Raw genomic sequence first — 72,089 nt, forward strand, 5'->3', positions numbered from 1 at the left:
ACCCATCTCTAATTGGGACAAATGATGTTTCTTAAAATAAAAGCAAATAATTTTTTTTTTTAAAACAAACCAAACGAAACAGTCCTCCCCACATACACATAAACAAAAAGGGGGAGATATTAAGATAATACTTTTAAATACTTTTAAAACTTCTAAATACAGAAGGACTTTTCCTTAAAATGAAGAAAAGGAAGTTTTTCCTTAAAAAAAAACATACATAAAAGTATAAATATTTTAAAAGAGGTCCCCCCCCAAAAAAAATAGTATTCCAGTGTATTCAGAAAATTAAATCAGGGGATGGAAGTTCCCCTCAAAAGAAGCAGGAAATGGGGAGAAATGAGAAAAAAGGAAAATTTCTTGAAAATCCTAACATGAAGGGATTGAAAAAAAATTTTTTTTTCTCTGCAGTAAATGCCATAAAATAACCCCAAAACTCAGGGAGTTTGTGGTTTGTTTGTTTTGGGGGGTTGTGGGGGGGAAGTTGCTCAACAGAGAAGAAACCCGGGACCCCCCCATCCTGACATTCCTGAAATTTACTATTTTGGGAGTAAAAGACCCCCTGTGAAGAGACGGGGGATCCAGAGGTGTCTCCAGAACCCCAAAATTATTCAAAAAGGGGCTTGTCTGTGCTTAAGAAAAAAAAAGAAAGAAATAATCTGGAAGAGCTAAAAATCCACAACCCGTGAACTCAAATACCCCTTTCTAAAAAATCCTGGGAGAGCTCAGACAGCTTGGTGGGTGGGAAATTGGCAAATTCCCTGTTTCTGTGCTTTTTTGATGAAAGAAGGAGCTGGATGAGGCAAAACCCAGCATTTTTGGGTGTTTGAGCTCATTTTCGGGCTCCGGTTCTTCAATTCATCGGAATCCAAGTGAGGGAACTTTTATTCTGATGAGTATTTCAGTCATTCCCCGGAATCCTGTCTCTTTAAATTCCTTATATTTCATGGATTAAGGAAGCTTTCTCTCTTTAAATTATTTTAAAATGCATGAAAAAGGATAAAAACATCCTGACTTTATGCAAGAAGAAAGGGCAAACAATCATGAATTTGTGCACAAAAAGGGCAAATGTTTAAGATTCAATTAAATAAAAATTTAATAAAAATAAAAATAAATAGCAAATACATAAAAATCAAATTAAATTAAAAAGTCAAATACAAAGTCAAGTAGATTAGAATTAAAAAATAAAATTAAATTAAAATAAATTAAATTGAAAAGTTCAGGTAAAGTTCAATGATAATAAATTAAAAATTAAAAAATTAAATTAGGAAACCACCAAAATTAAATTACTTGAATAGTGAAAAATAAATAAGGATTAATAAAATTAAAATTCCAACTTTCCAAATACTTCAATTATTTTAAGAAGCGTTTTTAGAATTTTAAGAATAACACATTCCCCCCACCTCCTTCAAAAAATTCCTTGGAAAAGAGTCTGGATGGTGTTTTAAAGTGGGATTTTTTGCCTCCACACCCTCGTTGTTGCTTTGTTTTGTCTTCAGACTCTCAACACTTTCTTGGATTTTTTTTAGGGGGGGTTGTGGTTTGGGGATTTTTTGTTAATATTTTTTTTAATTTTCCCTGATTTTTACAATTTTTTAGGGCCAAGGATATTACCTTCCAGTGTTTTCCTCCTCCTGATTTTAGGTAAATTCTGAAAAAGGGTTATAATTTTCATCCCTGTTGGGGAATATGGATTGACTTATTTCCCCTTGCTCCCTTCACCTCCTTTTCTTCTCCAGGATCCATGGTAGACACCAAAACCTCATCTGAAAAAGGTGAATTTGATGAGTTTTGCATTAAAAGCCACTATTTCCACCTACAACAAGCTTTCTCCCACTCCCATCATACCATTTTCCCACTATTTCTCCCTAAATCTATATGTTCCTTATGTAACCTCCATGGGGTAATCCCCTAACACCTCAATTTCACCTTGATGATATGGTAGAAGACAAATCCATTTCTAGGTATCCAAGAACACAGGAACTCCAAATCTGGCATACTTCACCCCAGCATCCACATAGTTGGGTGTTTTTTGGGGGGAGAATTCCCAAATCCTGATTTTGCCAAAGGATCCATGCTCTATCCCTATGGACCAGACTGGGGAACCAGATGAACCCCAAACATGATGATGGGACATCTGAGAGGATCGCCCTCTCCATTTCCTTCACCTTCTATGGCAAAACCCACAAGACCTTCTTTGAAGGTCACTCAAAATTCAAGAGTTTGGAACATTTCCCTAATTTTTCCCAATTTTCCCTCTGTTTCTGCTTCATTTTTCACTTGTCTGTGTCCCTAACCCCAAGCCCCCTTCTCCAAATCCAACATCATTTGAGTTCATAGAGGGGTTTGGGGCATTGAAAAGTCTTGGGGCATAGAGGTTCTGGGGCATTGAAAAGTCTTCAGATGGGTCTTGGGGGGTTTTGAGGGGTTTAAAGGGTCCTCAGGATGGTGGGTGTTGGGGGGGTGGTCCTTGGTGGTCCTGTGGGTGATGGGTGGTGAGAGGTCTTAGGGGTAGTAGGTCATGTGGTATTGGTGAGTGTTGTAGAGTCCTGTGAGTGCTGGGTTTTGGGAGGGTCCTGGAGGAATGGGTCTTGGTGGGGTTGAGAGCTGTAGGGGGTCTTGTGGTTTGTGGGGTTTGGGGGGTTCTAGGGGTGTTTGGGAGTCCTGTGAGTGACCATTGGGGGAAATTGGGAATTTGGGGTGAAAAGTGGCTATTTGGGCATGAAATATTGAGAATTTTGGGGGGAAATTGGGAATTTGGGGAAATTAGGATCTTGGAGGAAAATTGGGAATTTTTGGGAAAAAAGTAGGGATTTTATGGAATAATTTTAGAATTTGGGGCAAAATTGTGAATTTTGGGGGGAATGCTAGGGAATTTTTTTAAAACTGGGAATTTGGGAGAAATTTGGGAAATTTGGGGGGAAATCAGGAATTTTTTGAGGAAATGGGGAATTTTTTTGGGGGCAAAGCAGTTCTTCCTCTTGGGCTATTGGTGTTTCCTGTAGGTAAATCCAGGGGGCTGGGACAGAGAGACATCCCCATTACCACCACTGTCCTCAGTGAAGTTAATGTGAAGGTCAAGGTTGTGTCCTCCTCTACGAGAGCAATAAAATCACAACCAAAACACTGATTGTAGTGTTTATGTCACTGTCATGGCACCAATGGTGACATCATCACAGCAGTGTCAACGTCACTGTTCCCACAGTTCCAGGGGATCTGCGGGGCCTTGGTGTGAAATGTGCCAGAGTTCATTCATTTGTGCCTTTTTGGGTGTTAATTAATGAGGTTTTGCACTGTATGACGTCAAGTGCAGGCCGGTACCTGTGCACAACACACACAACACAGCTTGGCACCCCCCCAAATGTTGCACCCACAACATGCTCTAACATCAAACCACAGATACCCAACACTCCACATGCCACACAACACAAACAACACAAAAACTAAGACAATACCCCAAAACTGTTGCTCCTACAACACACTCTGACACAACACAAGATACACAAGACACAACTTTACCCCTCCCCCAACTCCACCCCCATTCAGAGAATCACAGAATAATTAAGGTTGGAAGAGAACTCCAAGATCATCAAGTCCAACCTTTGACCAAATGCCACCTGGTCAACTAGACCAGAGCACTGAGTGCCACATCCTGTCATTCCTTGAACAGTTCCAAGCTTGGTCACTCCACCATCTCCCTGGGCAGCCACTTGCAATGCCTGACCACCTCTTCTAAAAAGAAACTCTTCTTAATATCAAATCCAGTCCTCCCCTAGCACAGCTTGAGACCATTTCCTCTTGTCCTATTGCTGGTTGCCTGGGAGAAGAGACTGCCCCCCACTTGGCTACAACTTACTGTCAGGTAGTTTAGAGCATGAGAAGGTCTCCCCTGAGTGTCCTCCAAGCCAAACACCACCAGCTTCCTCAACTTCTCCTCACCTGACTTGTGCTCTAGACCCTTCCCCAACTCCACTGGCATTTTCTGGACATGCTCCAGCAGCTCAATGTCTTTCCGGCCATGATGGGCCCAAAATGGACCCAAGAATGGGTCTCATTTTTGCCTAGCCCAAGGGACAGTCACTGCACTGTTTCTTGCTGGCCTTACTATTCCTGATCCAAGCCAAGATGCCATCGGCCTTCTTGGCCACCTGGGCACTGCTGGCTCGTATTCAGCCCCTGTTGACCCCCAGGTCCATTTCCACCTGGCAACTTCCTAGCCACTCTGCCCCAGCTTGTAGCACTGCAGGGGAGTTTTGTGACCCAGGGATAGGACCCAGCACTTTCCCTTTTTGTACCTCATACTATTGGTCTTGGCCCACCAATTCTTCTGATTCCTCAAAATGCTTTTTTTCCCTCCCCCCCCCTACTTTTTTGCCCCAACCATCCCCCACCATTTCTGCAAAAAATACCTAACTCTCTCTATTTCTGCCCTCCTCCCCCACCCCCTCTTCCTGCTTGTCATTTTGGGAAAATTTCAACCTCATCTTCCAAAAAATCCACAACTTTATATTTAGTTATGCCAATTGTTTGCATCAGTTTCAATAAAACCCCCTGTTTTTCTCCCTGTGTTCACCTTTTCTGGCCAAAAATTATGTCAAGGCATTGGGTGGGGTGGTCCCCCGAGGGTGCCTGGATTAGTCATTTTTTTCCCTCTTCTTCTGCCAAAATTAAAAAATAATTGAGGGAGGAGCCAGAACTGCTGCCCTGGGATTGTGTTTTCATCACAGATTTGGGGATAAAACGGAGCTCTTTGGGGATACGGAGCTAATTTGGGGATAAAACGGGGCCAGAGGCAGGTAAGGGCAAAACTACATCTAAAAATTGATAATTTCTTTTTGGCAGAAAACCCTCAAATTGGGAAAATACACCTAGAAATTCCTGAAATTCCTCCCCTCACCCTCCCCAGCCCTGATTCCTGTCCTCAGAACAGTGGGATTGGAAGATGTGTGAGGGGATTTGGGGAAAAAAGGGTAGGAAAGCTGGAGGAAAGGGAAAAAGGGGGGAAAAAAGGGAGGAAAGGAAAAAGAGAAGAAAGGGGAAATAAGAGAAAGAAGAGAGGAAAAGGGGTAAAAGAGTGAGTAACAGAAAAAAAGAGATGAAAAGGTAAAGGGGGAGGAAAAGCAAAGCAGTGAAGAAAAAAAGGGAGAAATAGGGAAAGTGGAGGAAAAAGGAAAAAGTGGGAGGAAAAGAAACAAGTGGAGGAAAGGGAAAAAAGCAGAGGAAAGGAGCTAAAAGTAAAAGGGAGAGGAAAGGGAAAAGAGATGTAGAAATGGAAAAGCAAAAAAGAGGGGGAAGGAGAAAAGAAGGGGTTTTGTGTGCAAAAGGGGATTTAGGGAAAAAAAGAAAGAAGGGAAAAATGGAGCAAAAGAAATAAGAGAATGAAGATAATGGGGGGAAACGAAAACAGGAAAAAAATTGAAATGGGCAAAATGAAAAGGGTGGAAAGGGGAAAAAGGAGCAAAGGGATCTTGCACAGTGGGGGAGGGCATATTTATAGAAATGCCTCCCAAAAAACTTTTTTTGGGACTAGGTGCACTAAGTGCAGTAAAAATAGTGGTTTTGGGGGTTGATATGAGTGACAAAAAACAGATTTTTGGAGGCAAATTCAATAAAACACCCCTTTTTGGGATGAGTGCAAGGGTGAAAACCACAGATTTTGGGGATTTGTGTGAGTTTTAGATCAAAAAATGAGTGAGTTTGGAGCAAATTCTAGTGAGATTTCAAAAAATCTGAGAATCTGTTTTCTTGCCTTTTGCACCCAGAGCACCATGGATGGCAGCCCGGGAAAAGCAGATGTGCCACGCTGGTTCTGGATTGTCGTGTTCTGGGGTAAGTTCCAACCGGGTGGAGAAATGCCCCAGATGCTCCAGAATTCCCCTCAAATAATGAGTTTGCCACAAAATAAGGGTTTTCCAGTCCCAAAGAAGGGTTTCCTAGCTCCAAATTGCCATCTTTTGCCCAAGGAATTAACTGGGGTTTCATCAAATTTGTGATTGTTCAGATTGTTTGTTTCTGTTAATGATGATCTAGCAGATTAATCTAATCAGTTAAATATTTGTTCAGATCAATGGAGTTTATTCCCTCATCTGGAGAATGTAGTATATTGAAAGTCCATCCAATTAATGATGTATCAAATCAATACTTCATCAAATTGATAGTCAATTACATTAATAATCAATCAAATTAACAGTTTGTCAAATAAATAATCAATCAAACCATGCGTTCAGTCTATCTAATCAATGTTCCATCAAATCATTAATCCATCAAATCAGTAGTTCAACAAACTAATAGGCCATCAAATCAATGATCTAACACTCTATCAAATCCATAATTCATCAAATCAACAAGTAATCAGATAAATGTTAATTCAAATTTTTATTTCTCAAAAATAATATCCCATCAAATCAAACCAAATCAATAATCCATAAAATCAATAATCCTGCAAATCAAAGACTCATCAAGCCAATGACCCATCAAATTAATAACTCATCAAATCAGTAGTCTGTCTAATAAAAAGTCCATGAATTTAATAATCCACTAGTTTATAAATCCATTGGCTGAATAATCTGTTGAATAAATAATCCAGATATCAATGATCCATCAAACCAATGGTCTATCAGATCAAAGCTCCATCAAATTCAAAATCAATCAAATCAATAATTCATCAAATCAATAACTCATCAAACTAATAAACCATTAATCAATAGTCCACCAAATTGATCCAAGTTATGAAATTAATAGACCATCAAATTCATAGTCCATCAATCAATGATCCATAAAATCAATCATCCATCAAATCAGCAATCTGTCAAGCCAATCAAAACTCCATCAATAAAGGTCCATCAATTCAACAATCCATCAAACCAGTCAGGCCTATCAAATCAAAAGTCCATCAAATTAATAATCCATCGAATCCATGATCCATCCAAAAAATAATCCATCAAATCAATAATCTATCAAATTAACCACCCCTACTCTTCCTCCCCATCATCCAATTTCTCCTCTTCCTTCCCTCCTGACAGCTCTCCTCCACGCCCTCCATGTCACCTCTGTTGTGTCACCACCTCATCTGGGAGAGGAGTTCCTGGTGGCCTTTCAACAGAATGGGGACCAACGCACCCTCCGCAGCGACTTCCGCCTCCTCCTTCTCACTGGCCCTTCCCCATCCACCACTGCCACCATTTCAATGAAAAGACCTGGATTACGGATGACGGTACAGGCAGCTGCTAACCAACCAATCCTGGTGAAGATCCCACCCCAAGCTGAGATGGTAGGAAGTCAAATTTTTGAAAATGCCGTGGTGGTGAAGACCACTGCCGCTGTCACTGCAGTGATGATCAATGACAAACCCTCTGCAGCTGACTCTGCTGTCATTATCCCTGTCCACAGATGGGGGACGGAATACCATGTGGTCACCCCTAGCCCTGGCCCTGCCCGGTATTCCCAATTTGTGGTGGCCGCTTGGGATCAACCCACCACGGTCAGTGTTCACCTCAATGCCGACGTCACCTTCCGTGGCCAGTTGCACCCACGCGGTTCCACCATCACCATCCCGCTGGAACCATTTCAAGCAGCTCAGATACAGAGCGCAGCAGATCTTTCTGGAACACGTGTTGTAGCTCAGAGACCCGTCGCCGTCTTCAGCGGCCACACGTGTCTGGGCAGGTTGAGCCGTTGTGATCACGTCGTGGAACAGCTTCGCCCGGTCACCCAGTGGGGGACAACCTTCATTGTGCCACCAGTGCCCTTCCGAGGACAATCCAACATAGCCTACATCTCTGCTGCACAACCAACACGGGTCAAGGGTCATGGTGACGTCACCGAGACCACAAGAGAATTACAGCCCAACCATGCAGTGCTCTATGGTGCCCAGTCAGGAAAAGGCTTGTTTCTCACTTCCGATGCTGGGATCCAAATTTTTCTTCTGGGGAATGGCAGGAATAGTGGTACAGTGACCTTTAGCCCATTTTTTGTCACCGTCCCTGATGTCACCGGTTACTGCAACTCCTATGGCATTGTTGCACTGGAGGGATACGACAACCGTGTGCTGTTGGTAGCCAAGACAGCGGAAACTTCCAGAATACTGCTAAATCAGAGGCCATTAGGGAGCACGGCATGGGAGCCAGTCCCTGGGACAGAATATTCATGGATTGGGGTAAATTTGGGAAGTGGATTTGGAATCCATCGGGTGGAGCATGAGACGGCGGCATTTGGGGCATGGAGCATCGGGACAGGGGAGGGGAAACGCTATGGAGCAGAGGGAGCCTGTGACAGTGGTGAGTGGAGGCCGACTTTGAAATCAATAAATAATCTATAATTATATGGAAATAAATAACACATGGCTATAGTACTTATGGTTAATTAACTGTAATTATAAAAATATATAATTATGCAATTGTATAAATGACAGCATTCAATTACATAAAAATTAATATATTACTATATAAGAATAACAATAAAATAACTACTTGTATATTTAAATAAATAAGGATCAACAGTGACATAAATACATGAATAATACATAAAAATTACTAAATCTCTAAAAGTAAATAAATAATATATAGAAAATATATAAGTATTAGAGACAAACATAATATATATTAAATTTAATAAATTTAATATAAAATATATTAAGTATATATAATAAAAATACATTCCAGTGACACATATATTTATAAATGAACTAGAACTATATAAATTTATGATTTTTATAATAACACTATACTATAATAGAAATATTTAAGCAATATGTGAATAAATAATTAATATATAAAAGATTATATAAAGAATATCTAGAGATACATAAATATTTTAGAAAAATATGCATAAATATAAATAAGCAGAATCACTAAATAATGCCTAATATATAAAGGACTATCCACCTAAGTGTTAGACTTGATGATCCTTGGGGTCCCTTTGAACTCCAAATATTCTGTGAAATCTCTGAAATGGATAATTAAGCACATCAGTTATATAATTAATTAATACCAATTAATCAATTGTGATTAATAAATCCTCAGACCCCTGCCGAAAGGTGAAGTGCCGCCCCAAGGAGACCTGTCACCTGGACAAGGGTGCGCCCACCTGCCGCCACGAATACCTGGGTACCTGCACTGGCTCCCCATCCCTGCAGTACCACACCTTTGATGGGGCCACTGTGTCCACCCGTGGGGGCTGCAGGTACATCTTGACCAGGTACTGCGGGGCTGACCCCACCCTGGAGCCCTTCTCCGTGGAAGAGGGCCGGAGTCAGGATAGCTCTGAGGAGCCACTGGCCAACGTCCACGTCTATGCCTACAATGTCTCCATCCACGCTAGGGGGGGCAGGACCATCCAGGTGAGTTTTCCTAGGTGTTGGATCTATCATTTCCGATAAAACCATTTATTCTGAGTGGATAAAACAAAAAAAAGTTTGAAACCACCAAGCCCACAGAATTTTGGGGATTTTTTCATTCCCAAACAAATCACAAACAAAGAAGAGGTGTTTCATCCCTGACTCCAGGTTTCTCCAACCAACCTATCATGATGTTGGGGTTAAATTCCAGAAAGAAAGGCAATTTTCAAGGATATGAGTCAATATTAAGGTCAGATTTGTCCATGATATTCACAAAACACAAAGAAATCCATCAAAAATAAAGTCTAGGTGATACACTCCTCAATTTTTCTGGGTGGGATGTCATTACTTCCAACCATGACCTCAACAAAAACCAAGATCTTAAGCTCAGAAAGTGTAGAAAAGCTTTTCTTGGTTTGGATCTTGTGGAATTGGGGAAAAAATTCTGATTTTAATGAAAATTGATTATTCTATAAGTCACTTTTTCTTCTGTTTTGGGAACCATCCACTATGTTTTAATCCTTCTCCTCCTCCTCCTTCCCCCCCACCAGGTCAACAACAAACCTACCGACCTTCCAGCCACCCTGGAAGGTGGAAAAATCCAGATTTTCCAAAATGAGGGCCGGACCATCCTCCAGACAGATTTTGGGCTGCAGGTGACCTATGATGAGGACCAGGTCATCATGGTGGCAGTGCCCAGCAGCTATTTTGGGGCCACCTGTGGCCTGTGTGGCAACTTCAATGAGGATACAGAGGATGAGGCAATGGTTCCCAATGGTATTCCTGGTGAAGGTGATGAAGACTGGGCAGAAAGCTGGAGAGATCCTTCATGCCAGCAAGACTGTGGAGACCAGGAGACTCCATGGGACACAGAGGGATGTGGTGAGTTCATGTGAGGGTTCCAAGGATCTTGGGAAAGGGAGAAGAGGATGTATGTGGGAATCCAGCTTCAGGGATCTGCCTAAAGCAATGGTGGTGTTTGTAGGTGTCAATGTAGTCAACCTCTGCAGCACATGGAAGGGTTGTGATGGTCTTTTCATCCCAAAATACCCCAAAACCCACCTGATTTGGCCCAGGTGCCCAAAATACATGGAATTATGGTGGTATTTTCATGAAGGTGTCCCTTTGGGGTGTCCCATGGACACCAGTTCCTTTTAAGGGCCAATGTAACCAACACCTCCATTATGGGGAAGGCTTGCATTGGTCTTTTCACCCTAAAACAACCCAAAGTCCCACTAATCTGACTCCAATGTCCATAACACATGGAATTACACTAGGGCTTTCCAGAGGTCCACCCCTCTTGGGTGTCTCACAGACTCTAAATCTCTTATAGGCATCAATAAAACCATCACTTCCAGCACCTCCAGCACCTCCAGCACCACCTCTTCTTGTTTCCACAACAATCGCTCCTACAAGCTCCATGAGGAATTTTGGGAAGACAGTAGGTGCCAGAAGCGGTGTCGGTGTGAGGGTACGGGGACAGTGAAATGTAACCCAGGGAAGTGTAAATCCCAGGAGAAATGTGTCACAGTTAATGGCATCACCAAGTGTGAACCCAACCGGCACTATACGTGCATTGGGACAGGTGACCCACACTACACAACTTTTGATGGGAAGAGGTTTGACTTCCAAGGCTCCTGTATTTACCAGTTTGCTGCCCTCTGCACCCCCAAACCCACGCTGGTCCCCTTCAATGTCACTGTGGAGAACAACCACCGCGGCAGCCGTGCTGTGAGCTTCACCAAGACCATCACACTGGAGGTCTATGGGAGCGTCATCAGCATGAGCCAGGAGCACCCACGCAAGGTCAAAGTGAGTGGACACTAAAAAATAATTTTCACCCCTGAATTCCCCCTCTTTTTGTCCCCCAAATTCCCCTTTTTTGCCTTCTAATTACCTTTTTCTTTCAAAACTAACCCCCTTTTTTTCTTGCAAATTCCTCATTTTTCTTCCCAAAGTACTCTTTTTTACTGCAAATTCCTCGTTTTTCTGCCTGGAGTATCTTTTTTTTACTACAAATTCCTCATTTCCCACCCAAATTCCCCATTTTTAACTCCAAATTCCCCTTTTTGTATCATGCAAGTCCCCATTTCCCCCTCCCAAAACTCCTCCTTTGTATCTCCCCAAATTCAAATTTAATTTCTGCCCAGCACCTCCAGGTTGAAGCCCTGAGAAGGGAGTTTGGGGTTAAAACTCACATTTTTGATATGTTTAGAAGTTTATCTAAAGAAATAATTAGGAAAAACACTACAATCAAATAATAAAATAAAAATTCAAAATTAAAAATAACAATAAAACAAAAAATAAATAGAAGTAAAAAAGAACAAGAAGAGAAAATAAAACAATAAACTGTACAATTAAATGAGACAAAACTAAAAACAAATAAATAGGTCTAAACAGAAAATAAAAAATAAAATTCAACAAAATTTTAAAATTAATTATAATAAGAAAGAAAAACTCAAAAAGATAAAAATACAATTAAAAATAAATAAAAAGAAAAGTAAATTATTTAAAATAAAAATAAGATGGCAATAAAAATACAATTAAAAATAAATAAATAAAATTGAATGAAAATATAAAAATTAAACAAAATAAAAACTTAATAACAAAACTAAATAAGTATAAAAAGAAAAATATAGTTAAAATTTAAAATAAATAAACCTTCAAACAAAATTAAAATTTAAAATAAAATAAAAAGCCATCAAAACAAAAATAAAATAAAAATAAGAAATACAATCATAAAATAAAATCAGAAACCTGTGATTTCAATCTTGTTCCTTCTTGTCTCCACCCCTTGTCTCCCTCATCTTCCCCCAGGTGGACGGCACCTTTGTGTCCCTACCCTTCACCCACCCCCACTTTTCCGTGTTTCACCGTGGCGTCCATGGCTTTGTCATCACTGACTTTGGCCTCACCGTCACCTTCGACTGGTACAGCTATGCTCGTGCTATCCTCCCCACCGCCTACTCGGGCGCTGTCTGTGGCCTCTGCGGCAATGCCAACGGTGATCCCGAGGATGACTTTGTCACCCCAGGTGGCCACCGCGCCCCCGATGAGACCCGGCTTGGTGACAGCTGGAAGGTGGGGGATGTCCCTGGGTGCTCAGCTGGTTGTGGTGACCAGTGCCCAGTGTGTGACACAGTGCGGGTACAGCCGTACCGTGGGGACAGGTACTGTGGGGTGATTGCCCAAGCAGGGGGGCCTTTCCGGAAGTGTCATGGTGTCATTGACCCGAAGCCATTCCTGCAAGACTGTGCCTTCGACGCCTGTCACTACAGGGGACACCGCGATACTGTGTGTCAGGGTGTTGCTGCCTATGTCACTGCATGCCAGAGTCACGGAGTGGATGTGGAGACATGGAGGACAGCAGAGTTCTGCGGTGAGTGTGGGTGAGGTGGGGGCAAACAGGATCCTTTCTTTCTTCGTTACATCCTTCCTTCCTTCCTTTCTTGCATCCTTCCTTCTTTCCTCCCTACTTTCCTCCCTATCTCCTTTCTCCCTACTTTCCTCCCTTTCTCCTTCCTCCCTTTCTTTCTTTTCTTCTTGGAGGGACTCCTCTTCCCTCCTGATATTCCCCTCACTTTTTATATACCTCTTTTTATCCCCAGATCTTTCCTGCCCTCCCCACTCCCACTATGAGCTCTGCGGGAGCCCCTGCCAGTCCACCTGCCGCACCCCCTCCATCCTTGCTGCATGCCCCGACTCACCTTGCTCTGAAGGCTGTTTCTGTGACCACGGTTACGTCCTCAGTGGCTCCGACTGTGTACCTCCCTCCGAGTGTGGCTGTGAGTACCGTGGTCGCTACTACCAGAAGGACATAGAGTTTTACCCCTCATGCCGGGAACGCTGCCGCTGTGGTGCGAATGGAACGGTGACCTGCCAAGAGGCGTACTGTGGTGCTCATGAGGAATGTCGGGTGGAAGATGGGGTGTTGGGTTGCCATCCCACTGGTTACGGCCGGTTGGTTGTATCGGGGGACCCCCACTATGTCACCTTCGACGGACGAACCTTCAATATCCCAGGATCCTGCACCTACATCCTGGCAAGGCTGTGCGAGCCAGCACCACGGTTGGTCAACTTCACGGTGTTGGTGGAGCATGAGGCGGGCAGTCACGGTGACCCAGTGATTATGAAGAGGGTTTTGGTGTCCATCCATGGGTACACCGTCACCATGGAGCGGGGACGGAGGTGGGAGGTGAAGGTGAGTCTGTAGACCCCCATAGTGACACAGTGACAAAGAGGGTGATAGTGCCCATCCACAGATACATTGTCACTGTGGAGGGGGATCCAGTGACACCCATGCTGATGCAGTGGTGATAAGGAGGATGGAGATGTTCATCCTTGGATGTACCATCACTGTGGAGCAGGGTCTGAAGATCCTCAGAGAGACATGTTTATGAAAAGAGTGGTGGTGTCCACCCATGGGTACATCAATATTGTGGAATGGGATCTGGAGACCCCCACAATGACTTGGTGGCAATAAAGAGGGTGGCAATAAAGAGGTTGACAATACAGAGGAGTTGTCCATCCATGAGTCCACTGTTACTGTGGAGCAGGGTCTAGAGATCCCCACAGTGACATGGTGATGATGTGGTGGTGGTGTCCATCCATGGGTACACTGTCACTGTGGAGGGGGAACCAGGGACTCCCACGGTACATGGAAATGGTAAGGAGCATGGGGGTCTCCCTTCATGGCTACACCATCACCAAGGAATGGGGTATGGTGACCTTACACCCTATTTCACAAACGTGTCATCCTATCCTCATCCCAGGTTGACTCAGAGCGCTACAGCCTCCCACTGGTGATGGAGGACAACAAAATCCGCATTGGCCAAGAGGGGAATAACATTGTTCTCCACACCGCTGCGGGAGTCCGTGTCCTCTACAATGCTGCCACCTTCCTGCTCATTACTGTCCCCGACGTCTACCGCGGCCGGCTCTGTGGGTTGGGCGGTGACTATGATGGAGACCCCAATGATGACTTCCGGCTGCCCACAGGAGCACTGGCGGGAAACACCCAGGAATTCATCACCTCCTGGAAGATTCCAGACAAGGATGGAGCGTGCAGTGATGGCTGTGAGGACGGCATGTGTGGCGAGTGTGATGTCACCGATACAACATCCTACGGCAGGAATGGATCCTGTGGGATCATCCGTGATGCAGAAGGACCATTCCAGGCGTGTCACCCACGCGTCAGCCCCATGGAGTATTTCAACCACTGTGTCCACGATCTCTGTGCTGCCAGAGGGGACCGTGGTGCCTTGTGTCACGCTCTGCAGGCATATGCTGCTGCCTGTCAGGCTGCTGGCGCTGTGATCGAACCATGGAGGACAAAGGAGTTCTGCCGTAAGTCAGGCGGGATTTTGCCAATTCAGGTCCTGTTTTCGTTAAAAGGCACATTTTCTTCTTTAAAAAAACCTCTGAAATTTTGGAAAAAGCCTCCTCAAATTCTGGGAAATTCCCTACAATTTTAAAAAAAACAACACAAACCCAAAAAAAACAGAAAAACAATGAACTTTTGAAAAAATTTCTCCAATTTAGGAAAATTTCCCTTGTTCATTTTGGGAAATATTCCCTCAAATTTTGGGAAAATTCCACTTAATTAAAAAAAAACCAAAAAAACAAAAACAAAAAACCTTCCAATTTTGCAAAAATTCCTTCAAAGTTTGAAAAAAAACCCTCCTATTCCTAAAAATTTGAAGAAATTGAATTTCAGTAATAGTCCTTCATTTATGAAAGAACTAATTTAAAATTTAGAAAAACTACCTTCCATTTTGGAAAAAAAAAATTCCTCCCATTATGCTAAAATCCCTTTCATTTTGAAGAATTACCTGCCATTTTGATAAAAAAAAATTGTTGTAAAAAAAAGGCTCAAATTCTGAAAAAAAAATTTTGAAAAATAATTTAAAATATATCTTGAAAAGTCAGAGAATCATAGAATTAAGCAGGTTGGAAAAGACCTCCAAGATCATCAAGTCCAATTCTGGATCCAACACTGCTGTGGTTACTGGACCATGGCACTCAGTGCCACATCCAGTCTCATCTTAAAAACCTCCAGGGATGGTGAATCCATCACCTCCCTGGACAACCCACTCCAATGCCTGATTAGTCTGTCTGTAAAAAATTTTTTCTAAATATCCAACCTAAACCTCCTCTGGCACAGCTTAAGACCATGACCTCTTGTCCTACTGCTGGTTGCCTGGGAAAAGAGACCGGCCCCCACCTGGTTACAACCTCCTTTTAGGGAGTTGTAGAGAGTGATGCGGTCTCCCCTGATCCTCCTCTTCTTCTCCAGGCTAAACAGTCCCAGCTCCTTCAGCCTCTAAAATTTCGAAAAATTCCCTCTAATCTTGAATTTTTTTCCTCCAATTTATAAAAAAATTAATTTAAAAAAAACCCACAGAACGCTTTTTTAATTTTGGTAAAGAACACTCTGATTTGGGAAAAAAGCTCCAATTTGGAAAAAAAAAAAAAAAAACAACAAAACCATCAAACTGAAATTTTGAGGAAACCCCTTCAATTTTGGTTAAATACATCCAATTTCACTGAAAACCCTCCAATATGGAGTAAAAATGCCAAAAATGAAAGATACCCCCAAGTTTAAAAAAAAAAAAATCCAATTTTGTGGAGAAAAATTTTGATCAAAATACTCACATTTTGAGTGAAAACCCCTCCAATTTTGAAAAAAACCCCTCAAATTAAAAAAAAAAAAAACCAAAAACAAACAACCAAAAAAACTCCACCAAAACACTGAAATTTTTCTGAATACCCACAAATTTTGACAAAGAAGACCCCCACAATTTTGGAATTGTCCTAACAGTGTTGTTTTTCCCCCTTTTCCCCAGCCCTGTCCTGCCCCCCGAACAGCCACTATGAGCTCTGCACTCGAACCTGCGATGTGACATGCGCTGCCCTCGTGGGCCCTGCCCCCTGCACCTGGGGGTGCTTTGAGGGGTGTCAGTGTGATGAGGGGTTTGTCTTCGATGGGGACACCTGCGTGTCACCTGAGCGCTGCGGCTGCTTCCACAGGGGACGCTACCTCAAGGTCAGGGAATGGGGCAGGTGACCACTGAGGCTGGGTATTGTTGGGGTTTGTTTGCTGGGAGCTAGACTGGGGGGTTGGGCTGACCCATCTGAAAGGTTCCAGAGGATTTTGGGGCAATAGGAACAATTGACGGGGGAAAAAAAAGGACAAACCACAGGAGATTAGGCAGGGAAAAAAAAAAAAGGAAACTTAGTGGGAAAAATGGAAAATTATTGGGGAAAAAATACAAATAACAGGAAAAAAATATAACTAACAGGGAAAAATTACCATTAACTGGTTGAGTTTCCCAAACTCCATCAAATCCACCTGAATATCTTACTCTGACATTTCACCCCCCTTGGAATTTGGGAATTCCCTTCAAAATATGGGAGATGGGTCATTAGCTCTGAGATTTCCTATTCCAGGTGGGAGAGACTGTCACCTTCAACAACTGCTCCAAGGAATGCCACTGTCACCCATCACGAGGACTGGTGTGCCGAGATATGCAGTGTCACCCAGACCAGGTGTGTGTCATCCGCGACGGGGCACAAGTGTGTACCAAGAGGGAAGGTCACTGCCGGCTCACACCTGGAGCCACCCTGACCACCTTTGACGGCGTTCCTGGGCTTCTGATGGCCAGTGGCACCTACAAGGTGTCGGCCCTCTGCGATGAGGAGGCACCTGACTGGTTCAAGGTGGTGGTAGAGGTCAGTGACTGTCGCGACACGAATGTCCCCGCAGCCACGGCTGCCATCGTCTTCGTCCGTGAGGGCGTCGTCAGCGTCAATGGCAACATGGAGGTGTGGGTGAGTGGGCGAAGAAAGGGGTGAGAGTGTAGGGGTGGTTTGGGTCATTCTAGAGAGATCTGGGCACGAATCTTTTTAGATTTTGCCCATTTTTGAGCTACTTCACCCAAAATAAAGTGGTTATGCTCAATAATTAGCCATTTTTGCAAATAAAAAGAGTGATTTTGGTTAATACAGAGTGACTTTGCCCAAGAACAAACCGGAGTTTCATCACAGTTTTTGGGATTTTCTGGAATTTTCCAGGTCAATGGCCTCTTCACCCGCCCCCCCGCCACCATCTCCAATTCCGTCTCTGTGACCTCATCCCCTGGGAATGTCACAGTCACCCATCGCTCTGGGGTGTCTGTCACAGTCACTCGTGGTGGAGAGGCAACCATCACTGTGGCCTCAAACCTGGCCACCCGTCTGTGTGCCCCCTGTGGGAATTTCAATGGAAATCCCAGAGATGATCTGAAGCTTCCAGATGGACGTGATGCCCAAAGTGTTGGCGAGGTGGTGGACATGTGGAAATCCCGGGATTTTGCTGGATGGTGAGTAATTCCTAATTTTTTTACCCCCAAATCCATGTTTTTTTCCATCCAGAAATTTGGGAATAATGTTGATGGGGGAGGGGATGGGTAGATTCTGGAAGAAATTTTCCAGTTTCTCTGGTTTCATCCGCAGCGACTGAGGAGGGATCCTGCAGGAACGAGCCTGGTAAGCAAACTCTTTGCCCAAAAATGAGCCATTTTTCAAAATAAGGGGCCTTTTTTTTACCAATAATGAGATATTTTTCCCAACAATGAGCCGTGTTGCACAATAATTACCATTTTTGCTCCCAAATGAGCCATTTTTGCCCAATAATGAACCATTTCCCCCCAAATCAAGCCATTTTGCATAATACTGACCCACTTCTGTATAGTAATTACCCATTATTTATGTATTAATATTCCATTTTGCATAATAATTCCCATTTTTGCCAGTAATTTTTTTCTGCCCAAAATGATACACTTTTCTCTCTGTTCCAGCCACATCTCCCACCAGATCCGTCAGGAAGTTGATGCTCCCATCTATCCTGTCTCATAGGCAGATCCAGCTCTAATTGCCCCAAATTTAGGAAAATTATGGGTTTTGCCTCAAATCCATGAAATTTTCCTGGATTTTTCCCAAAAGGATCATCTCCATGTGAATCCAGATGCTAAAGTGTCCCATCTGACCTCTGGAACGCCCCAAAAATACTAAATTCAGGTCAAAAAGCCCCAAATCCCCCTGCTTTTTCCCCTCTAAAAATTGTATTTCCATTGGATGATTATGATAAAACAGCCAATAAATGCTTTTAAAGGCTTTTTTTGAGCTTGGATTTGAGGTTTATTTGTTAATTTTGAAAACTGGGGGATCATGATTCTAAAGTGTGTGGAAGTACAGCTCCCAGGCATGAGGCACTCTGACCCCTAAGTATGGGGCAACGTTATTCCCAGCCAGGGAGGGAGAAGGGGGAGGGTTGTGACCCCAAGTGTGGGGCATTGTGATACCCATGTGATTCAAACTGCAACCCTAAAGTGTGGGGCATTCTGACCCCAAGGATAGAGCACTGTGAGCCACAAAGTGTGGGGTGTTTTTATCCCAAAGTGTGGGGAGTTTCAACTACAAAATGTGGGGCACTGAGACCCCCAAGTCTGAGATACTGAGACCCCTAGGTGTGGATCATTGTGACACCAAGTGTGGGATATTTGACCCTCAAAGTATGCACACATGACCCCCAGGTGCAGAATGCCTTGACATCAAAGTGTGAGACAATGTGACCCAAAATGTATGGTGCTGTGGCCCCTAAGTGTGGAGCACTGTTAACCCAAGCATGGGGCATTGTGACCCCCAGTGTGAGGCCCTATGACCCTGAAGCATGGGATATTTTGACCCCAAAGTCTAGGGCACTGTGACCCCCAAGTGAGGGATATTGTGACTCGAAAATGTGTGGCGATGTGATCCTTAGCTGTGGGGCAATGAGTCTCCAAAGAGTGGGCAATGTGACCCCCAAATGTGGGGCATTTTGACTCCAAAGTGTGAGGGGACCATGACCCCAAAATATGGGACAATGTGACTCCTATGTATGGGACAATATAACCTATAAGTGTGGGGCATTATGCGTACCACTGCAACCCCCATATGGGGCATTGCAACCCAAAGAGTGGGGTAGGTCTTACCCCAAAGTACTGGGCACTGACCTCCAAGTGTGGGACATCGTGACACCGCAAGTTTTGCTCCTTTTGACCCACAATTGTGAGGCACTGTGACCTCCAAGTGCAGGGCAATGCAACCCACAACTGTGGGGCAACATGCCTTCCAAATGTGGGGTAATGTGACCTCCAAGTGTGGGGCACTGCAACCCTCAAGTGTGGTGCATTGTGACCCCTAGTTGTGGGATGTTTTGACCCCAAAATGCGGAGTGTTTTGACTCCAAACTTCAGGCCACTATGACACTAAAGTGTGAGGCACCACAGTCCAAATCAAGCCCTACCCCCCTCATCTGCCCTCTCTCTGCTGAATCACCCCTCTTCCCCTTCCCCCACTTTTCTCCATTCCTGTTCTATTCCTATCTGGATTCTTGGCCACCCGGGTTGTGGGGTGGGGACCACCAGTTCCCTCTCATTTACCTCCATGGGAGCAGGGTATCGGGTGTCTCCCACCCTGCCTTGGAAGTTCCCAGATTTCCTCATTCTTGCCTAAAAATAATGACAAATACTAAAACCTTGGCAGTGGGATCCAATATTCCCAGAAATCTAGGAGGACCTGGCAACATTCCCGGATACTTTTGCAACAATTTGGGTCTTGCCAAGAAAACTTGGAATTTTCCTGAAAAAAATACTGCAAGAAGCTGATTTTAAACCATTTTTTTCCTTTTTTTTTTTTTTTTTTTTTTAACCTCAAAATCTGAAATTTTTTGAGTGGTGGATCCAGTTTTTGAGGCAAAAATGGAAAAGATGGTGTGGGAGGTGTTTCCAAGACTGGATCAGAAGGTTGGGGAGGGGCTTGGTGAGGGAGGAGGGTTGGGGGTGCCCTAAATACAGGGAGGGGTTGTGGGGTTTTGGGGTGACCTAAAGTGGGAGAAGGGCTTGCAGAGGAGCAGGGGGAGAGAAAACTCAGCGGACACATTTCAAATATTATTTAAGCTACTCAAAAATTTCTATATTCAAACATTCAATCAATATTGTTTTGGTGGTTTCTTGTTTTATATTTTTAGACACAACAACTTAAAAAGGCTTTTTTACTCATCTTTTAAGTCAAGAATTAACATGGTCACATTTTGCAAAGAGAGTTCTGGTTACCCTCCCTGCGAGCTCTACATGTGAAGGGGGTTTTTATCCTGAAAATGTGATAGTGATCTGATTTCTTTTTTGTTTTTCCCTCCTTAATTTTTTTAAGTATTTAAAGATTTCCATTTACCTATTTAAAATGGTAAATAGTTCTGGAAAACCTTGAATGGGAAGGATGTCTCAGAAGTCTTTTTAGGCTGTTGTGTTGTAAGAGATCAATTGCAATAAATCAAAGGTTGATCAATATTTCATGTTTTTTTCTGAGACGAATGTGTTTAACTTTTTTTGTGTTTTAATGGAGAAAAGCATCAGCACACAGGGGTTGGTTGCTAACTCTTGGATAATTTATTCTGTTTCAAGTATTATTTTCATCACATGGTCACAAGAGATGCCCAAGTCTCCTGGCGAATTAAAAGCATTAGGAGAAAAAATTAAAATCCTTATTTAAAAAAAAAAAAGTCCCTAAAAATAAGAGTGGGTAGCATGTGCACATTCCATGTGGTGTTTTGCCACCTGTTCAAGCCAAATATCCATCAGCAGTTTTCCAGGGGAAAAAACTCTTCATCTCAAAAACTAAGCCAATTGTTTCTACATGTTGAACACACAATGCAGTTCTTTCTCAGAATCAGCAGTTTGAGGAAATGCTTTTAATTAAAACAAACAAAAAGTCTTGTTTTGTTTTGTTGTTTGGGTTTTTGTTTGTTTGTTTGTTTTAATATTGGCTGTGGATACCAATGTTTTAATTCTTATTTTCAAGACCATGCACTAGGTTTGGTTACCAGGCCACACTAAGTTTCCACTAAGTGTCATGGGAAAACAGAAGTACAGCTTTGGTCACAGAAATACAAAGCAAAAGGGTGTGAATCTCATTGCTTGGTGGTTTTTTGTTGTTGTTGTTTTGTTGTTTTTTGTTTTTTTTTTTTACAGAGGATCTGGTAGTGACAGCAATGGAAGTGTGCAGGATGTGGCACATAGAATCATAGTCATGAAATGGTTTGGGTTGGAAGGGACCTTAAAGACTATCCTGTTTCAGCTGCCTGCCAAGGGCAGGAACACCTCTTACTAGATCAGCTTGCTCCAAGGCCCATCCAACCTGGCTTTGAGCACTTCCAGGAATGGGGCAGCCACAGCTTCTCCAGGCAGCCTGTGCCAGGGCCTCACCACCCTCACAGGGAAGAATTTCTTCTGTATATCTAACCTAAATTTCCACTCTTTCAGTTCAAACTCATTACTCCTTGTCATATCGCTACAGTTCCCGATGAACTCTCTGTTACTCCTGGGCCCTTTCCTCCCTGAAGGGGATCTCTGTGGGGCATCCACATATTGTACCCTAACTATTGGACTTCTAATGTGTCACAGGTCTGTGTTTTGCTCTGAGACCCATGGTGCTTGTCTGGGGTTTCAATTTTTCAATGATCTTGTGTATTTGATGGGTCCACACAGCCCCCCTGTGCCGGGGGAGAGAAGAGGCCCAGCAGAAGCAGGTACCTCCTGCTCGTAACCTTGTGCCATAGCATGAGGCATGTGCTCTTCTTTCAGAAAGTTGCTACAAGCAAAATCAATGAAGATTACTTCTGAGCCACAGAGAATCTTTTCTCTCACCCACTGGGAAACTTTTCATTTGAACTAAGCAGACAAGCTCCTTTTCAGGAGTGAAAGGGCCCAGGTGTAAATCTGACTCCAGCCTTGGAGAGTTAGTTACCTCTGCAATTATTTTCTGCCTACAAATTCCACAGTACAAATACCAAAGATATTTTCTTTCTGTAAAACAAGCACACATGTTTATATACATCCTTGTAAATCCCCTTTCCATGAAAGTGAATGTAATCTAGAAGATTATGTAATATTGCTTTGGGAAAGAAGAGCAGGTACAAGGATATTACAGAGCTGGATGGAACAAGACAAGGCCAAACAATTAAAAAAAAAAAAAAAGGAGGAAATGGCAGTATTGCAGATAAGTTACTATGATTTTGGTACTGCTGAGCCTCAACCCTCTCAGAGCTGAGATACCATCACAGTAGTGATGCCCTACCAAATGTTGATATGGCAAATAATGACAGAAAATGGGAAGAGGCTGTGATATCACTGAGCCAGAAACAAAAGAAGCTATGAACACCTGCCAAAAAAAAAAAAGCTTTCCATGACTGCATCCTTCCTGCTATCTGCCAGTAAACCTTTTCCTCCTGCCTCTGCCTCCAACCCTGGCACAGCAGACAGCTGGTAAGACAGTGAGTGAGGCTGCGAATATAACCCTAGTGGGTCTTACAAAGTCCCACACAGTTTTAGGCAGCACCTTCAAGCTCTTTGTTTAAGTTGTTCAACAATGTGCTCAGATACCAGAGCTGGGACTTAAAAACCCAGTGCCAGGCAATCAAGTGGTGAAGAAAAAGTTCTATGACTGGCTCCCTTATCACGGGTGGGGTTCGGCCCCGTGATCGACCCTAGCGCACATCTTGTATAGGAAAACGAGCCCCCAGATAGGTGACTCACAAAATGGCTCCTTATTAAAACAAGGTTTCAGTTTATATAGAGGGTACATAGAAGGGTCCCGAACAAGGGTGGGATTCTTGCCAGAGGCACGAATCCTAAGGGTCAGAGATAAGGGAAGATGGAGGGATTGGCTGCAGGGATATGCCCAGCCATATAGGGAGATTTGGGAGTTAGGGAAGGAGGGGAAGGAATGGCAAGGGGGGCACAGATAGGGGAATTCTGCAGGGGTCTGTGGAAGCGGCGTCTTATCGCTGGATCTCAGGCGCTTCCTGCAGTTGCAGCTGTCAGAACACCTCTAGATCGATTTCTTCCTCCGAGGTTTCTTCATAGCCTTTCTGTATCTGTCTCCATTCTTTGTAGGCCTCCATTGCTCCTCCACCCCTGACATCTCCCCCTTTCCTGTTTTTGAGGACTGGGAAAGCTTGGGAAAAACTTTTAGTCATGGATTTTTTAACACAAAAAATTAGACAGGGAAGGAAGACAAGGATGGAGAAAGTGATAATTAGAAATAAAGCGATTCCTTTAAGAACCTTGTTGACCCAGTCAGAAAGGGAAGGAAAGTGGAGCCAGCTAAAGAGACCTGAAAAACCCTTGTCTTGGTTTATGGTGATGTCACTAACAAGTTGTTTCAGAGTGTGGATGCTTTGGTACACACTCTCAGAGTGGTCTGAGAAGTTCAGACAACACAGCCCTTCAAATTCTTTGCAACCGTGGCCGTGGGCAAGAAGTGAAATGGTTTGGGTTGGAAGGGACCTTAAAGACTATCCTGTTTCAGCTGCCTGCCAAGGGCAGGAACACCTCTTACTAGATCAGCTTGCTCCAAGGCCCATCCAACCTGGCTTTGAGCACTTCCAGGAATGGGGCAGCCACAGCTTCTCCAGGCAGCCTGTGCCAGGGCCTCACCACCCTCACAGGGAAGAATTTCTTCTGTATATCTAACCTAAATTTCCACTCTTTCAGTTCAAACTCATTACTCCTTGTCATATCGCTACAGTTCCCGATGAACTCTCTGTTACTCCTGGGCCCTTTCCTCCCTGAAGGGGATCTCTGTGGGGCATCCACATATTGTACCCTAACTATTGGACTTCTAATGTGTCACAGGTCTGTGTTTTGCTCTGAGACCCATGGTGCTTGTCTGGGGTTTCAATTTTTCAATGATCTTGTGTATTTGATGGGTCCACACAGCCCCCCTGTGCCGGGGGAGAGAAGAGGCCCAGCAGAAGCAGGTACCTCCTGCTCGTAACCTTGTGCCATAGCATGAGGCATGTGCTCTTCTTTCAGAAAGTTGCTACAAGCAAAATCAATGAAGATTACTTCTGAGCCACAGAGAATCTTTTCTCTCACCCACTGGGAAACTTTTCATTTGAACTAAGCAGACAAGCTCCTTTTCAGGAGTGAAAGGGCCCAGGTGTAAATCTGACTCCAGCCTTGGAGAGTTAGTTATCTCTGCAATTATTTTCTGCCTACAAATTCCACAGTACAAATACCAAAGATATTTTCTTTCTGTAAAACAAGCACACATGTTTATATACATCCTTGTAAATCCCCTTTCCATGAAAGTGAATGTAATCTAGAAGATTATGTAATATTGCTTTGGGAAAGAAGAGCAGGTACAAGGATATTACAGAGCTGGATGGGAACAAGACAAAGGCCAAACAATTAAAAAAAAAAAAAGGAGGAAATGGCAGTATTGCCCAGATAAGTTACTATGATTTTGGTACTGCTGAGCCTCAACCCTCTCAGAGCTGAGATACCATCACAGTAGTGATGCCCTACCAAATGTTGATATGGCAAATAATGACAGAAAATGGGAAGAGAAGGCTGTGATTATCACTGAGCCAGAAACAAAAAGAAGCTATGAACACCTGCCAAAAAAAAAAAAGCTTTCCATGACTGCATCCTTCCTGCTATCTGCCAGTAAACCTTTTCCTCCTGCCTCTGCCTCCAACCCTGGCACAGCAGACAGCTGGTAAGACAGTGAGTGAGGCTGCGAATATAACCCTAGTGGGTCTTACAAAGTCCCACACAGTTTTAGGCAGCACCTTCAAGCTCTTTGTTTAAGTTGTTCAACAATGTGCTCAGATACCCAGAGCTGGGACTTAAAAACCCAGTGCCAGGCAATCAAGTGGTGAAGAAAAAGTTCTATGACTGGCTCCCTGATGAAGCAGGAGTTTGTGTGAAAGTGAATTGTGCAAGGATACAAAAGTGTATCAACAGACATGGTTTGGCCACTGAGAGTGTTCTCTGACCTCTAGACTGGGCCTTACGTCAGGACAAAGTTTTGAGGCTGTGCAGATGGGCTGGCACACATTCTGTGGCAAGGTGGGTTTCAGCTTCTCAGGTACTGAATGCAGAGAAGAAAGGAGGGGTGAGAGAAGAGGGAATATCTCTCAAAACAAGAAGAAGTTACACTTTTAGCTTCGCTTTTACTCCAGAAAAGATGTCCTCTCAAGCTTCTAAATAAATGTTCTCTTTTTTTCTGTAATGGAAATGCCTCTTGGTGTATTTTGTGAAGAACAGCACCTTGTGACCCTGCTCTCATAAAGGGCACAGGAAGCCCCTCTGGTGCTGGTTTAAATGCCCAGCTCTTAAAGGTGCTGGTTTGTATTTTGGCTGCAGCAGACAGATGTTTAGAGATATCTCAGGCTTTATCCCTCAAAGGGATTGCGGAATAAGGTAACAATCACTGCTAATTTGTAAATGTCTTCCATTGCCAGGCTAAAAATATCTCAGACTCCCACCTCAAATAACATTTTGAAGGCTGAGCCACCTGTGCCCATCATCTGTGCTGGTCATGAAGCTGGATATAGCAAGGAGATTGAAAGACTCAAGGTCAAGCTCCAATACTTGATACTTTTTAAGTGACATACTGTAAGAACTTCTTTTCAAAGACTCTGGCTTCAGTTTGCCTTGTGCTTTCTAATTATTTTGAAAGGATTTCCTGATTAGCAGAACAGCTTCTCTTTTCCTGAAAAACTGGAAATTACCTTATTTTACTAGAAGGCAAATTGAGTCTCTTCTAGGCTGAGGAATTAGCATTTGCATCACTTGACATAGATGCACCTTGCAAAGTATCTAGAGTGTGATTAAATCCCCTGCTGCACCAGAGCCAAGACATGGATTCAGATAGGAGTGTTTCACATCACCCCAGGTCCATGACCCCAGGTCAGTGGGTCATAATTATATATGTCATTCAGCACCTGCAGCTCCTCTGTCAGGTGACTCGTGCACACACATTGGTGCCGTCTAGAGAAAGGCTCTCAAAGTAACTCTGGAGGTTTCACCAGCACAAGACCTGTCCATTCCATTGGGATGGTACCTTCTGTCCATGGGAAGTGACGAAAACATTGTCTTGTTCTCCCTGCAGTTGGCTGAGTGGATGGTGCCTGGTGGCAGGAGGAGTGATTTCACAGGATGACTGGTGAGATCTGAAGCTGAGATTCTCAACAGGTGGGACTTCCCAAGTGCCAAGCTGGGTCAGAAAAACAACTAAACCTTCAGTTTCTGACATAAGATTCACATTTATTACTCTCCTCATAGACCTAGGTGTAAAAAATAAAATAAATTTGTCTTGAAAATTAATTGTACCCAAATTATTCTCTCTGCTGCTAAAATAATCACATTTTTGTACTTTCCAGAAGTCATTTATCTCCTCCAGGAGGAAGGGGACTGGAAGGACCTTCTTAGCAGCACCAGTGACATGAATGTAGTTGTCAGTATAGATACAATGCGGCAAACAGCACACAGCAGATATGAAAAAGGAAGAGATCATTTATTGCTACCAGTGTAAGGCTGAGGAAACCAACAAACCATCCAGAAATACTTCCAGCAAAGCACACTGGCTGTCAGCTTCTTAACAGTGGTCTGGTCAAAAATCCCTCCTCTTTTTTCCTCAAAAAAACCCATTGAGTAGATTACATCTAAAAGTCTTCTGTACTGCTAAGCCCTCTTATGATCAAAAAGATAATAAACCTAGGGCACTTAGGTGCATGAAGTTCCCCTCAAAAGATGAGCTTAAACTCACATGAACCAAACGAGATGTCCTACTCATTAGTTTAGGTGTCAATATCTATGAAAGGTGAGGTGCTTGTATCACTGAACCCCTTACAGGTCGGAGTACCTTGGACACTTCAGGGGAGTCACAGTAGCATCTTTTCTGCACTTCCTCTTTTCCTCAGAGACAGGAGTTACAAATCATCAAGGCAAGGAAAGAATATAAGCTTCTTTTCCTACTAATCAATTTTTTACCACCCTCAGAGTAATTTTACCAGTCCACAGCAACTTGGATAGGACTTGGTTTAATCATGAATCCAAAACCTATGGATATACATCTTCCTTAAATTTGGGAACATTTGGATAGGAGCTTGCAGCAATAATCTCACCTCTCTCCCTTCACACAGTATAGCTAAATAAATGCGTACAGAGACTTTGTATTTCAATTATTTGTCTGAGTGTTGTACTATGCTTCACCCTTTTGACTGGAATCAAAGGGACGAGGCAGGTGGGGTTGTGTCTCTGGGCAATCCACACGTTTTACTGCTTCTTCCAGATAAAGGAAATGATGATCTGTCTGTCTGCCTGACATGGAGGGTGATTTGCACACCTATTACAACTGAAACACAAAATCCATATTGTTTTAAAGCACATGCCAGTATAATTAAAATGGGATATAATGAAAACAATTAGCTGATAGCAAAGAGACACCACAGCACTCTAGGGTGCTCATACAGTAGAACTATACACAAAGGAAAATGTATACGTATAAAAGGTACCTTTTTGGCTGTGCAACCTTGCTCAGTATGCAAAGTAAATTTAATTAAAAACCACAGACATTGTTATCTCATATTAACCATAATACTTTTCCTGAAGCTTTTCAGTAATAAACCATCCTAGAGTCTCTCAGACACTTTTCTCTGCCCAAGTAGCACTTTGATGGTTGTGTAGGGAAAGAAATGAACTTATGGACAGACAGGATTTCCCTCAGGTCTGAAAATGATTAAGAAAGGTCTTAATGGGACTGAAAGGGAAATTTAAAAAAAGAAAGAAAAAAAAAAGAGAGAGGTGTGTGTTAGATGTGTTTCATTTTCCTAGAAATGGCAGCGTTAATGAAAACTGAACAGTAAAATCTTCTGAAAAGGTATAAGAAAATGGTTTGTTTTGTTGGTTTATTTTTTGTTTGCTTGTTTGTTTGTTTGTTTTTAATTCCAGAAAGAGTTATATTCATGCTAAGTCAACATGACAAATTATGTTTATATCTTATCACACTTAATGAGATTAGAAGTGCTATAAGAAGACAAGTCAATGCAAAACCACAGGTGACCCTGCTGCTGACAGCCTTAGCAGATGCAGAAAATGAATCACTGTCCTGTAAGTCCCTGTAGAAATGTTTCAGGGGCCTGCTTAATGCTTAATGCCATCATGGCCTGATAAAAATAAATCAGCATTAATTCTGTTAAGGAAAAAAATTTGCCTTTCTTTTGAGGACTGAAACAAGGAGGCTTGCCCCAGGCAGCGGGAAAAAGAAGAGATGCCACCCAAAATAAAACCAGAGAATTCCTCAGTGAAGCCATGTGGTCAAATAAACTGCAGTAGCAAACACACTGCTAAAGCAAGATGTGTGCAACATCAGCAGTCAACTGATGTAAGTTTCCTTCTTTACATAAGAGGAGGTAAGCAACAAACAAAACTACAGTAACAGGGCAGTTCAAGCAGGAGCCCATTATAGTTCATAAGAAGATTATTCAAATATTTGAATATCCCACTATGTTTGTAAAGCCTAACCCTTTTCTTGAAGGCCAAAACATGAGCTTCAGGAGGAAACCAAGGCACAATCCAGGTAAGGATGAAAGAGCTGTCTCTTCCCACCACCCACTGCCCATCATGCAGTGGAACACCTACCTCAATTTTACCAGAAAAGCAACGCCATTGGTGCAGGACAAAAAGACATTTTCTCACACATCCATGGACTCCCTGAAATGCCTGCAATCAAGGCTATAAATCAGTGGTATCAAAGATACCACCCGTGCTTCAATGACTCTGATTTTTATTGCACACACCTGTTAAAACAATATCAAACTGTAGCAAAGACATTGTGATATAGAACAGATGCTGGTGGCTACAGCAGGTGGTGTAGCCTTGTCAAGCACAGAAATGAAAGGGGAAAAATGGCCAGGAACTTCTGAGAGGTAGTGTGACAGACAGTGGGCTGGATTAGCCTCTGGGTTTTTGCACATATGGTAGAGAAGTGATCAAAGGAGGAGCAGCCTATGCCAAACAGCTTCATTTTTCCCCAAGCTAGAGATACAAGCATAGCTCCCATGGCTCAGAACTACTGGGTTTGTGTCCTTGGCTATGTCTGAACAGGTTGATGAATACCCAGTCACTCCAGAGAAGAAAACCACACATTTCTTTAAAATGCTCTTTTGACCCTGCAGAAGGAAGTGACTATTCCTTTAACAGCTGCATCACAAAAGTCAAAGCATTGTCCTTGATCTCTGTGTACCAATCTATTTTTCTGTCTATTTGAAATATCTGCAAATTTCTTTGTGATTGTGACTGTATTCAGAGACCAGGAACCTCCAAATGCCACCAAACCATCACCCTCAGGCAGCCTGAGAACAGCCTTTGGCTGCTAAAACCCAGAGGCATAGCAAATCCAGCATCAAACACATCTCAAAGCACCTAACATGCTAATTTAACTAAAACATGTGTACAGAATCTGCTAATCTTTCACTCAGAGCTGGCACACACTGAAAGGAGTAGCTGTGATGCTGTGTAGTCTTTGTGACATGGGCAGTATATTCCAGTGATGTTGCATCAAGCATAAAGAAGAAGAAAAGAAAGATAAAAGCAGTTTACGCATAAGATTAAGCAACTGGGACCTCTAAAATATCCTTTTCATAGCAGTGCTCATGGGGTTCTTTTCTTTGAGAGCAGGAGGCAGCACAGGCTGAGCTCACTGGCCCAGCAAACATATGGGGCACCTTGTCAATAAAATCACCCTTTTCTTCAGGAGCGTAGGAACAGTTAAGCAACAGCAACAGAAATGGCAATGGAAATCCATTGTTCTGTGCACGAATTTTACATTCAACAGGCCTAAGGGAGAAGATTGAGTTACACAGATGCTGCTGATCTGCAGAGCTGCTCTATTTTTAGATCTTTCTTACTAATAACTTGCTGTTGCATTCAAACACTGCACCAACTCTGTGACTGAAGAGCATGAGCAACGCCAAACCTATCTGACGCAATCAACCCTTTACAACTCAAACATGCCTTTGATTCTTGAACCTCATTAAAATAAACTAAACATGATGTTCTGAGCCACCCAAAGGGATCTGGTCTAAAGTGTCTTCAGGCACAGGAAGTGGATATCCTCCCTCTTTCCCCTTCTGCTGCCCAACTGCCTTAAGAAATGATGTTCAAAATCAATCTACTCATTTCTACAGCCCTACATCTCTTAAAAATGTACCTAATTCCTTATTATCCTACAAAATTGAATATTTGACTTCAAGTAAAGTGTTCCGTGCATGCTGATTTGTTTTGTTTCCTTTGTCATAGAAATGGAAACACAGTCTTCAATCTCAATAGAAATATTTTGAAAATTTATTTGAAAACTTCAAAAAACAACAAAAAGAAGTCAATGTTTTCTATATCCCAGGGGAATCTGAAGCATCTGCTGGCAATAGAAATAGAAAAGTTTGCAAAATTCAGTACAAAAAAGACTGACCTTCAATTCTTTATGAAGGGAGATGTTGAAACTCTTGGAGAAATTGAAAAAAATGTTTATTTTCAAGATTTGTCATTCATTATGGTATTTACCCACATTAAGATGCTCAACTCTTAAGCCTAATGCACCCTTTCTATGTGTAATGAGCACACTAGAGAAGTAGATACTTTGTAATTTTCAGGATTACAAAGAAAACCAATAATTATACAATTTATTAAAAGCTGTCTAACAAATATACTGCTCTGATGTTTTCTACATCATGTCTGTAATTATAAATAAATAGCAGATTCTGTATGCCTCTCTTATAATAGCAAGGATGGCTAAGTACTGTAAAAGTAATGTTTTCTGTTCCAATTCAAGACCCTTTCCAATTTTGCCACTTGTGGTAGATTTTAGTCATATAGGAAATGTTCTCTGTTAAGTATTTGTACGTTACTTTTCCATAAAAATGGGTGGAAAGAGCTGCTCTCCATAAAGGAAATTAAATAAAGAAAAAGGAAAATATTTATGCAGAAATGTGTTTTGTTTTTTTTTAATTGACACATGTAATGTTTTATTTACTATACTTTAGTTTCAAGAGAGGCAAAATTTCCACTTCAGATGCAAAACAAAAACAGGGTAATCTGTCTTTAATGGATCAAACATGTGTATATATATATATATATATATTTATGTTGTGAAGCACTTCCTGTCTCCTGGAAAAATTATTCCAAAGTACAGGTACCTCTGAAGGTTGTTTTTGTGTTAAACTGAGCACTGAAACTCACATTTAATCTTCCAAGTATAACCTATGGCAAGCAGGTAGCCTTTTCTACCCAACTGCTGGGAAAAAAAACTATAGAAGAATGCAAATACTTTCCTAAAGCACAATCAGGTGAGTGGCATTTAATTCAAAATGTGACAAATATCTCACACAGAACTTAGAGATGAACATGAACTTTACTTACCCACTGAATGGTATCCCAGCTTTTTTCTTAAAGTTTGCTTAGGCTACACCCAGCCTAGTGCTCAGGATGTGTCTGGTGCCTTCAGCACCATGAACCCATGGGCTTTAAGCAAACAGAGCATGTCTCCCAGACTGTACCATAAATTTTCTGTCCTTGCAGGTACAGCCCTTTCTGTTGGATGCCTGTTAAGCCATATCAGGTGGCATCTTTTCTTTTCCCCAAAAAATATAAACTATGAGAATTTGAAGCACACAGTTCAGGTGGATATTTTCAGGCAGCCCAACATGTGAAAATCATGCCATATATTCTAAACAGTTATATCTTATGTCACTGGCTGTGAAATTCCTCCATTTCCCTCGATTTCTGCATCTATAGATAAAACACACTGCAACCCCTGCATGGAGGTGATGTAAAAACCAGTGTCTTGATATCATTGGTGAAAAATAAAATGGTACATTTTTGTACTCATTTCGCAGAATGAAAGTATTTCTCTGTTTTTTATGACAGAAATTGCACTGAGGCAATTTTCTCACTACTGAAAAGTCATCAAATATTGGTAACCAGTTTATTTTGCATTGGTGATGGTGTGAAATGCATGAAACTGAGCCCCAGAAATGCACTTTTGCCCCTCTTTATGCAATGCCCAAGGAAGATCCCAGTTGGACTCTAAACATCTCATTTAGGCTGCTTGCTTTTGACTGGATGGGAGCAGGGACTGTTCTGAGGATCTACTGGTGTCTCACAAAACCTTCTGCCTTGACAGGGGCTGATGAGGCAGCAGGTCCTGGGCACCATCAGGTACAAGGTAAGCCTGAGATATTTGGATGTGCCAAAAGGGTCAAACCAGGCTGGGAAACACTAAAATAGGACACATGGCATACCAAGTATGCTTTCCCAAAAAAAAAAAAGAGATTCAAATTTTGTGCTGAGCTCTCACACAAATCACCACAAATTTTTGTGAAAAGGATAATTGTAAAGATATGGTCCTGGTTGCTCTTTGACTACATGAACACACTTTGGGAATTCAAAGACCCCATCAATATGTGCAGTCATGGCAACTGAGAAAAGAAGTTTGGTATATTTATAGGAGGAAAACAACCATATCAATGTTTCCCCTGCCTCTAAAAATTCTATTTAAAGGTCAGTAGGCCAGAAAAATACTTTAGAATATGTTTAGCTTAGAAACCTATGCAAATTGTGTGTGGTAATTTATAAATGAAACTATAAATGTCTGCAAACTCCCTGTAATGACTCCCTTAGCAGACACAATTCATTTCCTTTGTGTGCATTCAGCATGGGGAAGTGCCAATTTCCTCTGAATTTGCTTTGTACCTTGTTCAACCATCATATATCTACATACCACCACGGAGTAAAACTTTGCCTCTGGGGTTTTAGAAGCTCAGACTGACATTTAGACTGAATATTCATCTATAAAAAATGTAAAACAGACACAAAAAGCCAAAAGCCAGAGATTAATAGCAACCTGATATGTAAGTCACTGAATTAAGATCTGACAAATGGTGCAAGGAAAATAAAAAACATAAAAGAATAAAAACCCCAAACTCTATATTCCAAGTGTTAGAGGTAAAAATTGAACACAGAAAAAGAAGGCAAATTAAGTAGACACAGGGGATGAAAGAACTTGTTCAGATTCTCCCTTAGCTTTATCCTCTCACCCATAGGTACAGGGGGTTTAACAGGTGCAAGTGAACAGGTGAGCAACCCCTTGTGGATTCTGGAAACTGATCTTCAGCCTGCAGAGATTCTCAGAGACTCACAACCAGGTGTAGCTCCCAAATGACCTGATCAAGGAGTATTTGAAACAGAAAGCATTATCCTCATTTGCAAATTTAAGGAAATTTGCAGGGCAGACAGTTTCATAGGAAAGAACTCTGCTGTATCACAGAAGTTACCTGCTCTATCATAAATGCCACCTTGCACTGGGGAGGGAAAAGGGGCACAGAGACAGCTGGTGGCACTGGAAGAAAAACAGCTTTTTCTGAGCCCTGTGTAAAAGCACCTGCTTATTTTTAAGGAACAGTTACATACATTCAGAATACTTTTATGGAATCTTTGGTGCCTGTTTCTGTGAATTTCCATGTCCACCTAGAGTGTTGCAATCTCTCCCATGTTTTATTTTTCACAATATCTCGTTCACGTCTCCAAACTGGAAGCCCTGCCCATCCAGGTCCAAAGGAGTGTTGCCAGGTTTCACTGTATTTTTCAGCAACCCAAAGAAACAAACAGGAGTCAGCACACCTAGGAATTTCAGAAAATGGAACTTCACAACTTGAAATATGTAGGGTGGAGGGTGTGAGTGTGGGGGGGTTGGGAGGAGGGGAAACCCATTACGCTCTCAGGATTGCCTTCCTCTGAGCCTCAGGAGGCAAAGTTTTTGTGGTCAGTTTTTTAAGTCTTTTTCTAAGTTTTTCTTACAGCTTAGCCATGGGAAACTTGTAAACAGCTCTGATATTCAGTAAAGGGTCATGGTAGTTTTTTGTCTCAATCTTAAATAATTCTGTTCAACTTAATTTGTTGTAATTTCAAAGTGAGCTTTTTCAGAGTGTGCTCCCGGTATGACCAAGCCCCAGTTCTCATCCAGAAATGAGAAATACAAAAAGGCTGGTTATGCCATACAGACTTACCTGAATGAATCCAAGGAAAATTAATCTAGCCGTATGTTATAAGTTACGTGACATTTGAACAGAAAACTGACTGCATGTCAGTGCTGCACACTCTGTAGAAATGAATACTCTGTTGATATCCGCTTTGCTTCAGAAAAGATAATTCATCTCTCTCTCTCACAAAACATGATAATTGACTGATTTATGCTTTGTCATGATTCCCATTATAGTCTAATTCCATATAATAAGTAAATAAATAAAATTGATTAATCAAATGCTGGGTTTAAAAAGTAACCCAGTGGGTATTTATAAATCTACAATTTATTACACTGCATGGCTCTCCTATTCCAAGTTGGTTATTTTATTCTATGTTTGAACCTTTTTTGGCCAAAGAGAAATTTGTGCAAACATTAACAAAACCAGTTAAGTGAATCCCAAAGGCCGCAAGTTCATGTTTTGTGAGGAGGGCACAGAGGGTTGACATCAGAAGCTCAAAACCAGGCACTGCTTATACACTGACTGTAGGGATTTTACTGATTTCTGATGGCCATGAGATTTGTTGTCAGACAAGACACACCAGCATGAATCTTGCAGTGAAGTCTGATGAATTTGACAGGGTTTAGTGACTCTCACTGGAGCAGGGTCTGATGACATACTGCATCACTTTAAAGCCATTAAGTCAAGAAGTTTCCAGTGTCAATACTGTTCTGCATTCATTTCCTTCATGTGAAATAGTGATTTAAAGACTTCCAGGACTTGCCTATTCATCTGCAGGGCTTTGTCTGTTCATGCCATTCCATACAGTAATGAGGACTGATTACACCCTATGTCCTGCTGCACTGAGAAAAAATGAAGCCTTGTTCCAGAGAGTGATGCCCTGAGTGGAGTTAGCTGAGCCTGACATATGCAGTGCGTGGAAAGACAGGAGCTGTTGAGTTGCTCCCTCCACGTATCTTTCTAATACTTACCTAAATGGTTTGTTTAACTTCAGTCACTTTTAATAGGAAAACATCTGCAAGTGTATTTCTGCTTAAATGGTCAAAAATGGCCGATGATTTTATGTGTCTCAGCTTCTGAGTATTTATGAAATTAAAAGTCTCTATTTCAGAAAATGAAAAATGGTTGATTTTTTTTTTTTTTGGTTAATTTGGCCAAAATTCAGTACAAACCCTTGCATCTGTAAATGCAGAAAAGAGATAAAAAGTTAATGTTCAGCTCATGGCTGTACACACTGTGGATCTCTATGTCTGACTGGAACTTTAGGAACTCCAAGGGCACAACAGGACAAAAATTGAGAACTATCACAAATGACCGCAATGCAGCTGATCTGACCACTAATAGAGGGTGGTCAATGTTGCCTGGAATTTATTATAGTGTTGCAGGCATTAATTTCCCCCAATTTATATGGAAAACCAATAAAACTATAAAAGAATGTTCTTTAAGACCAGATTGTGAATGGTTGAAAATGAAACAAGAGGAAAGGAAAAAGAAAGGAACACTGAAGTTTCATTAAAGAGAATATATTTTTTCTGTTTTCTGAACTTAGGTGTAGGTGTAGGAGACTCTGAAGATGGCATCAGGTGTGCCACTAAGTCACCATCAGCAGAATCATGTCACACTGGAGCAGGTCCCAGCATTCTCTGTACCCACAGGGAACACACAACCCTTCCTTGAACACTGGGGTTGTTTCACCCCTATGAGTTCACTACACATGCTCAACCTTCTCAACTAACAGCCTGTGGCAGTTGGATCATTCACACAGCATTTTCCTTCTGTTCTGACTGAATTAACCTATGCCTCCATCAAGAATAATTGTGCATAAAAATTTAAAGGGTGGTTTCCATGACAACCTGAACGCATGACTTCAGATTTTGCCTTCTGCAAGCACTTTTTGTCAGTAGAACTGGGTTACTAAAGTACCTCTTTGGGGAAGTGGAATAAACAGGCAGGTGTTTAGGGTGACACTATGGTAGTGTCTGCATTGTTTTTAGACAGCTCTGAGCACAAGCCTGATCTGAGAACTGGATCCTTATCACTACCATAGTCTCAGTGAACGAATCAGAGAACTGATTTATAGTAACAATGGTGTTTCACATGAAAATAAAGCATTGACATTTATGTGGTTGCTCTTTACAGAACTTGCTCTGGGTACCTTCTTGAGGAAATCCGAAATTGCAATTAATGAGGAAACTACCCTGCACTGACATCAGCTTTCCACAGGAGTTGGTGGGGGTAACTCAGTTTCTCCAGTATAATTTTCTGAAGCAGAATAACGTGTAATTTTTTTTTTGGGGGGGGGAGGGGGGAAGAACCAGGACAGATTTTACCTCCTACACCAATATATTCCTTTGAACACAGCTAGCTATTCTATCTCTAGCAGAATAAAAAAAAAAAACCAAAATGGATAAACATGAGACGAAATCTTCATGAATACAAAAAGGATTTCATGGCCAAGTCTTAAAATGTTTGGTTGTAGGTGTTTAAAACTATGTTCCCCTCATCACTGGGGTTTTGGAAGAACTTCAGAATAACCAAAGGTTTTAGGTTTCTCCTCACCAATTTAATACTGGCATTGATGAAATCAACAAGAACCATACCTGAATTCAGCTGTCCCTCTCAGCATCCATCTCATAGATTTTCAGGTGCAAGGCATGTTTATCCACAGATCTCACAGCATGTAGAGATTTTCATTTTGGTATGTATATGCAATTTCAGTTAGGAATTTTCTCTTCTGACTAGTTCATTTTAACCACAAAGATGCGTATTTTTTTCCTCTCTGGGGATTATTTTCCTTCCATGCAGCTTCTAGAAGTGCATAAAAAAAATAAAGAAGTAATCAGTGTGGCACTGTCTTTTTCCTTCAGGTTTTAGCTTGTGTAGCTCATTATTTGCCCTACAATGTGGTGTAGTTTGCTCATCGGTTTAAAATGAAATCTTCTACAAGTCCTAATTTTTTGAGACTTCCAGATTCATCTACACATTAAAAATGCTATTTATTGCACAGCACATTAGAAGGCAGTGTCACATGACATGACATGTCACATGGTGAAATTGCTATTTCAGCCCTCTCGTTCACAAGTGCAGTGTAAATCCAGTGCTGACTCTGTGAACACTCCATATCTCAAAACCTAACATATATAAACAGTAACCAAATGTATCTTAAGAAATACTTTTTATATATATATATATGTATATGTATTTATTCTTCCATGAGAAAGCCATTTGGATCACCACAACGGCTTTCCTTTTTCAATTTGCCGATTTCTAGCAAGGCAACGGCTTGAGAATTGATCAGCCTTCTCATGTGCACAGCCATTGCTGGTCATGGGGAAACCTTATACACTGAAGGGTTTTTTTTCGTGACCTTCTTGAGGGGGAAATAAAAACAAATATCTATATTTACCATTTCAGAAATTCTTCTTTTAATGAGCCCAGTGTCTGTACACTGCATAAGGTATTCAGCATGAAATGGTAAGCACAATTTTTAATGGCAATCTTCTGAAAACCACAGGTTTCCCATAGCTCCTTAACACGCTAAATTGGTTTTTTTCTGGGTGAGAGCAGATTGCTCTCAGAAAGAGAAAACTGCAATCTGTCCCCTGGCATTTTCATGGCTCATAGGGCTTGATCTGAACTGTCAAAATGGTTAGAGTTTTTCTGAGGAGGTAAAAAGAAACACTGATCTGGGTTGAATGCTTGCAAGCACCCTTGGAATAAATGCATTTTAGCTAATCTGATTAAATTGCTATGAAAACACATTACATTTTGGATGTAGAAACTTAGGCTTTGTTCTTCATAGGAACCTAATAAGGTAGCTAATAAAACTAGCTTAGCATTCAGGTATGCATAAAGAAAACAACTGCTCTTACACTGTGCAGAGACACAGGTTAAATCTGCAGGCACTGCTGGTCCCCTGCAATTCACATTGCTGTGAATGATCCCCTAAAACACCTTGTGCAGGAGTGAACAGTTGTTACAGATTGAAAACTGGGGTCAGACTCGTTGGAGAAACATCCTATTAGTTAATGAAGATGCTTTTAAACTCTTCATCAGTAACAAACATCCCCAGAAACCATGGAAACTTGTTACTAATTACTATGCATTCACCTTTTGCCTCATGCCCTCACTGCACCTCATTCTTCCTCCTGGTCTCATTAATTTGTATTGGCTTTCTATTCTTCCTCTTTTTTAATTCACAGATGAGTAAAGCAAATACATATAATCCTATTTTCCATATTTTAAATTAGTAGATAATTATTTTGAACACAGAAAATTTAAATGGAAATAAATCATTGGGAGTACATCTTCAGTCTCTCTACTGGTTGGTCCTGGAGACATGGAGCTGCAAGCCTGTCTGGATACGCATTCAACAGTTCTAAAACAAACTGATTATATTTTTAGTTATATGTTTGTGTGATGATAAAAATAATCCTCAAGTCCTCACTTTTACAGCAAGAGAGTGATAAAACAGTGAGCTTTGCTTCATGAATTTCCTAGAGGAAACTTACCATGAGGTGACATGAACTCATAAGTGCCCAGGGTGAGAGTCATCTGTACCTCTTGCCTTATCCTCCTGCTTCAGTCTGGGAACTGGATGGTGAAGATTCCCAGAAAGGGGATCTCTTGGAAAATGCTCTAGAAATTGGGTTGGAAAAAAACTAGAAACAAGACTTGTTTCAGACCAGAAACAAGAAAACTGCCAAGCAGAAATAAGAAAAGTCAGTAGATCATGAGGGAAGAGATAGAGGAGAAACTGCTGTTATCAGGAAGAGAGTCATACTTTTGCCAAAATGATAACGTGGCAGATTTGCACTGCCAGGAAATGGTGATGGCTTCTCTCAGTGCAGAAAACTCTTCTACAGAGGAAAACCAGCTAAGAGGAATCAGGGCTGACTAAAGACTGTGTGTGTTTTATCAGCCATGAGAACAGATCTGATATAGCAGTGAACAACAGAGAGGGATCAACAGTTTTAGCAAGTATTGAAACAATCCCCTCTGCCTGATTTCTCATGAAAGCCCATTTCTCAACAACACAAACACAAATTACACTTGCAGCCCACTCATTCCTCTCAGCTCAAAGCTGGGCTGTCCTCTGTGGGAGGGGCTCTGGATGTTGCCAGACTTTGGCTCTTCAAGGGCGGGAAATAAAAAGTCTTAAACATATTTCTCTTGTCACAAAGAAAAATGTTTTGCTCCTATAGCTGTTTTCTCTATCCATGTGTCCTTACACAGGAGAGATTCCAGCATGTGCAGATAAGTTTTCTGGAGAATCACTCTGAAATTACTACAGAACTAGCAAAATACTGACACAATGTAGTGCTTTATGAAAGGCCTAAGCCCAGGAACCTACATCAACCAAATTTTCCTTTTCCTGAAAGGTGATGGGTGGGGAAAGAGCACTGAGGAGAGGAGAGGGAGGAATCTGCTTGTGTAACGATGCGGGCTGTTACAACGGGGGCACTTAAAGCCAGTGTGACCAACATTGACAGTTTCTTCATGCACTTTTATAATTTCCTCGGAGATCTTTTCAATACGTTAGTAAAATTTTTAAAAAATCAACTCAGTATTGGTTTAATAGGCCAGCATTTATCCTCTTGAAGCTCTGAGGTTGTAAAAGACTGTAAATGTAATTCAAAGGGTTCTCACACACTGAAATGCTGTGCCCCTCTTTTGTTTTTTTAGCTACCTTGAATACTGACTGAAAGAGAGCCACAGTGGAGAGATGCTAATATCACAAGCTGATTTATTTGCCTGTCTTTTTGAGCAGTATTTTGCCCAATCATCCTGGAACATAGAAATTGGCAGATTCTTATGTCTGTCCAGGCTGACAAATAAGGTATAAAATAGTAGATATAACTCAATCCTGCTCTGACTATCAATTAATTAAAAAAGCATTTACTATGGACCTGAACAGGATTAATTTACTGTTAAGATGCTTCAGTTTCTTACTCTTGCTGTCATAATTGTATGACACTGCAATGGATAATTTATTTTAATTAAATTTAAGGAACTTGGAAAATATATTTGACAGAGTACTTTTTATAATGAAGATCATAACTTCTTTTTAAAAAAAACCCAATGTTTATTTTTTGGCTCTTTCTTGTCTCCAGAGCTAGATCTAATGGCTACTATCTACCTAAAATTGTTTATGCTGTTCCTCTCACAAGGCTTTTAATTCCCTTAAAACTGAAGATAAATTCGCCACAACACTGTTCCTAAAAATTCTTGGCTTTCAGTGGTGTCATACTACCTACATGAGGGGAAAAAAAAAATGAGGGAGAGGAATCAAGGCAAAGAAACCTAAAAATGCTCAGTTTAAAAGCTTAAAAACTTTGTTTTGCACATTAAGCAGATTAATGCAAAAACATCATTGCATTAAATCAGGAAGGACTAAGTACCACAGGATTTCATGTGACAAAGAGCTGCTAGAACCATTCAGCCTCTGGCAAGACCAAGGCAAGCTCCACACCTGTGAGGAACAGCGAGGTACATGGTCATTTTCCTGCTGTCACTTTTTATTCCTCTCCCCGCTACTTTTCCTAAGACATGTCTGCATGAAATGTTTCTGTCTTGGCTTCCCCTTCCTGTTTTTTTTGGTCTGTCATGGATCCCCCTTTCCACTACCACACATAAGAGCTCCATCATGGTCTCCCCTGTGCTCTGCAGCAGCTTCCAGAAATCTCAGAGCTTTCCTACAGAGATCGGGATCTACCCCAACCCTTGATGAAAATCCTTTGTGCAACACCAGGAAATACAGAAGGAAAAACCTAAACACAGAAAAAAACCCCAAGCAAATAAGAACAAAGCAAACACACCCACACCCACCCCCTGATAGCAAAGTGGAAGACATGCCAGAGGGCAACCCTCTGCTACCAGGGACATGGTACAAGGGAATGGAGATCGAGCAAAAGGCCATCACTGTCCTTTCCTCCATGTCAAATCTCCTGTAGCATCATTTTTCCATAAGATTGGAACCACCTTATTTGCTCAATAGTCTTCAATCTTCTAGAAAATCTCTGCCTTACAGCTCTTTTATGCAATATCTATCTTGCCAGACATTTAGAGTTACTAATGTCACAGGAATGGACCCTTGGGGCTACAATCCCTAATCCATAACCCCAGAGCTGGCACTTGGCTTTCCATTTGGGTTGCTCTGGCAAACCATTCCTTGTTCAAGGGCTGATCAGCAATGTTATTTCAGTGACTGATATGATAAAGGGTGATCAAAATATAAAGCAATAATACAAGATTGTAGCCTTAGTTGCTTACTAGCTAATTTTTAGATAGAATTAGGATAGGGCCTTGCTTGCTTATACTAACTCACAGACAGGATATAATTAATTTTATAATGAAGACTTTAGCAGGAACAGAAAAACTTGGAGTTTAGATAAAGGGCTTTGAAGTTCATGAGAAAGTGACCTTGAAAGCTGATGAAGAGAAGCTCCTGAAGAAGATACTACTTTTGAGTTAATTGGACAGAGACAACTCAGCAATTCTTAGTAGAGGTAGAAAGTTCAAGCTGAGGAAGACTTCTTACTTCATCCAAAAGAGCCCCAAAGACCCACGAACGAAAACCCCAAAAGGGTGTTCCAAGGCGGAGTTGTAGGAGTGGTGTACACTAATGATTCCCCCTCCCACTTTTCTGGAATTTGCTGACACAGCTAATGCATATGTAAAACAACTAATGTATATGTAATACTACTAATGCGTATATAACATTATACTGCATAAAAAGAGCTGAACAAAAGCAATGGCTATGTGTGATTGGAGGAATTATCCCCCATGCACCTGGTGCTGTGAATAAACATACCTGCTTCAATACTCTGTGAGTTTTGGGGTTTGTTTCCAGAAGTCACATATGCAAAAGGATGTTTTCAATATAGAAACTAGCTAAGAGGTGGGAAAAATCAACTGTGTTGTAATTGGTCAAAGGCCATTTTTTTATGTCTGGCTGCATTTAAATAAGATAAATATTTCATCTGAATAAAGACCAGGTAAAAAGGATTCACAACAACTGGAGATAAAACAGCTGTGTAACTCCACATATTTCTATTGCTGCCAGCAAAGAACAGCAAAATGATCATGTATGGCAATACCAAGCTAGATGATCTTAAAAAATATTTATGGCTTCCTGCAAAACACATCCCCTGCTCAGGCCAAAAAAACTCACCCATAAAACATAATCAGACAGGGGTTGTGATGTCTACAGGTCCCTGTAAAAATGTACAAATAAGTTTCTGTGTGTCCCAGGCATGTGGCAGGTGCAAGAATTGACTAAGATGTATGTTTACATCCCTTTGGAAGGCAAGGAGCTCTGCCTCTGAAAACTATTACGAGCTGCCCTGTGGGGCTTCTGTGATTTGCCTGAACCCCCAAGCAGAACATGGCCTCACCTGCAGCTCCTCTGTGGGTTTTGCTGCCTAATGCTTGGACATGAAGCCCCAGGGAAAACTGCAGCAAGGACATGGGGAGGAGCAGGACAGAGGAACCACAGAGGGGTGAAATCCTGCTTGGTCTTCCAGAGCTCTGCCAAACAAGACTTGACTCCCGGAACACGAAAAATTTATTTATTTGCTTGTAGAACTTGTTATATGAAGGACAGATAGTGACAGTGAACCTCTTGTTGCTATTCCATGTCTCCTCAGAGACCTTTAACACTGACATATTAACACCAACACATATTCCCAAGGTTTGTGCAGTGCTCAGCCTGCAGGAAAGCAGCAGGAGCCTGAGCTGTTAGGTGGCATTGGGGAGTCTCTTGTCATGTTTGTACCTTTTCTTCCTTGTGACCTAGGAACTTGTCAAGTCAAATGTGACCAGAAGATCTAGCTCTCACACAGGTTCAGCTCCCTAAAATGTTTGGACACCAGAAGGTCAGGTAGAGGAGAAACACTACATCAGTGCTCACTCCCATGAAAACTCACGGCTCAACACTTGTCCAATTCCATCAGTCATAGGACACAGAGGTATGGAAAACCTTGCTTCATTACTTCCACTTCCCACACAGCAACATGCTTCATTATACACTTGTAACAACAGAAAATATGGGTTTTAGTCCAGCAAAAACATTGGAGCTGTTTTTGAATTTTTCTAAACTGTGACTTTTTGAACAGCCTGTGCTACAGTCTTGTGGCTATTACCTTTTGAAGAGTTCAATCACAAGGAGATTTTTTTTAAAAAGGTCATTCTGTCTCCAAGGCCTTTACAGAAATTAAAGTCAGGCTTTGTATCAGTGTAAACTGATTTGAATTTTCTGCTACAAGACAATTATGGCAGCAAGAGTTCATCAGACCTCCCACTTTTTACTCCTCAGTAAGAGGCCGGGGTGGTGTCCAGGGGTGCTTGTTCCTTGGACTTTTTAGCAAAGTCCTCATTAGAACCACCGACTGGAAGAAAACAACCTACCCAAAGCAAAACATGTGTTGGTTTTCTTGCTGGGTCTTTCTGAAGGTCAGACTCAAGGACTCCTGGTAGTTCCTAAAACACCTCTCTTAACACTTTCTGGATAAAATAATCCTACATATTTCATCCTGCTTCATCATTAGTTTCTTCTTGCCACACTTCAACAAAAGTAGAGCAATCCCCTGGTTTTTTTTTTCTCATCCATGGTGATTTTTGAAACAATGGTCTTCAAGGGTCTTTTATCTGGCACTCAACCAAAATTCAGAGGTTCAAGAGTTTTGTGATCCCAAATTTCTACCCCATAGACCATTCTCTCCCCACCTGCTGGATGAATGGGAAAGACAGAATGTTTCCTCAAATTCTACCTACCATTTTAGCCGGAGTTAAGAGAGGACCATCTTACCTAACCAGTTATCTTTGTGCCTTCATGACCTATGTCTCCCATTCAAAATCCTAAATGGAATAAAACAGCAGTTTTGGTGAAAAGTTTAATTTCTCTGTGAAATTAAACAGCAGACTAATTCCTTTCCTGGAATTCATAAGACGCAAGTACTTCCCTATCTCTGCCTAATTTCACTGACAGACAGATTGAACTCCCATTTGCAGATGGACTTTGCTGGTCACTGCAGAGGCATTAGACCTCTGTACCTGCAACTAAAATCTTACAGCCTTTGGGTTGCTTCCTGCAATTTTCATACCTTGCTGTCAAACAATCCTGGGAGGATTAGATAGGAAATTTTTGTGATTCCTTCAAAATTCAATAATAGTGTTAGTTCCTCACCCATTACTGTTTTGTTTTGATGCTTGCATAAAATACAGTTATTGTCATGAAATACAGACATTGCCAGGAGCACCAGACCAAGAGCTACCAAATTGTAGATCAGTATGTGAGTTCAGGATTTGTACCCTAGGCCATCTTTACTTATTTCAACATCTCCACTGTATGAAAGGAACTTTTCATAAACTGAGTATTGTTCTGATACAAAACCAAGGAACAATATATGTCTGCATAATTAGTTTCAGAAGTTGAGAAAAATTTAGGATGAGATGCTCAGAGAAACACCTGCAATGAATGTGCTTTTCAGATACTTGATAGCATAAGATCAAGCTAATAAAACAGGTGGTAATTTAAGATTGATGGTTCTTTTTGTAAATCTCCAAAGAAGTGGAAGGAGCCTGGTTCCTAGATTTAAAGAGTACAGTTTTTTTTTTTTTTAGTTTTCTTCCCTTAGTTTCACTGAAATAGTTCAACTAATACACCATTGAATACTACCGCCTCTACTGGAAGTCAGCCCCTGAAGTCTTGCATGCAAAAAATCTGTAATAACTACAACTCTAATCTCATCATTAGGCACATTTGTCTCTGATGAAGATTTGAACAGAGTTGTCAGGGACACAGAAAATCACCCAGATAGCAACATCACAGTTGCCATGCTGTAAGGATAAGGATAGTGCACTCTAAGGATGTATCCTAAGAGTTTTAGGGCACTTTTAGATCAGCAGGTTCTAGCATTTTCCCCATCCTGAACCTGGGATGGGGAAATTAACACATGCATGACATGATTGGGACACCGATAACACTGTCAGCCCCCAACAGCATTTGAACTTCTCTTTTAAGTCAACCTTTAACATTTTTTTGCTTTAGGTTTTAAACAAACTTTGAACCCATCTTGCCTATTTTTAAAGAGTGACAGAGTCTCACAACTCCCACAGTTACACTTTCTATCCAAATATTTTGCTCATTCAGCTTCCTCATGATTCACTTTCTCTGTCCTGGAAAACTTACTTCTGTGAAGACCAAAAAATGTACCAAGACCAAGGTTAATAAGGACAATGCTGTGAAGGTGCACAGAACTGAGCCTTCCTACCGCCCAAACAAACAAACAGAACAACCCCTGACACTGTGTTTGAAGACAAGGTCTGAACCAGGCCCACCCTGGAGCAGCCAACAACCTGGCCAGGGACAGAGATAGAAATAGTGCCACACCCTGTATCCAGAGACCACACAAGAAGAAAAAAATGAGGTGGACTGAAAACCAGCACTCCAGCAGCATGGATCAACCAAGGAGCAGGCTTAAATGCAGCTTCCGTGTTGATGGATGAGACATGGCATCAGTGATCATAAGCAGAGGTCTCAGTAGAAGCTTGTCAGGCCCAGCAAGGCCAGTTAGGATCCTTTGGGGCCCAACACAGGCCTTTTGAGGGTCATTCTGCCTCTTCTCTGTGTTTTATTTATGTGAACAGTAAACACCCACGATCTTGCACAACAGTAGATAATGTCTACACAACACTCATTCTTGGCTGTCTGAAATAGAATTAGATAGTGGCTAGGAGACAAATACATAAACCAGAAAGAAGTGATGTCCATTACGACCTGAGGGTGAACATTCACTGCTGAAAAGTAGTCCTGGAGGAAAATGCCTTTGTGTTTCTCACCTGATCCATTGAGCAACATCAGTCTTGGACCACTTGGAAGAAGCTGGGTTTTGATGCCGTAGCTCAAGACCAAAATATTAAAGGTTTCTAAAATTCAAATTCTGTAGTTCATAACTCATTTGGTGGCTCTCCAGTGGGCTTTGCAGTGTGTCCTACCTGTCTTGCCCTCTCTGGGACTGGATGCTGCCATGGCTGCAGTGCAGCTGGAGGTTTCCTGCAGGAAGGGAATTTTAAGGTGGCAGGGGAAAACACAACAAACTCTTTGATTTACCTTGCTTTGTTCTATTTCTGATGTTCTGATGTCTATGACTGACTGTCAGACTTTCTAAACTGCATTTCTGCTGATGATGTTACAGCTTAATCCCTCATGCTGTATTCACTGTCTTATAAGGACATGCTGCCAAAATTCTTTGCTTCCCCGTTTAGCATTTGTTCATTCCAGCTCCACATTTAATCACTCAGGCTTCTGTGCGCAGTCACCTAATTAAGATTCTGCTGCACTTTCCACTTTCTCAGGAAAATGTCAAGTCCCTGCACTTTCTTCAGCTTTTCCAAAGATCCATTATCTTTCAGTCTCTGTATCTCTCCCAAGGCCATATGCTTTATTCTCCTCTTTGCTATATAAGCCTTTCCAGAGATGAGTGTGAAGAACTGCAAACAGTTTTCCAAATGAGGCTCTTCCAGCTGGAGCAAGGCCAATTCCCAAATCTTGTAGTTGATAAATGTGTATGTGAATCTCAGGATGCTGTTGATTTTATTTGAACAGATGTTAAGCCTTTTGCTAGGGATCTCACACTTCATCCGCCACTACCCATCACTCTACCTGAAATTTAACAGCATATGGAAACAATGCTGGGCGTGTAATGGCTCAGTAAAACAAAGTAAAAAAGCAGAATAGCTAGCAAGACTGGTTATATTCCCATTTGGTTAAAAAAAAAAAAAATTACAGAAAACCCACACCAACTTTTCTTTTCGGAGCCAAGAATCACTTTGTAACCCACATACACAATATCTGACAGTGCTTTCATTCAGATCACATTGCCCTGAAGTGACTGAGAATTAATTCTTTCATGTAGTTTAGAAAATATTTCTCTAAAATTTTTATACAAAAGTATATAAAAGTTAGGTATCATTCTTTTCAAACAGGAGGCAATTAAATTTTATTTTCTTACACAGATTTTATTGTAAATATTTCAAAATGTTGTTAGTGTATAAATATAATCACACAACAGCTTTAATCAGTTTTACGTAACAGCTCAGCTGCAGTGCAACAATGGACATGGGCTTTGATACACCCAAAATATCCGCTGAGAGCCTCTGAAGCCACAGTTTTTAGGGAATAGTGGGGTAACAATAGTTAATTGCAAACTGATACCCACAGGGAGGCTGTTCTGGTACATAAGCATCTCAAATTCTGCCCTGGGAATCTAATTGTCTCAGGATAGCATTTGGGTAATTGGCTGGTCATCTTTGTTTTGGATGGATGGAACAATATTTAAAACAGCAAAACTTTGTTAAAAGGAAAAGCCCTCATAGAAGAAGAAACCAGAATTTTGCAGGCACTCATGTGTCTGCATGTCTGTATAAAATAATGAAGAAATAAACATAACATTTTCCTTCAGGTGTTTAAAAACACTTCTGGTCCTGGTTTTCTTTCTATTTTTAGATTAAAAATATGCTTCAAAATAAGAGCAAGTTGAAAAAAAAGGCTAACAATTTCATTACAGTATATTTAGAGCTGGATTCCATTTTTACATGGGAGTACTTCCACACAAACAGGGCAGCCTGAGGAGGTCTGTAAATGAAGGAACTCAGGCCCACCACCCTTGCTGGGTAGTTATTGTAAACCATGTTTTTGACACCATGATAAAGTTAAAGAAGCCTCCCTAAAGCTCCCCGTGGGTTTCCAGTAACTGGCAGTAGCTAAAGCATCCTTGAAACCTCTTCTCATGGTGGTTGAGAGAGGTGAGACAGCAGTCAAGGGAGCTTAGATTTGGAAAAAGTTGGGGAGTCACAACATAGGGAGAAGGTGAAACGAGAAAGAACAGGCAAAATCACACTGCAGAGATGCCCATGGTGGTCTGGGCAGCAGGGAGGAAACAAGACCAAGGAAAAGGGCTCAAATACCCAGCGAGCCCAGTGTGTTGAACAGGATGGAAAAGCATTAGTATTTGTGCAATTTGGTGATATTCCCTTTACCATCAGTTGTCTCTGAATGAAAAGAAACTCTGAGCAGAATAATCAGGGCCTCATGACACCCCAGCCAGATGCTGCCATCACCTGCCTGGGAATTTAAGTGATTACACCTTAAAGCAAAGCTTCTTAAATGTTCCATCATCATTTAAACAGGCAGCAGGAGAGTTGTAACTGGGCATTAATTCTCTATGGTACGTAGATGGGTGACACTGTGATTCAAAAAGAGAAAATAAAAGTTGGCTTGTACAGGCATTGGCCTGTAGAGACTTTCAGAGCTGTATACTCCAATCGACTAAGTGGTGACCAACTTTTCTGAGTGATGACACAGCTACTTACAATAATCTCGGTAGGTGATTTTTTGGCAGTACTGAATATGCCATGCAAATGCAATTACCAGGTGATGTCTAAGTCCAAAGCTGCAAGTGCAAGTCATCAGATTTTATGAAGGGCAATAATTCCTATAGTTCTAATTTCAATGTATGAGATATGTAACACTAATTTCCTTAACGTGCCTTTGGATTATCTCTTAATATGTTTCTTCTAATTCCAAACTTACTAAGAAAGAGTGGAGAGGGGGTAGAAAGATTCAAGGGAAGACAATCCACTGGTTGGATTATCTAGCCTTTCAGCATCTTTATCCTGAGGCAAATATAATAAAACTGAACCAGTAAAATTACACTGGTACAAATCAAGAGTGCAGGAAGGTCAAACAGGATTTGCATTTTGAATGAAACAATTTTGAACCTGACCTTGATCTTTCACTTCTTTCAGAAGGATTTAAATGTTTAATGAAAAAGCTGAAAATCTCACGGAGAAAGTGTCCCAAATCAAACATATTGTCTAATAGTGTCTGACTACTAACCATCTTTTTATTATTAATTTATTAAATAGCTTTGTTCCTCTTGCTGTACATTCAAATATTTTAAGGAGAGCAACCTCTGGAGACCAATTTTGTGCTGTGCAAGTGCTGTGCAAGAAACTGGAAGCAGAAAAGACACTTAAAATGGTAAGAAGATTGAAAGAAGAGCTCTGTTTCATAAGTAGTAATGAAATGTATCATTTAGGAAAAAAACCTAAGATACCATAAAACCCAAGATAGATGCATGTGTGCATCTCTGTAGATATTTATGTATTACTGAGCACTGCACAGATCCACCCCTGCATATATATCGGAAAAGATATAGGCATTTTATAAAATAAATAGGGACAGTAAAGAAAAGTAATGTGATATTTGGTATCACTGTGGGCATATGCAGTGTGCCTCTTAGACCTGCATAAATAAAGTTATATTTTGCTTATATCTGCTTTATACATTTTAATACATATGTGTTCACCAATAATTTTGGGCTTTTTAAATTCCATGTAAATTGTATTTTCTACTTTTTGCACCTTGATTTTTTGCTGTTAACTGCAAGAGAATTAGTAAGGAGGATTTTTTTGGGAAGTGAATGTTTTATGTTTTCTTTATCATCTGGAAAACTAAAAAAGGGGGAAGAGCAAAAGGGAACCACTATGAATAATATTTGTCTTTTCTTTTGGTAATTGACAAAATAAGAATATGCACAAAAAAACCCCAAACAGTTGAATTAAGAAAAACAAGAAGTAGGAGAATAAACACCTCTCACTAATCCTGTTCACTATGATCACTGGTAAGGAGAGGTGACATCAGGGTGATGAGAGGTTTGGAGTGAGATGTCCTGAGTGTCACCAGGAGGGCTGGTTGGGTCACAACCAAACAGCCCATTCTGAGGGGAGAATGGGCTCTCCCTTGCAGTGGTGTGCAGAGCTGCCAGTGGAGCTGGAACTCCGAGCCACCAGGCACAGTGGGATGCACAGCTTTACCACACCAGCTCTCATCCCTGAGCTGATCCAAACACCAATCAAGCTCCTCAGTTGTGAAACATATCAAAGTTGAATATGAGTGAGCAGTGCCCTGGCAGCCAGGAGGGCAAACCGTGTCCTGGAGCATCGGGTCCACCATAGCTGGCTGGGTGAGGGAGAGGATTTGTCCTACTCTGCTCTGCACTGGGGGGGCCTCACCTGGAATATTGGGGCAGTTTGGGGCACCAAAATTTAAAAGAGATCTAAAACTGTTAGAGATGCTCCAAAGGAGGGCAATGAGGATGCTGCAGGGCTTGAGGGAAAGCTGTATGAGGAGAGGCTGAGGGCACTTTGTGTGTTCACCTGGAGAAGAGGAGACTGAGGGGAGACCTCATTGCAGTTACAACTCCCTCTTGAGGGGAAGAGGAGAGGCAGGCACTGATTTCTTCTCTGTGGTGACCAGTGACAGCATCCAAGGGAATGGCCTGAAGTTGTGTCAGGGAAGGTTTAGTTTGGATATTAAGAAGTGATTCCTCATTCAGAGGGTGGTTGGGCACTGGAACAGATTTGCCAGGGAAGCACCAAGCCTGACAGAGCTCAAGAAGAATTTGGATAGTATTTTCTGGCACATGGGTGACTCTTGAAAAACAATCATTGTCTCTTAGAAATGGTCCTGTGCAGGGCTAAGGGTTGGAACCAATGATCCGTGTGGGCCCCTTCCACCTCGGCCTATTCTGTGATCCTGTGATTCTGTGACCTCTCCAAGAGTCCCTGTGACCAGAGATGTATGAACTCACTCACATCAACCTTACTATTAAAACATGTACATTTGTGTCCTTCCACCAAGAGAGAAACAAAACTGTTCTGCAGAATTCAGTGAGATCATTTTGGATGTGTAGTACAAGGCTGTTGGGGAAAAAAACAAACTGACAACACTACAAGCTCAATGCTCTGGGGTATATTTTCCTGAAGGTTTATCTGGCCGCTGTTGATTTACTTGCAATGCTTTCTTTAACCAGGAGCTGCAGTGCAAAGGCAAGAACATATTTATTTAATCTCACATGCTTTTCCCAGAACTGCAGTGCAAAGGCAATAACATATTTCTTTAATCTCACTTCTTGTCCTGTCCAACTGGCAGCTTTTCCAGCATCAACTCTTAGCTCAGGGGAGCACCTAATTCCAGACAACAGCCTCTTTTAAAAAAAGAAACTGAACGCAGCTGCCAAACATTTGCTACGCAGTGTGTTTTCAGGAAGTATTTTATTATGTTTCATCATTACTCTTCCATCTACTTTCTTTTGAATCATTCACTATGGTTGTACCCAGACTTTCTGTTGCCAGCTAACTCATAGTATCTGACAACAGCTGCACCAGGACAGCACGAACAGCTGGTAGCAAGAAATGCTACTTTTCCCTCCACTCTCACAGAGTCTCTGCTGTAACAGCAAGATGGGGAGCACCAGTGATGGCCTAGGTCTGTCAGGACACACATACCCACAGAGGATATTGTCCCCAGTTTCAATGTCAAGAGCAGCATCCATGGCCCCTGTTGGCCTGTGGGCTGAACCAGGCCCACTGTTGTAACAAATGTATCACAGAAATTGTCTTCAGGGGAACAGCAAAACATGATGGTGGAGTTGCTCCCAGGCATAAGTCTGGGATGAAAAGGTACGCATTTAATGCAGTGGTTTAGTTTGCTGTCTGGAGAAGAAGAATATGCTAGTCCAGTAAGTCCGACTGTTGGGTTACCTAAGCCCTGAAGTTTTGTGTTTTCCTCTCTCCATCCCTGAACCACCTCCCCTCTGCTGCAGAGCCCAGCAATGTAGGGATGATCACACCATGAAACCAGGATCTCCATGGCTCTGTCACCAAAATGAAATCAGTCCTCCAGGTCTGACACACAGTTTGGGAACTGCAACCACCTCAGAGAATGAGCGAAAACAAAGCAAGAACCTCCTGAGGCCGAAGGATCTTACCCCAAAGGTAATCCAAGGCTCACCACTTACCCTGTTCTTTTTTAAACTCAGAAGTCTGGTTCCTTTTGAAAACATTCCACACTGCATTCCGCTTCCTGGCTCTTAAACTCCTGGTTCACATTAATTTCCACTAATCAGAGAACACTTTGCAGTTTTTAAGAGTTTATTTACAGTTGTGTACATTTGCATGGCTGCCAGAAAGTAATGAAATGGATGATTAGCCATCTTCTTGGCAATTCAAGAGTGGGGATGAATGCTAGCTCTTGCTGTAGTGAATATGGAAGAAAGAGTAATGAGGTTTTTTTTTAATGCAAATCTTAAATAAATAAAGCCATTGTTAAACTGAATATCAGCTTTTCCCCTCTTCACAGAGCACAATATTCTGCACATATATATATATATATTTTCTCTGCAAAGTTTAATGATGATGATACCTAAATCAAGTAGATCCTTTCCCTTCACAACCACTTCACCAACTTGCTCTTAAAATAATTAATGATATGAAGTCTTTAGCAGAGGTGAAAAACACATCAGCTCATGAAGATCTATCTTCTCTTTTACTCGCAAAGTGAGCTGCCATTTGGGATAACAATCCTTACAAGACCCTCTTTCATGAATTCATAACAATTTTAAGGTGGTATTTGATTGTAGGACTGTGAGAGTGAGAATTTTTGTCTTTCAGGATTGCTAAAGCCAAGAGTCAGTGCAGTTGTCAAATGTGCAAAGCATAAGTGGTTTGGGATATATCCACAAGGTTTGTACTCAGGACGATTCATGGAATGAATGAGTTATTGACAGCATATCAAGACAAGCTGCATTTTCAGTGCTTCAGGATTTCTGTGTGTTTATGCCAATCGCTCTTCAGAGATAAAATACTGGTAGTGGAAAGCATCAGTACTTGTGCAAGTATGTCATGGATGTTGCATGTGAAAACCTCAAGCACAGTTTATTTTCTAAAGAAGTTAATTACACAGCCTCTATTTTAATTGACAATAACCCCAAATTAATTTTCATACCTAACCTTTTTTTTTGTTGTTAGAAATTTCATAGAGCAAGTAGTGAACTAAGAAAAAAAAAATCAAATTTACTATTAGAACAGGAAGAAAAACAATAATTGGCATAATTTTAATTAGAAACAGGTTTTGAAGTGATTTGAATCTTTTAAGAAAGAAAGAGTGGAGAGATCCAGATTATATATGCACAGCAGATAAAGATTCTGACAGCAGGCTCCAAAGATGGTCCTTTTTAGTTAACATGAAAGCCAAAAGTAACAGCATCCCAGAGCAAACAGCTTTTGGCAGCAAGGTTTATTCCCAGGGCACTGGTTTTGTAACCTCTGCCACTCGTTTTGGAGAAACCAGTGAATTCCAAAAAAAGAAGAGCCATGAAAAGAAATTGTCTCCCTGTAAGAGAGAAGGAGAAAACCCAACTCAGCTTCAACATGCTTCTGCCTCAAACTGATGCCAAAGAAATTTTGGAACAAGGTTCATGGGTTTATGTGCCCAGAGAGCTGCAGACCTGCAGTGCCTTCAGTGTAATTTTTGCCCATGAAAGAACTTAAATTTGCCTTCTGGAGCTGTAGAAGGAAAAAAGTTGACAATGGCTATACAAATCATAACATAGTTCCAGTTTATAAATTTGTATTATTCTCATAAATGAATTAATGAATCTCAATTACAAAGGTCATTTGGACTCCATTATATATTAATAAGCTACTAATATTTCAATTCATTAATTGGAAAAATGCAGCAGAAAATTTATAGATACGTACGCACATATAAGTGTGTATTACTTTTTCAGCCTTAGAAACATAAATCAAAAGCAGGGTAATTGTATATTTGTAAGCTTTTGTCAAACAAATTTATTTTTAAGTTGGGATCTTGCTACACCAAATTACCACCAGAACCAAAGTTTTGTGATTTAAACATAGTTATAAATCCCTAAAATTACGGGTTTTTAATGGAAACTGTGACAGACCCATAACCACAGCACTAAGAACATGAGATTTAGCTATACATATTAGTGCCTACCAACTTTTTCTCCTCCTCAGGAGAAAATTGACAGCAATATTAAGATATTTAGGCTAATTGTAAATCACCTGGAAAGAGTCATGCCTGCTTTGCAGCGCAGCAACACACTGGGTGTCCTTGCAAAGTTGGTTCCACGGGCTTTGGGGCACTGGGATGGAGAGAGCAACATCCCCCTCCACCTGAAGCAGAGAAGCTCACTGACACCACAGAGTTGCTTGGCCACCAGATTTCAGCAGCTTTTTGGTTGATGATTGTGGCATCTGGAGCATCTTCTCCCTGTCACCAAGCCTGGCAGAAGCACAGCACCAGTTCACCCTGCCTGTTTGTACACACCACTGCGTAACCTGTCAGGGGCCAGACAAAGCTCTGTCCCTCCCCTCACCCAAACAGGTCACTGTTACTATGCAAAAAGCCAGGTGCCACAGATATTTCCTGGGGAATATATTCCAGAATGTCATTATTATTGCTGGTTTGAGTTGAGAGAATAAGTAAGGTACAGATGTCACCTTCATACTGGACTGATAAAATCCAATCAGGAGATTACTGAACAGACTTGCAAATTGAGCCTCACTGGGTTTTCTGGATCCAAAAGGTGAGAGAGGACTGTGATTCTTCCTGGATCCTCATCCCTGGTATGCTCACATCACTTGCTGGCTATTTCTGAGCACCCCAAAAAAACACCACTGTGGCAATTTCAGTGTCACCAGTTACATTTTCTCTGAATGCTGGGCAAAGAGAGTCAGCACCTTGACTAAGTGTGTGGAAAACTCCATGGCAGGGGTGGTGTCCTATTCCATACTGTGCAGCTCTCCTTGATCAACACCTGTAAAGCTCCAGAACCGTGACCAGTCCTATCAAACTTCCCTACCCAGTCAGTCCTTGAATAGCTTTGAAGATTCATCAGGAAGAAGGTAGAGTTCTGATGGATTCAAGTTACTCTAACAGAAAATAAAGTTTTGTTTCTGCCCTCTTTATGCCTCCAGTTTCTGTAATTACAGCAAAACCAGCATTAGACTATTATCTTAGATATGTTTATTTTTTCCAAAGGAGTTGAAGATCTTGTGTTTAAGCAATGCTTTCTTCCTAACTAGCCAATGAAATATTAAAGCCTCCACCCTACAACAGTTTTCCCTATAAATATGTCCATTTGGAGGTAAATGTCACTCTCTGGAAAGCCAGTAAGACTGAGAAACTTCTCCTTATGTTCTTGAAGTGTCTCACGTCAGACTGAAAGTTAAAAGATGCATTTTTGCTGAACAGTAACAAACTCCTCTGGGCAGCTCAGTTATGCCTTAGGAGTACAAGGTCAGATATTCCTCTGAAAGGCAAACTCTTTCACAAAAGTTGAACCTTCCCAATCCAGCAGTGACACGTGGCAACAGGAATAAATCAGACACCACTGACTTTTCAATAATAAAGTTTAGAGTTGATCAAATAATACAAGATGGAGTCTGTGCTAGAGCTGACAGGCAGCTTCCCATTAAATTTGATGGAAATCTAAGAATACAGTGTCTCAGGCTGTCAGTGACAAAGTCAGGACCTATAAAAGTTTCCAAGGGATACAACATTTCCTGAATTGTGTCTCTTTTATTAGTGCTAATCTGGACATTTATAAAAAATACATATAAATAAATGGTTTCTTCCTTTGTAGGGAATTTACATGCACAATAGAGAAGGTTTTCATCTACTGTATTAAAAAGGGACTATGAGGAGGATGGGGAAAGTGAGATTTATTACTGAAACTTGATACGAAGTCACTCAGCACAAGGTCTGTATTGCTTTATCAGATGTCATGGAAGCTAAGGAAGATCATTTAACCTTTCTGTCTCTAATTTTAAAAAAAGCCACCAAAAAACAAAACCAAGGGAATGTAACTTAGCTTTCACATTTCAGAGTTTGAAACGGATTTTATATCACCGCTTGCATTTTTAATATGCAGAATAATAGTTTTATTCCATTGTTCAATAAGAATATTTACTACAGGTATGCCAGAACGCAATTACACTCACGTGATTAAAAAATTACATTGCAATAAAAAATTATATATACATTCTTTTCTCGAAGGCTTCTTCTATGGGGAGAACTATGTTTTTGTAAGAAAACTTACGTTCAAGGTGTCTGGATAGCATTAATTTTTTATTTGTGGGGGTTCTTCTGGTGCTCTGCAGAGCTGGAACAGCATCTACAGAGTGCAAGCTGTATCTCTAACTGAAACATACATGCCACTCTCCCAAAAATTGCTAGACTGGACTTGTCAGAGTCATGTAGGAAGATGCTGAAACCTCCACAGCACCCATCACCCCTCAGAGGGGTCAGGAGCAGCTCCAGGGTTTTTGATGCTCTCACAAAGCAGACAATTGTATTTGGCATTCAATGTCTTACACCAAATCCATGGAACCCAATAGTTCTATGTATAGGAAGCACAGTACACTGCCAGGATTTGGGCCAAGATGGAAAATTTTCTGACTTCCAGCAGACTTGGCACATGATTTTATTGAGCCTCTGCCAAAAAGTACCCTCAGAGCTCTGCAAGGGTCCAGAGATCTCATTTCAGCTCTGGCTCTGCATAAGCACTGTCACATGCTGTGTATGAAATGAGCCCTGTCTGCACCAGCCAGCCCAGTTAGTTGGGCAATGCTGGTGACAGCTGGTCCTGTGGAGGCACCAGTAATACTCTTACTCCAGTAAGGCTCAGCTCTGGACTCACAGTTATAGCTCCTCCCTGATCCCTCAGAGACACGTTCCTCAGGTTGTCATGAACAACCTGTGTTTGCCCAGATTCATCACATAATAATATGAATAAATAAATAAATAACCAGATAAGGAGAACACACAGAGAGTCTGATGATGCTGGTTTTTCTCTTTAATACCAATAAAGAAATCTCCGAGGAAATGCAAAGAGATTGAAGAATGGGTTAGCAGTCACTAGGAATTCTGATATAGGGCATTGAAAAGGACTTGGTCTGATAAGTTTAATTACTTTGGGTATTAATTATTCTATAGACTATTGAAAGTGGCTGAAACCCTTGAGTCTCAAAAATAATTCAGTGGCTTTAGATAACATAATTTACCAGCTGTAAGAATGAGATTTTAAAAACAAACAAACAAACAAACAAAACAAAACAAAAACAAAAACAACAAAAAAACCCACCAACCAATCAACCAAACAAACAAAACACTGAAAAAACAAGCAGCATTTAATGTTAACTTTATAGGCAGGGAAAAATAAATAATTTCCACAAGATATTGTACTCCCTATAAGATTCAGTTCCTTGTCAGAGTGGGCACTCTATGGACATAGCAGCTACAAACCTCCACCTTCATCCATCCCTGCAAGGGCAAGACCAGCGATTTTAGGATACTGATCACTGTGGCATTGAAGCCCAGATGCCACTAGTGTCCTCAACACTAAAAGGACAAGTTGCTGAGGGATGGCTTTAACTCTTCCAACACACATTGCTAATACTCTGGGAAGCAGGACAGTCAGGTCTGGGATTGGAACTGATGGTCTGACAGGCATCATGAACAATACCTGTGTTTGGCAGGAAAGGAGTATACAGGCCGCTGAAGACAACCACACTCTAAAGCTCCATGCTTGTTTACAGACCACTCTCCAAATGCAAGAGATAATGGCCTTACATAGAAGGACCTGCAAAAGTGTTTTTCAAAAGGGTTAGTGAGGGATTTTTTGAGAGCAAAACACTAATATAGAGTATATGAGGGAAATATTGTTTCATAGCTGTTTCGTAGCACTTGCTCCATAGAGGTCCTTAAAAACAAACAAATACACAGTTAAGCAAAAGCATCAGGAGACTGTGGTTTGGATTAGGATGGGGGAATTCAAAGTGTTTTCAGAATTTTGGATGTTCTTGGATGTGGAATATGTTTCAAGAGCACCTGAGGTGATAAAATCCTACAGTTCTTCTTAAACAAAGAGGCCAGGCCTGTGTTGCTGAGCCAGTGCTCACAAGCTAAGGGTCTGGCCACAGAGAAGTTTCAAAGGGGTCTGAAGTTGAAGTCTGGAAGGAAAATGAAACTGACAGAGATGCTCACAGGAATGATCTTTTATTATTCTGCATTATATCCTGAACAAGATATTATGCGTTCTTTTCATATGCATGAAAAAAAAAAAAAAAAGGTTTAAATTCATTAGTACATGCTTGGGAAACAACCAGTCTATACGAATGTGGTTTTTTGTAGGTATGAAAAGCCTGAACATCTGTTCCTTTGGCCTAATAAATGCAATCACTCCTCCTTGACCCATGTCTTCCTTCCAGCTTCAACCAGTGTATACCAAAGTATGAAAACATGAATGTTCTTCCATCCAAAACAAGGGAATATTTCCACTCAGATTCACAGTACACAGTGAAATAGGAAAGCATGCCCAAGTAGAGGAGAGGCAAATCATTTGTAAGTGCAAATCTGCCACTCCCTTGAGTAGAGATTTTCCTGCTTGTGTGAGGTGTAGCCTGCAGACAAACCACACACCCTGTCCTGCTTTACAGGGAATCTATCTGTTAGGGTTGCACAGGCCTGTTGGAGACCATTCTGTTTGTTTCTAGTCTCTACCTGAATTTACTCTGCAAAGCCTGGATAGAAGCTCAACCGAAGAGGAGAATCTCATTCCAAAGAGGAAAGGACATGCCCAGATTGGAACAGCAGTCCCAGAAAAAAAAAAATTAATTTGTGAGGGAAAAAAAAAACCAAACCCACCGTCCTATATAACTAGAATGTTTTGAAAGACATATTAAGATATTGACACATTCCAGGAATGAGATAGATCCATATCTCAAGAACATCTCAAGCGAATCAAAATTCATCAAGGGAGACCACACCTTAAACATTAAAAAAAATAAAGTAAAACTGAAAAGATTGGAAATTTTCACACAGCACATTCAAGTTCAGATTTTTCAAGTTCAGATCTTTCTGGCAGCAGCTGTGTAGCAGACAGAATTCCAGGCCCCTGGAAACACTGCTTGGGACAAATCAGTTTTTAAAACTGATACTGCTGGTTCTTTATTATTAGTTTGAGTTAGATGTGCACCAGGTTTATATTTGTCCTTTATTATTTGTGCTCAAGAGGCTTTATTTTCATTTACCAATCCAATAAAAAAAAAATTGGATTAAGACATCTAATAAAAAAGAGCCTTCAAAACTGAAGCTTTTTGTGAATCTCATAAACAGTAACCTACTTATCCCCTTACATATATAGTGGAAATAAAAATAGTATAGTGTTTACTTAAGCAGATCTGGAAGTCCTGTGTCTATACAGATGTTGTAAAAGCAGAAATTCCTACAGCAGTGAATGATAAAAAAGGCTCATTTTTGTAAAATATCACTGAGTTAGTATCTAGCTGAAGTTTTTCCTATTGTTTGTTTATTAACAAATTTTGACATAGCTAAGCTGATTCTAAAATGCTCAAGGGGGGTGGAAGGGAGAGGCTGAGGAGGACAAATTATGTACATCCTACAGGAGTCTGACCTGCTTTAGAATTTGGGTTGACAAGAACCTCTGCTTGACATTCCCATTTCCATTGGTTATACCCAATGAATATGCATGCAAAGACTGGTTTTTCAAATTCCAAATCAATTCCACTCTTCCTATTAAGGCCGTTCTTAAATCCAGATGTGCAGAAGAAAACAGATACCAATGGTCGTAAGGAAACTGAAGTGGGCAACACATCTCACTTTGATGTCTATTTTGCTTTCTTGCTGACACTGGTACACATTGAAGCACCAAAGTGTTCTGATGGGTTCAAAACATTACAGGTGAAGAAACTGATGTTCCATGAGGTATAAATTTTAACAAGGCTATCTTCACCAGAGATTGCCAAAAGGTCAAATATTCCTTACCTCTGTGACGAGGCTCTCAAATATATTTGGACACTTTCAAACAAAACAGTTCCACAGAATTTCAACCAATGGAAATGTTAAATCCTTCTGTTCAGGTATAAACATTATCTCAAAATCTCTAAATTTCATTTTCCATTGGGCTGCAGTGTGGGCTCCAGCATCTCACTGCTGTGAAGAGAGCAAAGACCTGATCTGGGTGCTTTTTCCCTCATTCATTCCTCATTCCCAACCTCTCTGCCTTTTCTCTGCCCTTGTTCCTGCCAGCAAATGCCACTCAAGCCCCTTATAGACCTGCTGGATCCTGAACTCTGCAGCCTGAAATTATTAAAATGGCAAAAATCACCCTGGGCTGACTCTGAGCTCAGTGACAGCTCAAAGGTTCCAGGTCACACGGCAACCCAGTAATTAGGATTTTCTCAGTAATTAGGATTTTCCAGGCAGATATGAGATTCCTTTGCCCGTGTTCTGGAGTCACTAATACCACGTGCATGTAGAATGATGTCAGGCTGACATAACAGACCTGGTCTCTCTGCAAGGCAAGACTTGTTCTTCAAAGAAAAACTTATCTCACCAAAATAACTTTTGACAGCAGAGGGTCTTAAAAGTACTTTCTTGGAGGTGAACCCTAAAACAAAGATTCCCTGTAAGGAAGTTGATTAACTACACCAAAAATTTTAGGAAAGGTCAGAAAAATTTAGGGTGTCTGTGCAAGAAGTTAGGCATAGGTAAGGGTGACAGCAGGTGTGAAAATGTATCTGCTGCAGATGTACTCACTCACTGATTTGATGGCTCTAGACAGTGCTGAAAACAAAACAAAATCAAACTCAAACTTCTGCCGGCAAAATTATTTTGAGTGGCTTGAAGACAACACTGGAAAGTTAACTGAAGACACCTGTGGAGATATACCTGATTTACAATAAATTAAAATAATTATTATAAGTGGTCACTCACCCAATAATTGCCTCAGTTTTCCTTAAAACCGTATAAATAAATTTTTATGTAATTTTTACTGGAAGCAGTGTCTTGTCTCTACTGGCTTACCCTAAGACAACTTACACAATTTCATCTGCACAGGGGTGTTGGGAGCATACAAAAAAACAAAAGTGGAATTTCCGAACATGTCACAACTTCATAAGTGCTCTTCTTTTTTTCTTTGTTTTGGGCTTTTGTACTTTTGACAGTCAGATACTAGAAGCTGTTATGCTGTCTCCTCTTCCTCCCTCTTAATCACTATTTTTCTCATAAAATGCTAGTGATAATTAGTCTGCTGATTACATATTCAAAGGAGGGAAGTACAATAGTTTCCAAGTTAGGTATAAAAAATGGTCAGTTGAACAACCAAGTACGACCTTTGCTTACTCCAAATTTCTTTTTACTTTTTATTTCCCCTTACTTCTTTTGGAAACAGACATTAGTTATAAACACAGAATGCTACACTCAGCACTTTGAGTACAGCAATGAAAGCAGCTTAAGTTGATGATCACAGTTTTGCTGAGAAAAAACACACACATGTAAAATAAACCAAAATATCACACCACTAAGAGCTAAATATATCTAAATAGCCTCCTACCTGAAAAGCTTTAGTTTGTTTTATTTTTCCATACACAGAAAGACACCGTGAATCATCAGAAATGTTGCATTTTTGCTCGGAGGTTGACCTTTGAACTTAGTAATATCCTACGACTGCCATTATGCAAGAAGAAGTCCCTTCTAGTCCTTATCTACTAACAGAACCAGAAGAGAAATCCTAACTTTTTCTTGTCCTAATCATCTAACATGCAGTACAGACTGATTAAGGCAAAAAAAAGTTGTGGAACTTTCATTGAGGTGACTGCAAGCTTTACTGCAAAATAACAATTTCCATATGCAAATCTTTATAGTTAAAAGAAACCTCTCTGAGACTGGACTTAGAAAAGAAAATATGGTTATGAAAACAAAGATGAAGTGCCTTCTTATTTGAAATTTACTTTAGGGTTTACATGTCACTTTTAGTAATATTCACTTGACCTGCAGTCTGGTGAAAAGCTACTGCTGGATCCCTGGGTTTGAATCTTTGTTGGTGAAATACTAAATAAATGCAGAAAGCAAGCTCCAGCATACAAGAAGGATGAAAGATGAGCAGCCTGGGAAAAAGGTTGTATTTTAAGTATATTGAATACAGGAGAATGTTACAAGATCTGTACTCACTAGACAGCAAAGACAGCAGCTCCAAGAAGACCTAGAAAAGCTTAGCTGGATGTTCAAGGACTAGGGAGTTGGGGAGTCTGGACTGATACTGCAATTTTCCGTGCAAAATGAGATGAAAGCTCGGAATTGTTCAGAAATAAAAAAGACGGGAACATGAGAGAAAATATCAGCATAAGTGAGGGAGATCATGGTTGGTGGGGAGGGTAAACAGCTGAAAATTAGTTATTTATTGGCCTAGATAGTGTTACTGTGACAAATGTCCAATTGGAGAAAGTGCTACAGGAAAGCTAATGCTGATGCTGCACACTTGCTGGAAGGCCATTGAGCATCCAGCACAGGGCTGCGGTCTGTGCAGTGGTGATACACTTGTGGAACTCCTCTACCTGCTGTAGTAGTTTTAATCTAGGCCTTCCTTGGTGACCAGTTTGTAACCAAGGAAGAAGCAGTGTTCTCAGTATTCCATACGATTTTTATGTAAATCGGGGTATAAATAAGAAGGGAGAAGAAGCCTTCGTTCTCTTCCGGTGAGGTTCAGGAACAGTGGGTCCCTGCGTTGGTCTTGCTTATCTAAGGCTGAGGCCTGCAGCGACCGCTGGCCTGACACATGGATTTGGGAGAGTGCTGGCCATGTCTACCAATCCTGCTTTTCTAAAAGATGTGGTGAAATTTGTTTTACTAGTTATTTTGCTAATTCTTGGGTTTGATTGCATATATCTGTTCAGTGTCCCTTTTTAGCCCCTTTTGCCCCTTTTTTCTCCTTTCTCTATCCCTTCAGGGAGTGTTTGGATTTCCTTTTACTGTGTACATAACATCTTAACTGTATATAACTGTAATATACATAAAATATATATTTTTATATAACTAACTTGATTTCAAGTTCTTCAGTTTGCATAATTTTTTTCCTTTGCCCTGGGGAAAGAAGGGAGGGGGAAGAGGGGGTGGAATTGCTGCTGTGAGTTCGGGTATTTAGCAGAAAGCCAAGTCCAAACCATCACATCTGGCGAACTCAAGTAGATTTTCCAACATTCCTAAAAATGTCGGAAACATATCTGTTTAAGGCATCACTACATGGAGTTATAAATCATGGTTTCTAAGCAATTTAAACAATGTTTGAGCAACCTCCTCTCTCAAGGATCTGCACTGATGTCAATCCAGTGCCCCGGAGACTATGCCTGGAGAGGAGCTGTGACTGCAGAGGAAGGCAGCGACTGAATCGCAGCTTGACCACTCCATTTCAGGGCTGGTAGAGAACTTCATTTATAGCAGGTTGTGTTTGATTACTGCCCAAATTACTGTTGACTTTTTTGACTGAAGAAAAATGTCTGATCCCTCAGTCAAAACTCAGGGTAGAAAGAACCACACTGATCCTAGCATATTTTGTCAAATCTTAAGAACCACAAATACTTATTAAATCCTCCTAAAGATATGGCTTTAAACATGAGCGTGGGGAGCCCCTGGTGGTCTAGTGGTAAAGGCGCCGCGCTATCACCGCCGAGACCCGGGTTCGATTCCCGGTCAGGGCCACTCCCGGGCAGGTGGGGCTCGTTAGCCCTTAAAGGCAACCCACCTACGTCCTGAGGACCTCGCTGCCACTGTCCAAGCTCGCTTGGCCCCGGCAGATGAACCTTAGGATTAAAGGGTGGGCTCAGTTCCGTGCACACTGTGTCTCACCTAAAAAATCCAATGCACAGGCTGGAAGGTGTAAAGACCTTCCCCGGATCTTCACTTGTGAAGACTGGCCATTATTAAACATGAGCGTATTTTATTATCCTTCATGACAAATATGTTGATTTTAAAGAATAGTAGCAGACAAGAAAGAAATAAACAACAGAATCAAACAAGAGAAAAACCCACAAACCCCATCAAAAAACTAAACCAAATCAATCAACCTCAACAATCCAAAAGAAATGAGTAACATTGTTTAATTCAACAAATATTTTCCAAGTATGTTTTAAGTCATCCAGAGTATTTTAATGGAACACAACCAAGATACAATGCTAATGAAGGGTAAAATTTGTAAGCTTGCATAATAATATGAGGCTGATTTGCTCAGAAGGAACTAGGGATGAAATCTTGCACCCTGAATCTTACTAATGCCCAGTAAAATATATTCATCACTGGCTTTTCTGTAGGAACAAACCTACTTTGACAAGCCCTATATAAGGGATTGTACAGCCTCTAAAATGCTGAAAACATTCTTAAGTAAGCAAATCTTCCACTTTAAAAATGTGTTATTTTCTCCTTTTCTTGTAACATTTCATATAATGGCATCCTGACTGTGTGACTGAGGTAAAAAATAGACTCCTTTAATTTATGCCTTTAAGAGATGTTGACAAGTCTAAGAGCATTTGAAAAAGGATGTTCCATAAGATTTTATGGAGAAAGCATCTGTGTGGAGACTGAGTTGCAGAAGTTTGTCACCTTCTTAGCCACTGGAACCTGTTAATAAGACATTGTTATTTGGGTTTTTTTAACTCTCACTCTGTGCAGGGATTTAGAGTGCAGCAGAGAAAATCATCTCCTGGGACTCAGCAAGCTGTGCTTGGGCTGACAACCTGCCCAGCATGTCTTCTAGAAAAGAAGAAAGATCCCTCCCAGCTCCCAATTGAAGAATTCAGATTATTCTACCTCTTCAGGGTAAACAAGAAACCATGGAACCAGATGTGACCAAGCTGCTTGTGCCAGCTATTTCATCTACTCCTCTGTGAAATACTTCAGGGGCATATATTGCCTTGGGCCTTTTGGGGGAAATCTCTGGTCAACTGCATAAGATGCAAAAAGGACACCTTATCTCTAGGATGATGCCTAAGCTACCAAGGTGCTGGTGAGGCATGAGGATCCCTGTGAACTGAGCAGTCAGTCCACTGAATTTGCTGGCACAGTGATCTGGCACAAAGTCGTGACAGAAGTTTCAGAAGTGGAGTTTTTTCCTATTAAGAGAAGAGAAAAATCTGGCTAATAATGTAGTTGAAAGAGTTGTAGAGATGACTATAACTATCCTTCATTTAAAAAGAGAAAAGCTGTTCAGTTACACATTGCTAAGATTCAATTTGCAGAAGAGATATCCTCATCTCCTGGCTCTCTGCAGTATAATTAATCTCCAAAGCAGGCAGTGAATTCTGAAGGGTTCCACTCACCATGGTTTTGTCAGCTATTTTCCCATTTAATAAAATAAAGGAAGATTTTCACATACTTACGGTAGCAGGTCTAGAAACGAGGGAGAAAATGAGGAGGGCAAAACCACCTATGGATTCAGAGCTCTCCAGTATATTTTGGAAGAAGTCACAATGTGTAGTGAAAAGGTTTGCAATAAGCAGTTGTTTAACATAAACTGGTATCAATCTTTTATAAAGAAATTCTGCAATGGGTGGTTTCATTGCCTGGAGATACTCAAGTCTGAAACAGGTTCAATCCCTTAATAATAACAAAAGATTTTACTGGTAGGTCCCCACTGCAAGGCAATGGGAAACATTTACAACATGGACTGATACTAATGCTTGTTCTGGGCTCTCCTCTATCCCTCTTCCCAGAATTTGTTTTAAATCCATCCCTGGACAGAAACACAGCCAAACTCCACATGTTAATGCCTATGGAAGGTGATGGTTCTCATTTTTCCAGTATTAAAAAGACAGACAAAGAATGTGTCTCCTTTTATGGTTTCTCTGGTTCTTTCAGAGGAATTCCTCCTAGGGCAATGGTCAGAAACCATAATTAAGTGCTCTTTCTTTTGGGGCATCCAGAGTATTGGCCTGATGTCCCAGAACAGCAGCAGTAGACAGTCCCACCATTCTTCTCCAGCTAAATCCCAATGATGTGTAAATATATCCTTACTACAGACACCACTGGGCTCTCTCAGTTCCTAGGAAAAGAGCAGCTGGCTTCAACTGAGGAGAAACACAAGACGAGGATGAGAGGAAAGCTGCTTTCAAGAACTCCCTTCCACAGAAATCTGCCTCCTCTCCATGATCAGGGAACTGAGGTGCTTTGGGACAGGCTTGTTTTTTGTGGCATGTGTGAGAAGTTTTTGTTTCACCTTGCACACACTAGAAATGCTTTATTTTTGTCCTGGCTGAATGAATAATACTCCCATTAACTCCTGCTGTTAACTGTGGCTTTTTACATCCACAATGTAGATAAAAAAGACATTTAAAAGCTTGGAAGAATCACTGTTATGTAGCTAAACACTTCGAAGCCCTCTGCCCCCACATTTGTGTGTGACCTGAAAGAAATCAACTACACTGTAAACTGTCAGTTGATTTTCCTTTAAATCATGAGATGTTGGCAGAGGGCACTCTCTGTTTACATATTTCCCATTAAGTGTTGAATGACTGTAGTTTGAAGAGGAAGTGAGCAAGTTCATTGACATTCACATCACCAATTTGGTGGTAAGCTCACTTATTACAACAGTTTCCCGTTGGTCAAATGCAGTTATAACAACTACATTATTTTCTAAAGGGTTCAAAAAAAGGTTACCAAATCATCTAGGAAGAACATCTGAGTGTGGGATCTTCTGTGTTGAAAGAGAATAACGGAAGTAAATGTTCTAAGTCTGCAGACTTAGAGCTGTGCTTGTGCTTTAGCCTTTGCAGCCTTTGGAGTTTCATGGACAAATCTTCACCCACTGACAAGACCAATGAAGGACATGACAGTCCTGACCCTGGAGACCACATTTCAAGAGCTCTCAGCTGAGTGGTGCCTGCCATTTTTCCTCTGTATATTTTGAAATTTTGCTGAAGTAATTCAAATAAACTAAGAGAAATAAGCTAAGAAACAGGGATAGAAATTACTGAACTTACAACCATAGTACTGTAGAAAGACCATTCTGATTTTCAGCTAGTCCCTGAAAATGATGAAGGGATGCAAGGAAAAAGAGACACAAACAGGGACACAAAACCTGAGAGGCTATGGAAGATCACCCATTTAACCACTGATAAAAAGGAAGCAATAAGAATAGGTTAAACATGCCTGTGAATAAAAAAACCAGCTACTGATCAGGATTTAACATTGACCTCAGGAAAACTGAAAGCTTACAGACTGTGGAAGATCTAGAAAAATGCTGAGAATGGAGTAAAATATTTGTTGTCCTCAGTATTGCTAACGATTCAATCACATTAGAATCACAGAACCATTGAATCTTAGAATCATAGAATCAGCAGGGTTGGAAAGGACCTCTGAGATCATCAAGTCCACTACCACTAATTATGTGTGGGAAAGAAGGACTGATAGAGGACAATTACACTGAGAATTGTTAATTCTCATCTGATTCCATTCTTCAAGATTGGTTGGGTTTACTAAAGACAATTGCTTTCATTTGCTGATTAATGATATAAAAAGGTGATTTGTGAAAAATGAACCTGTTATAAAGCCTTTTTGAAATGGCAGATTGTATGAAATTGATCACTGCATATCAAACAATGCAATGACAGAGGATTTAAAATGTGGTTTCCTGAAAGTTGAAGTAGTTTATATTAGTAGCGCAAACCAGCAAATGATTGCATTTTATTTCTTGCCATTCTCTTGGCAAGCTCCATAACATAAGCTCCATAACAAGGACAAATATTTACAAGGTCCTGTACCACAAGGAAGGCTGCAGATACATTATGAAGTCCACCATTTAGGGGAAATAAGGAGACACTTCTCATATTTTTACCCTTCCAAAATTCTTTGCCGGAAGACAAGGACACTATTCAGGAAACAATTTCAGTTAATTTTTATATAATCACTGAAAGACATGGTCTTAAAACTTTTAGAGGGCCATACATTTTAATATTTCACAATTGATTTCTCTGAACCATTAGATGATTTATGGAAATTACTTTCCCACCAAATAACTTTAAATCATGACTGCTTGCCCGGGAGCAACAAGGAAAAAAAAATAATGGAGTGGGCAGAGTGTGTGAAATCCCACTCCTTTCTATCTTTTAAAGGTAAAAAAATACTTCTTCCACCTACCTGCTGCAAGTCTTCCAATCTCTCCCTGTCCAGAGGAGACCACAACACATGAGGAAAATTACTCACAGGTTGTATCTGTAAGTAATGTTACCCCACCCAGGACACCTCAAGGGGTCCTTGGTGTACCAAGAAAATGATGGCTCTCATAGCAATGATGTTTATATATCTTTTTATGAAATTTTCCCATTTTGCTTCAAGCAATAGTCTGATTTTCTTCCAAATGAAGGAAAGCTTGTCCAGGGAATGGCTGAGGGTTGTAAGTGCTGATCATAGGAGACACAAAGGCACAGGGACACCTGACCAACAGCTACTCTGATCCAACAAACCAGGGTTGGCAGGGGTCCTTTGGTGGAGATGGTTGTCTGTGTGAGAATGTTACCCCAAACTTAGAAATCCGGGGAACAGAGTTACCAATGATGATGCTCTAAACTCTCCCACAGACAAATGAACTGCTGAAATTGTTGGTTTACTACTCCGTAGAGTTTATTGTCTTGGCTTATCACAAAACTGATTGAGAAAAATTAAAACTAACCCAAATCGTTCCATGTGAATTTCCCTGCACTAACTTCCTTGGGAAGAGGCAAGGAGCTTCCTCTATCACACTCAGACCTTTCTGGAAGCCAATCAGACTCTACGTGCCAGTGAAGGAGCTGGAGCTTAAACCACCAGCAGCATCATTATCTCTTAATAGAGGGCAATAAACAGTCGACTTTAGGTAATTTAACTAGCACAGCGTGGCTCAGTACCACTCAGATCCCAGAACAGAGCCATAAAGGCACAGAAGCTTTGGTTACTCTTCTGATAATTCTAGAGGGCAGTCATTTCCCTTCTGTTGCTCTCAGTCAGCACAGGGGTGTCCTGTGTGTTTACATCTGTGCCTGAAGAGGACATTCTGTCCACCTGGGAGTTCAAACACCATGCAGAGTAAGCTTTTGCATATGAGATATTGCCTTGTGTTTGGGAGCTGGCAGGAAGAGGGTATGAATTTGCAGTGGATCTTTAAGTGCAATGCTGTCTGGCAGCTCTGTGTGTCTGGGTGCACAGGACATGGTGCATATATTATGTGTTTATATGTATATATCTTTAACAGGGAGTTTTAGATTACTGTGACAAGTGTTTTTGGAAACTCACAAGTCCATTCAGTTTAAAATAAAACTTTATTAATAAATTCATTCATTGCAAATCCACTTGTGCTAAATGTTTATGTTTGCTATCATCCCTCTTTACCACTCCATATGCTGATCTGCTGTTGCCAACACGTACCTGAAATTAGCTGTGGGTGTGCAATGCCAGGGAGCCAATGCCAGGCATCCAGTGCTGATGGCTGAGGTGGTTTGCTGAAATCATCACCTGGCTGAGAACACAGTTCAGAGGGTTAAGGTGGTTCAGGCTTGGGAGACCCTTGCTAAGAGAAGTAAGCACAGAAGTGGGAAACTTTCTGTGCCTTTCTTCTGTTCCTTTCTGTGTCACTTGCCCCGTTATTGCCAGAGGATCACATCAGCTGCCAATGTTGCTTGTTTGGGGTTTTGTGACTAATCTTTCCTCCGTGTTCACCAGCATGCCTGGCCCATTTGCTGTCCCTGTGTTTCTTTGCTTGGAAACTCTTTGTCACATTCAACACGTGCTTTCAACTACAACGCGATGCCACTGTTTGCCTCTTAGTTACTTTCATTTCTCCTGTTCATTTACAGTGCTTATACACTATGTCTGGATACAAAATCCTTGTACATTCCTGTGGTTATACTACTACATCTGTGTTTTTGGTTCAAGACAGGATAACATTATTTGCATCTTCATGAGTGCATTTTAACTCACAGAGGTCACAGCTCATATTTATCTACACTGATGTCTTCTAATGATACACCCCCACGCACACATACTCACTATATGGCATATGATAAATTGTTACATGAATCTTGTACATTTTTGTAACCTGTCCCCTTCTAATTGTCAAACCACCAAGTTTAAATGTGTCCTGGCAGAGCCCAAAGCACTACAGAAAATTCTTCTCTGGCATTTACTGGGTTACTACAAATGGGCTCCTGCCCGCCCTAAAAAAACACAGCAAAAACACTGGAAGAAATGGCTTCTTGGTCTGCAAACCATAGAATTCCACTTAAAGCCACTTTAAATATGAGCAGCACCACTTTTTTTTTACTTCTTTTTTTTTTCTTTCTTTTTTTTTTTTTTTTTTTGAATAGAACACTTTTTATCTCTCATCTATTGGGAGCAGCAGGGACAATCTGGTTTTGCTCTCATTACCACTAGGCAGAGATACAGATAAACCCAAATGCTGATTAAAGCCTTTTAACCCAAATATTGAAACTACAGAGCTGAATGCAAGGTAACAGTTTGCTAATTCCAATTTTCCTCAACATAATGCAGTTCTCAAGGTGACCCAATAGAAACATTTACCATCCCTCCTGCTTCCTCAAGGCCAGCAGGCTGTGCTTGAAAATTCCAAAATTCTTCAGCCCCTCCTGGTTCAGACAGTGACTACAGACATCACAGTGGTGAGTCTGTAATGAAGTGGTGGTAGTGAGAATGAAAGACTGCAGGACGAGGACTTATAGTTAAAATCATCCTGGTCAGCTTTGTTAGGGAAGCTCTTGGAACTTGAACTACATGGATGCATTTATTGTCTTTAATCCGTGTATTTCAAACATGACACTGAAAAGCCACTTGCTCCTTTGCCTGTTTTCTCTGAAGTGGTTTGTCTAGATGTCCGAAAATCCTTGCTTCCATTTTAAGTGCATTTGGCTTTAATCCTGGAGGCACATTCTTACTGGGGCTCTTTTTATGGCCAGAGTTCATTACTGACCTGAAAATTCTACCTTCAAAGGGTTATTTAAAGCATAATTTACCTGTTGATCCTTCTTTTAATAGGCAGGATTTACTCCTTCACCATGTGCAGCAAAATATTTTTGTGATCCATTAGTAATTTAAAGACTTTGGTTAAAGCCAGTCCAGGTTTGCAATCTTCATTTCAAAATGTTGACATTAGCCATTGGATCACAGGTATGTGTTTTAGCAAAGCTGTACAGGTGTGTCCTATATTCTGCTGCCTTCTCCTTGGACTAGACCAGTAAAATAAAAAGAAAAAAAATCCTGGCAGTATGTTTCAGGCTTTCTCTTAAAACCAATTCAGGACTATATAATAGAGTTTATAAAAGAAAGAATTATTTTCTGGTTTGTTTGTTTGTTTGTTTGTTTGTTTTAAGAAACTTAGAATCATCTTCAAAAGTGTCTCGACTCTCCTGAAAATGGAGGGGCATTTTATCCTTTCTTTCAGAATTAGTTGGACCAGTTTCAGGAACAATCTGACATCAACAACTGCAAACCAAATCCTGGCACTTTCCCCTCCACTTCTCTGAATAAATGTTATTTGGCAGGACATTCCTTAAATACAGCTCAGTTAGGCAATGACAATAACTTAATCAGTGTATGCAAATAGGATTAGAGGTAGACATTTAGTTGCGTTATTGATTTTCTCTGGATAATTTCAGATTGCATTACAAGGAATATTACAGTCTTTGTTTTTCCCAGGGACTTGATCAGAGGTTTGGTGAACTATGTAGTATTCTGTTTTGCAGTGAATATTCTCAAAGAGACACATGGAACTATATTTTTTTTTTGGCTTCAATAATTTTATGTGTTACATTACGTGGACATCAGTCTATTTGGCTTCACATGCACAATTTTCTTATTCATATAAAATGCACTATATTATCATTAGTCCATTTACTTCCAGAGAAAAAGTCATTCACCAATAAAAAGCAAAGCAAAAACCATGCAGTCAGGCATTTTTTTTATGAGCACAAGTTTAAAGACAATTATTTTGACATTGGATAAACCACAACAAATCCACTCTGCTCTACTTGCAGCGTTCATAACTCTCCTTCCTCTGAGGTAGAAAGGCAAGAGGAGCAGGTGGGAGCACAGGAAATGCCATGTGTAGATGTGGAATCAAATAAATTATAGTGGCAGAAGTCAGATAT

Source organism: Myiozetetes cayanensis, unplaced genomic scaffold, assembly GCF_022539395.1.
Source record: "Myiozetetes cayanensis isolate MyiCay16 unplaced genomic scaffold, myiCay2020 scf4, whole genome shotgun sequence".
Lineage (NCBI taxonomy): Eukaryota > Metazoa > Chordata > Aves > Passeriformes > Tyrannidae > Myiozetetes > Myiozetetes cayanensis.